Raw genomic sequence first — 71,712 nt, 5'->3', positions numbered from 1 at the left:
TAAGCACGTCAAGTATATTAAGTAGGTACTATAACAGCTCTGCGCTTAGGGCCTATACGCCAAACTATTAAAATATATTTTTTATACTAAGAACGTTAAGTTCCTAGGCTTTATTATTACCCCTAGGGGTATTATAATAGACCCTAACCGCGTAAAAGCTATTAAAAAATGGCCTAAGCCTAAGTTCTATAGAGATATTTAGGTCTTTCTTAGCTTTGCTAACTTCTATAGGCGATTTATTTAGAACTACTTAGATACTATATACTCCCTATATACACATCTTATATAGGTATATTGCAACCTAATATTAGATAGGGAGAAGAAGAAGAAACATAAGTTAAAAGGGCCTACTAAATAGTATTAACCCTAGTCCTAGCCCAACGACGCGTAATAGGCGTTTTATAAGCTACGCGCTGCATTTATATAGGCTCCTTTGCTTCGCCACTTTAACCCTAATCTACCCCTAATAGTAATTACTAACGCTTCTAACTATACCTATAGCGGTATACTTCTATAGCCTTTAGGGTAAAGAGATTAACTCTACTAGTACCTAATCGCCTATTATAGTTAGAAGCTTACTAGCCTAAAAGTACGGTATAATACGCACAATAAAGAACTACTCGCTATAGTGTAATACTTTAAGACGTGGCGCTATTACCTTAAACACGCCGCGTATATAACGTGCGTACTCTACAATTACAATAATCTTAGGTACTTTATAACCACTAAGAGCTTATCTACTTACTAGGCCTAGTACGTTAAGGAACTAGCTAAGTTTAATTTTAAGATTAAATATAAGCTAGGTAAAGCAAATCCCGCTAATATACTATCCTAGCGCCTAGATTATACTAAAGGCTTTAAAGATAGTAGTAAAAAACAATTCTTAATGCTATACTACCTATATTATAGCAAAAGTTGCAGGTTATAGGCCTTATAGGCAGCCCTAGTGCTATTATACTAAACCAGTAAGTAGTATACGTGTAGTATATAAGCGACCTTTACGAACTTGGCGCCGGCGGACTAGAGCGTCCTACTATTTTCTTTAAGACTACTCTAACTAACCTAATAGCGCCTAACCCTAAGAAAAACCCCTTAGCCTAGGCTACGGTCCCCTATAATAACCTAGTGAGTTACCTACGTATTATACGTTACTTTACTAGCACTAACTTTACGCAGAGTCTTATGCTACGGCAAGAAGTAGTAATATCTACTTTAGCTAAAACGGCGTTTATAGAACAACCCCCTAAGTCACTAGTTAATTTTATTCGTAGAGTATAAAAAAGGGACGCCTTTATACGCTCTATATATAATTAGTTAACCTAAAAATAAGTTCCTACTAGTAATGTTAGCGACTTAGTCAATCGAGACATAAGTACGGCAAAAGGGTCGCGCAAGCCTGTACGATTGGATTGTCTATAAACGAGAATCTAAAGCTAGGGAAAGGAAAAGAGAAGAAGAGCAGCGCCGTTCAGTGTTTTATAAGATCTTCGCGTCACGTAATCGTAATATACGGCAATCTGTAGCAACTTGCCAGTGCGAAGTTCCGCCAAGTTCTGCCAAGTTCTGCCAGTTCTACCAGTTCTGCCAAGTTCTACCAGTTCTGCTAGTTCTGCTAAGTTCTACTAGTTCTACCAGTTCTGCTAGTTCTGCCGTAACAGGTAATAAGGACTACACCCTTAATAATTAAGGACTCCTAAGGCAAAATAATAAGGTCTAGGTGCTAAATTATACACTATTATAATAGGAGATCCTTAAGTAGAATTATAATAATCCTATAGGCGGCCACTATAGTTTTAACTATACTTTTAAGGTAATTATGTAAAAGTACGCTTAGAACGGCCTTACCTAGGACCTCTGTAAATACCTAGATAATTATAATACCTACTAATACTCTAAATCGCGCCGCTATAAACCCTATAGTAAGCTATAGCCTCTCTAAGCCCCCACCCAAGCCTAGCGGTATTATTTACTTAACTTTATTACGGATCTCCTAGAGTCTAAGACTCCTAATAGCGTAGAGTATAGCTCCGTCCTTGTCCTTATAGACTATTTTATAAAGCTAGTGCGTTACTATCTAGTATATAAGATAATTAATGCTATATAACTCGTAGAACTCTTATTTAGAGTTTTTATATAAATGGACCTCTAGATAATATTATCTCTAATAAAGGTAGTATATTTACAAGCGAGTACTAGAGCACTATATACTACTATCTCTACGTTTAACGTAAACTTAGTACCGCATTCTACCTATAGATAGATAATTAGACGGAGCGTTAGAACTAGGAGCTTAAGGTATACCTATATATATTTACAAACTAAGAATAGTCTAATTAGGCCTCCCTACTTAAAGAAGTAGCCTTCGCCTATAACTTTAAGGTCTATACTATAATAAAGCGTTCCCCTATTAAGCTTACCTATAGCTAGCTATTAAATGTTCTAGATAGAGTCCTAGATAGTATCTAAGACGCCTAGTAAGGTAGGGAGGGGTTTAAGTTAACAAATATCTAACTTATAGAGATATATCTATAACGCCTACGCCTTATATATAAGGCAGCGGCGGCGTCAATAATGTATACCTAAAAGCTTTAGGCAAAATACTACAATCGTCACCATTTAGCTAAGTATTTCGCTGTCGGTAAACAAGTCCTACTCTCCTCTAAGAATATCTATACAAAACGTCCTTATAAAAAGCTTAACTATAAGTTTATAGGACCGTTTTAGATTCTAGAGCGCGTAGGGTAGTAAGTATATAAGCTAGAGCTTCTACCTACTATAGTACGGCTCTACCTAGTTTTCTATATCTCCCTACTAGAGCCTTATAGGTCACGCCTTAGGTTTTAACCCCTGGTAATAAAAGAGCTTAAGGAAGGTAGCTAGGAAGTAGAAGTAATTATTACCTACTAGAATTATGCTAGATAACTATAACGGAACCTTATAGCAAGAACTACGGTAGGTCCTATTATTGGGCTAAGTATGTAGGAAATGCAAGTATAAAGTTAACAACGTAATAATAACTGGTGGAGTAGTTGCCTAATAGATTAACTCTAATTATATTCTGAAAATTACTATAAGGAAGGAACTATCTAGGTAGAAACTAAGGGTCCTTAAATACACAACCGTACTCCTATAAAATCCTTCTTATACGTAATATATATATACTTTATCTACTCTATTACAGATTATACAGATCCTATAGATTATATAGATTACGTTACATAACCTTAGTTACTATTCCTCATTACATAACTCTATTAGCTCTATCCTAAACCGTGCCTAAATTAACTAACTAGCTTCTTTTAACTCTTCTCTAAGTAGTTATAATATTATACTTAAAGNGTCNNTAACACNATNTCCCTCCTCTTTATNTTTATCCTTAAAGATTTAAAATATCTCTAAGTCGTTTACTAGAGGTGTAATATCCGTCTAATTAATTTAGTTAATATTATTACTTATTATACCTAAAGCAATTTCTTCTTCCTTAACTACTTATCGTGCTCGCACTATTACTGCAATATTGTCCCTTAGTGAGATTATACTATCTCTATGTTCTCGCTGTTTAAAAAAGGGGTTAGTTTATATTGCGTTAGCGAACCTATCTTTATAATAACCGTTCTCTTACTTAGAGTATACTAAAGCAAATATTCGTTCGTCCTATAACGTTCGCTCTATCTCTAATGCTAAATATACGTAACCTATTACTCTTAATAGTTGTCTAGTTCCCTAGTTAATTTATCTTAGGGTTTTATATTTAATCTACTACTACGTAGCTAGATAATAAACTGTTTATTACTCTTACGGAATTACGCCGTTCCTATAATGTAGAATAAGGGGCTGCCGATACTTAGTAACGGGCCCTTAAGTCTTATCTTATAGCGTCCACTTAGTTAATCCGTCTTAAGAAGGTGCGTAAAAAGGTCCGTTTTAAGGAGTAGAAACTTATAAAATAAGGTTTATAGGAACTTAGTAATAAAAAAACGGATTCTCTTTTAATAGAGAAGGAAATAGATCTAAGTAGTTTAGCAACTACTCTTCTTAGGTCCCCCTTAGGTGACTTATTCTTTAGTAATTCTTCTTTATTAATACTGCCTAACCTAATTTCTTCTAATACTCCTGTACCTTTCCTATAGCATTCTTTAAATTCTTTAATAGCTCCTAGGTAGTTTTATTATAGCCTATCTACTTAACCTTATACTATATTTTGTTATTAATATCCTTATAGCTAACGATCTTTAAAACTTGCTATTTATCTTCTTTTTATCCTCTATACGTGTCTACTTTATAAACTAGTAGCTTAATATTTCCGTATACTAGCTTTAGCATTGCGATATACTATATAGGGTAGATCTTTATTCTAGCTAGTAGGTTTAACTTAAATATAACTAGTAAAATCCTCTACGTAATTTTAAAAGGTCCTAGTCTAACGTAGTCCAATTTCTTACTTAGTTATTAACTCTTAAAATTTTTGTGTAGTAGCTATACTTTATCTCCCTCCTTAAGATCTGGTCCCTTAGATCTCTTAATATTATAGTACTTTTTTATTCTCTTTTATACCTTCTTTACTAACTCTATAAGGTCTATATAAAGATTTATTAACGTCTTTATTTTTTCTTTAGCTNTGCTANTTNTNTTCTTTACTTATTATANTAANAANAATATTCTTAGCTTATATCNNTAATTTGCCTTAAATAGTAATATACCTATTCCTTCTTAAGGTATTGCATTATATATAAACTATATAACTAGTAATAGCGATACCTAATTGTTTTATGCATAATTAATATAGTGCCTTAGATACTGCTCTAATGTCTAATTTAATCTTTCCGTTTAACTGTCTGTCTGCGGATAATATATAGTAGAAGTTACTGCTCTAACTCCTTATTCTGCTAAAAATACCTCCTAAAATACTGCTATAAATCTTAGATCTCTATCTGATATAATTTTACTTAGTGCTCTATATCTTACAAACACTTCTTTAATATAAATTCTAGTAATATCTTTCGCTAAGATTTCTTCTATGCATGCTATAAAGTATCCCTACTTTATAAGCTTGTCTACTATTACTAAAATCGCGTTGTGATCTTATCTAGTAATAGGGTCTCTTAACTTTAGTAACTTAATAATAAAGTCCCATAATATAACCTCCTATAGTTTCTTTAGTATTTTAATATGTTATAGCCCTCCATATAGCTTATGCCTTATTAGTTTATTTCTTTAATAATTTAGATATTCCCTTATTACTTTTCTTATAATATTCTAGATTTTATTAATAATATACTCTTCCTAGAGTCTTAATACTAAGCCTATAGCTCCGCTATATCCTTAAGTTAATCCCTTATAGAATTCTTCTATAAATTGCTCTGCTATGCTTCTTAGAATATACTTTACTTCTCGGTTTTTATATATATCCGTCTATAAATCTTTTAGTTATACTTTTAGAATTCTTTATGCCTAAAAGCTCTCCAATGACTTATAAACTCCCTTTAGTTCCTCCTAAGTTGCTGCGATCTTTAGATAATTATACCTAATTAATCCGTCTATGTCTTTTCGCAATAAAGCCCCTAATAGCTTTTTTTTATTTTATAGTTTAGCCTTCTAACTTAGAGCATCTACTTATATGTTATCTATACCCTTAGTATACTAAATCTTAAAATAGTATTTTATAAGTATCTCTGCCTATCTAACCTGTCTTTAGTTAAGTTCCTTTATTATTAGGAATCCTATTAGGTTCTTATAATCTATTTTAATTATAAATGGTTTCTCTATACCTTATAAAAATGCTCTCTATTTCTTTAATGCTATAACTATACCTAATAACTCCTTATTATAGATGTTATAGTTTAACTCTAGTGGTATTATCTTTTAACTATAGTATGCTACTAGGTGCTATCTATTTTGATATTTCTATATAAAGCACGCCCTTAGTATATAGTCTAATACATCTATTTCTATAACCGTCTCTAGTTTTAGTTAATAGATTTTAAGAACTAGCTCCTAGGTAAACAATTCCTTAATCCTCTTAAATAATTCTTGCTACTCCTTTTCCTATACCTATAGTTCTTCTTTTTTTATTAGTCGCGTAAGTGGCTTAATATCCTTTAACTACTGCGCTATAAACCTTTTGTAGTAATTGCAAAACCCTAAGAATAATCTTAACTGCGTAATGTTCTCTAGTTCTTACCAATTCACTATAGCCTTAATCTTCTTTAAATCTATACTAAGTTAGCCTAGTTTAATAATAAATTCTACGAAATTAGTCTTCCTAGTAAAGAACTCGCATTTCTTAATTACTACTAGCATTTGTTCTTCTTATAGTCTCTTTAAAACCCATTTAATATATTCTTTGTATTCTTCCTTAGTTATTAAGTAGATAATAATATCGTTAAGGTATACTATAATAAATTTATCCAAATATTCTCCTAATATATTATTAATACGCTTTTAGAATATTGCTAATACGTTTATAAGCCTAAATTGTATAACTAATAGTTTATATAGTCCTTTCTTTAACCTAAAGGCTGCCTTTTATTTATCGCCTTCCTTAATCCAGATCTAATGGTACGCCTATCTTAAATCTATCTTTATAAAGATTTACGCGTTGCTTATCCTATCTTAGATTTCGCTAATTAAGGGTAAAGAATACCTATCCTTTCTAGTAATACTGTTTAACTATTTGTAGTTAATATATAACCTTAGTTTGCTATTTTTCTTTAGTACAAATAATACTAAATAACCCGTTAATAACTGTAATAGTCTAATATATCCCTTTTATAAATTTTCTTAGATAAACTCTTTTAATACTCTACCTTTTTTTTTAGTAAGCTTGTAAATTAGAAAGAACTTTAGACTTATTTCTAGTTCTAACTCTATCTTATAGTCCTATACTNTATANTNTAANAGCTTTTTACTTTCNNGTNACTATANTTTNTTNCCGTACTTATAGTATCTNTTTAGTATATAACTTAGTCCTTTTTCTATTTCTTTATAGGTTACTCCTACTTAGTACTATACTAACTTAGCTTATTATTATATCTTGCGGCGTTAAGTATCTCTAATATTGACCTAACCTATAATCTAATTAATCCTTAGATTATATTCCTATAACTAAGGTATACCTAATACTACCTTATCCCTTCCTAATAGTAGGATATTAAAAGACATCTTAATTTATCTTTCTTTAATGGTTATTTAAATAGGTCCTATTTTAAAATTAATAATCCCTCCTTTATAGGCTATTAGATCTCCTAAAATTATATCTAATAGATAAGGTTACTCCTTCTATCTATAAGGTAAACCTATTCTCTTAACTACTACTAGTAAGATATAGTTTCTTATTACTCTACTATCTATTAGCGCCTTAAACTATTAATCTTGCCATTTTACTTATAAATTTAGGTATTATTCTTAAATTCCTTTAAGGGTCTAAGGCTTTACTACTAGCTCCCTCTAGTCCTGTAGGCCTCTACTTTTCCTAACTATTAGCTGCTTAATCCTTATATACTTAGCTTACTCTTTAGCTAATACCTAGTTTACTTTTTGTCTTTAATATACTATAGATATATATTCTCTGGGCATTCCTACTACTATTATCCGTCTAAGTATTCTTCTATAAGAAATCTTTCTAGTTAAAGTATTAAGTTACCTAACTCTTAAACTTCTATTAGATGCTAGCTGTGTATATACTTAGTATTCCTATATTATTACTTATTTATTATCTAATATATCCTTATAGGGTATTTCTAATTCTTTTCCTTTGGATTTTTGTATATTTTATATATATTATCTATATATGCAATCTATAATAACGTATAGTATACTAGGTGCTTTAGGTTAACTTTTAGCTTATCTTTATCCTTAAGTTTAAACCTTTATTATACTAATCTAAATATTATAACTTTATTTGCAGGTACTAAAATGCGTCTTTTACTTCTCTAGTCCTCTAATTATTCCTCTAGATCCTTTAATATTATAATTAAGGCTCCTTTAATGTAATTTATAGCCTTTTCTATAATTAGGTAGTTTTAGATAACTTTTTCGTCTAACTATATATAGAAATCTTCCTACTTATTATTGTGCCTCTGCCTATACCACCTTTAGTATAGCTACTAGAGTATATACGGCTTGTCCGTAAGGAAGTATCTTCTTATTACTATATTATAACAGCCTTTTATATATTATTCCTTAAATCTAGTTAAAATCCCTAAATCCTCTTCGTTTTCCAGTTTAGTAAGCCACTTAGCTCTTAGTATACCTACTCTAGGCCTATTAGTAATTCTTTATATTAGCGCTCTATCCTTTATACGTCCCANTATACTAAATCTCTTATTTAGTTTCTATTCTTACTATACAATAATTCTTTACCTAAACTCTTCTATAGTTTCTTTTAGTTTATGTCTTACGCTCTAATCCTTAAAGTTCTCTTACTTCTTAATCTTAGTATTAACTTTTCAATCTTTAGTCCGAATACTATATTCTACTAGTAAGTTCTCTAGGTCTATATTTCTATCTTTTAGTTTAGTTGCTATTTATATTATAAATTCTCTAATCTATAAAGAAGCTCCTTACTTCTTATCTATAGGTGTCCTAATTCGTTCTCTAAACTTTTAATCCCTTAGATTCTTTAATCCTAAGCTTGCTTCTAACTTAAGCCTAGCTCTAGCCTTAGTCTAACTAGGCTTACTTAGTATTCTTATCTCGTCTTAAAAGTCTTAAATCTTACTTATCTTGTCTTAAGAATCTTATATCTATAGGAAACTTCGTCCTAAGCTTATTCGTATATCTTTAAACTAAGCTATTACTCTACTCTATTAGTTTTCGTCTGTTGTGGGTCCTTAAGCTTACCTTATCTTATCTTAAGAATCTTAGTCATCTCTTATCTTATCTTAAGAATCTTAAGCCTTTAGCCTTTTACCTTTATTAAGTGCTGAAGTGGTTTACTATCCTACTTCTCTTACGTCTTATAAAGTAATAGATATTATATCTAGCGGGGTCTTAATCCCTACTAATATTCCCTATTCTATAGTAGAATTATCCTCTACCTTTAATATAATATCTCTAATAGCTATATATTCCTAGTAAACCGCTTTTATTACCTTATTATTATAAAATATTTTACCTTTATTAAATTTATTGTCCTTAATATCCGATCTGTAAACTAGTTCGTTAGTTCCTTTATACTTCGCTAAATATAGCTCCTATAGCCAATAGCTTACGCCATACTTAGCGTTCTTATAAATCCGGCATACGTTATTATAATAAAACGCGAAACTTTTAATTAAATATTTCTTTGTTCCTTGCAGTATATTATTATCCCTCTATATATATATATCGTCTACTATTAGTCTAGTTCCCTTTATTATATAGTACTTCTAACCATCTCTATAATCCCTTATAAAATGATCTTATTTTCCGCAATTTATATAAGCTCCCTTTTTAAACCATTTTTCTTATTATAGAGTCCGCCTAAACGTCTTCTACTGCTAAGATCCCTAGTTTAGTCTCTGCTCCTTAGACCTTTAATTACTTAATCCTTATTCTCTAGGTTTCTATAGTTTCTTACTCTATCTCTTATAGGCTTTTTTAATACCACTTAGATCTATTAGCTTTGCGCCATACTATAGTTTTTAACTTAGCTTTAGTCGCTACGTACTCTGCGCCTTATATAACTGTAGAACTTTATCCTAACTTTTCTTAGCCTATTCCCTTTAGTAGATCTAATTATTAATCTTAATCGCTTAATCTATTAGTTCCCTTAGGGTATCCATATCTTCTATTAGGATAATTACGTCCTAAACTTTAGCCTTAAGTCCCTATTTATACTATACTATAAGCGCCCTATTATTCCACTCTACTTATATTACTAATCTCTGGAACTGCGTTATATACTTAATTGCTAAGGTTTATTACGTAATATCTTAAAGTTTTCTTTCCGCCGTGGTTACTACCTCTAGGTCTCCAAATATTTATATAAGTTATTCCACAAATCCATTCTAGCTTAAGAATATAAACCGTACCTTTTGGTTTGTAGTCGTTATTCTATTTACTTAGATTTCTATAAGGTAAGGCTTAAACTATTTAAGTACCCTTCCTGTTAAGAATAATCCTGCGTACGCTATTTAATCTATAGGTATTACCAGCTTAGCTCCCTCTTGCGCTACCTTAAAGTACATCTATATAAGGAATCCTTTAAGCTTTAATCTCTCTCCTAAGTATCTTTTAATTGATAGTAACTTAACCTTTACTGCGCCTATCCCGTTAATCCTATTTTCTAACGTTGCATTATTTTCTGTTAGCTAGTTAACTATCTCTTATAGTTGTCTAACTGTTATAGGTTGCTATAAGTTAGTGTCTGCTATACTAGTGTCGTTACCTAACCCTAATATAGTTGCTGCCGTTAATGGCGTTGTGGTAGCTGCTTTTAGTGGTATGTTATTTAACTTCTATATTAATACCGTAACTAGGTAGTAATTGTGTAACGGAACCTTGTAGCAAGAACTACGGTGGGTCCTATTATTAGGCTAGGTGTATAGGAAATACAAGTATAAAGTTAATAACGTAATAATAACTAGTGGAGTAGTTACCTAATAAATTAACTTTAATTATATTCTAAGAATTACTATAAGAAAGGAACTATCTAGGTAGGGACTAAGGGTTCTTAAATACACAACTATACTCCTATGAAATCCTTCTTATACGTAATGTATGTGTGCTTTATCTGCTCTGTTACGGATTATATAGATCCTATAGATTACACAGATCACGTCACGTGACCTTAGTTACCATTCCTCGTTATATAGCTCTATTGGCTCCATTTTGGACTATGCCTAAATTAAATAACTAGCTTCTTCCGACTCTTCTCTAAGTAGTCGTAATATCGTACTTAAAGTGTCCGTAACAATAACTATAGTACCTTATTAAATAGCTAGGATAGCTAAATAAGTATAATAAATAGAAATACGAGATAGAACTTAAAAATTATTAATAACTGCTAGATAAGTACCGTAAGCAGAATACCTTAGCCTTATAGCTAAAGCGCAGGCAAAAAATAAGCGCCGCTATTAAAATATAACCTATATTAAAGCGAAGTAAAGGATATCCTAAGGGATTAAAGAATAAGCAATAATTACTATAAGAACTATAGCCTTAATTTAGAAAGCACCCTTCCTAAACCTAGTCCGTCACTCTATACTAGCTAAGTAGATTATTTATATATTAGAGAATAGGCCCGTTTATAACTAGGGTTTATTTAACCGGAGTTTACAACCTACTAGTAACCCGTTAGTAGTAACCTATACTAATAATTTATACTATTCTATGTATATGCTACGCAGATAACGCATAAGGCTAAAATAGAGGTTAGTGGTGGGTTTAATGGGTATATAGCCTTACCATCCTAATCTAGCTGCATGTAAATAACCTATAACCTACCTATAAAGTATATACGGCGCTACGCCGGTATAGCGTAAGGCCAAAGCAGGGTTAGTAGCGGATTTAATAGGTATATAGCCTTACTATTTACGAATCTGGCTATATGCAAATAACCTATAACTTACCTATAAGGTACTAGCGACCTGCCTATATAAGTAAGCTTTAGAATATTTCTAGTCTACTAAATTTAGGCGACGGTATTAAGCTCTACTAGCTCTACCTATTAAATAAACTAATTAGGATTTTCTATACTAGGTATATAAAATCGCTACTAGCTTAGTTAAATGCGGGGTGTTACGGACGCTTTAAGTACAATATTATAACTACTTAGAGAAGAGACGGAAGAAGCTAGTTGGTTGATTTAGGCACGGTCCAGGATGGAGCCGATAGAACTATATGACGAGGAATGGTAACCGAGGTTATATAATATGCTACGTATTAAATAAGAGGAACGAGGGGAACTTACGTACCTTACGTATAAGACGTATATTACGTATAAGAAGGATTTTATAGGAGTACGGTTGTGTATTTAAGGACCCTTAGTCCCTACCTAGATAGTTCCTTCCTTATAGTGATTCTTAGAATATAATTAGAGTTAATCTGTTGGGTAACCACTCTACTAGTTGTTATTACGTTATTGACTTTTATACTTATATTTCCTATATACCTAGCCCAATAACGAGCCTATTATAGTTCTTGCTATAAGGTTCTGTTACACAATCACTACCTAGTTATAGTATTAATATAAGAAGTCGAACAACATACTACTAAAAGCAGCTACTATGACGCTATTAACGGCAGCAACTACTTTAAGGATAGGAGGTGATACTAGTATGGCAGATACTGACTTACAGCAACCTGTAACGGTTGGATAGCTATAGGAAATAGTTAACTAGCTAATAGCTAATAATATAGTATTGGAAGAAAGACTTAATGGAATAGGAGCAGCAAAGATTAAGCTACTATTAATTAAGAGATTTATAGGAGAAAGGTTAAAGCTTAAAGGATTCCTTATATAGATGCACTTTAAGGTCTTATAAGAGGGAGTAAAGTTACTTATACCTGTGGATCGGATAGCCTACGCAGGACTATTCTTATTAGGAAAAGCACTTAAGTGGTTTAAACCTTACCTTATGGAGATATAGGTAAACGGAATGACGACTACTAACTAAGACGTGCGATTTATATTCTTAAGTTGGGAAGGATTTACAGAATAACTTACGCAGATATTTAGAGACCTGGAAGAAACAACTATAGTGAAAAGAAAACTCCAGAACCTTATGCAATAAACTTTAGTAATTAAGTATATAATATAGTTCCAGACACTAGTAATATAAGTAGAGTGGAATAATAGGGCGCTTATAGTACAGTATAAATAGGGACTTAAGGCTAAAGTCTAGGATGTAATTATTCTAATGGAAGATGCGGATACCCTAAGGGAACTAATAGATTAGGCGATTAAGATTAATAATTGGATCTACTAAAGGGAATAGGCTAAGAGAGGCTAGGATAGAGTTTTATAGTTATATAAGGCGCAAAGTACGCAACGATAAAAGCTAAGTTAGAAACTATGGTATGGCGTAGAGCTAATAGACCTAAGTAGTACTAAAGAAGCCTATAAGAGATGGAGTAAACTATGGAAACCTAGAGGATAAGGATTAAGTGATTAAAGGTTTAAGGAGCAAAGGCCGAATTAGGGATCTTAATAGTAGAAGATATTCAGGTGAACTCTATAGTAAGAGAAATAGTTTAAAAAAGGAGCTTACATAAATTGCGGAAAATAGGGTTATTATATTAGAGACTATAGAAGTGGGCAGAGTCACTATATAGTAAAAGGTACGAGACTAGCAGACGATATATATATATAAAGGGATGATAATATACTGCGAGGAACAAAAGAATGTTTAATTAGAAGTTTTGCGTTTTATTATAATAACGTATGCCAAATTTATAAGGACGCTAAGTATGGCGTAAGCTATTAGCTATAAGAGCTAGCACTTATAGGATATAGAGGAATTAATAAACTAGTTTGCAGATTGGATATTAAGGATAATAAATTTAACCTAGGCGAAATATTCCGTAATAATAAGGTAATAAGGGCCGCTTACTAGGAGCGAGTAGACCTTAGAGATGTTATACTAGAGGTAGAGGATAATTCCACTATAGAATAGGGAATATTAGTAGGGATCAAAACCCTATTAGATACGATGTCTATCGCTTTATAAGACGTAAGAGAAGTAGGATAGCGAACCACTTTAGTACTTAATAAAGGCAAAAGGCTAAAGGCTTAAGATTCTTAGGACGAGATAAGAGACGACTAAGATTTTTAAGACGAGATAAGGTATACCTAAGGACCTATAATGGACGAAAACCGATAAAGCAGGGTAGTAGCTTAGTTTAGAAATATATAAATGAGCTTGGGATAGAGTTTCCTACAGGCACAAGACTTTTAAGACGAGATAAGTGGGATTTAAGAATCTTAAGACGAGATAAGAATACTATAGATGCCTAGTTAGACTAAGGCGGGAGCCAAGCTTAAGTTAGAAGTAAGCTTAGGATTAAAGAATCTAAGGGACTAAGATTTTGGGATATAAATAAGGATACCTATAGATAAGAGGTAAGGAGCTTCTTTATAGATTAGAGAATCTGCAATATAAATAGCAGTTAGACTAGGAAACAGATATATAGACCTAGAAGACTTACTAGGGGAATATAGTGTTTAGCCTAAAGATTAAAAGTTCGATACTAAGATTAAGAAGTAAGATAACTTTAAGGATTAGAGCGTAAGGCGTAAACTAAAAGAAACTATAGAAGAGTTTAGGTAAAGAATTATTGTATAGCAAGAATAGAAACTAGATAAGAGATCTAGTATATTGGGACGTATAAAGGATAGAGTACTAGTATAAAGAATTACTAATAGGCCGAGAGTAGGTATATTAAGAGCTAAGTGGCTTACCGAACTGGAAAATGAAGAGAATTTAAGAATTCTAACTAGGTTCGAAGAACGATATATAAAAGGCTATTATAATGTAGTAATAAGAAGATATTTCCTTACGGACAGACCGTATATACTTTAGTAGCTGTACTAAAAGTAGTATAGGCAAAGGCACAATAATAAGTGGGAAGATTTCTATATATAGTTGGATGAAAAAGTTATCTAGGACTACCCGATTATAGAAAAGGCCATAACGCATATTAAAGGAGCCTTAATTATAACGTTAAAGGATCTAGAGGAACGTTTAGAGGACTAAAGAAGTGAGAGACGTATCTTAGTACCTATAAATAAAGTTATAACGTTTAGATTAGTATAATAAAGGTTTAAACTTAGGGATAAAGATAAGCTAAAAGTTGACCTAAAACACCTAGCATACTATATATTATTATGGATTATATATATGGACGATATATGCGAAATATATAAGAATCTAAAGGAAAAGAATTGGAAATACCTTATAAGGATATACTGGATAACGGATAAGTAATAGTATAGGAATGCTAAATATATATATAGATGGCATCTAGCAGAGGTCTAAGAGGAAGGAAGTTTAATACTTTAACTAGGAAGATTCTTTACGGAAGAATGCTTAGACGGATAATAGTGGTAGGAATGCCTAGAAAATATATGTCTATAGTATATTAAAGATAAAAAGCGAACTAGGTATTGGCTAAAGAGCGAGCTAAGTGCACTAGGATTAAGCAGCCAATAGTTAGGAAAAGTAGAGGCCTATAGGACTAGAGGGAGCTAGTGGTAGAGCCTTAGACCCTTAAAGGAATTTAAGGACAACACCTAAACTTATGAATTAATTGGTAAGATTAGTAGTTTAAAGCGCTAATAGATAATAAAGTAACGCGAAACTATATCTTATTAGTAGTAGTTAAAAGAATAGAACTACCTTATAGATAAAAGGAGTAACCTTACCTATTAGTTATGATTTTAGGGGATCTAATAACCTATAGAGGAGGGATTATTAATCTTAAAATAGGACCTATTTAGATAACTATTAAAGGAAGACTAATTGAGATGTCTTTTAATATCCTACCATTAGGACAGAATAAGGCAGTATTAGGTATACCTTAGTTATAGGAATATAATTTAAGGATTAATTAGATTATAGGTTAGGTTAATATTAGAGATACTTAATACTATAAGATGCGATAATAAGCTAAGTTAGTATGGTACTAAGTAGGAGCAACCTATAAAGAAATAGAAAAAGGACTAAGTTATATACTAAAGAGATACTATAAGTATGGCAAAAAACTATGGTTACTGAAAAGTGAAAAGCTGTTAGAATATACAGCATAGGACTATAAGATAGAGTTAGAACTAGGAATAAGTCTAAAGTTCTTTTTAATTTATAAGCTTACTAAAGAAGAAGGTAGAGCGTTAAAAGAGTTTATTTAGGAAAGTCTATAAAAAGGATATATTAGACTATTATAGTTATTAGCGGGTTATCTAGTACTATTTATACTAAAGAAAAATGGCAAACTAAGGCTGTGTATTAACTATAGATAGTTAAATAGTATTACTAGGAAGGATAGGTATCCTTTACCTTTAATTAGCGAAATCTAAGATAGGATAGGCAATGCGTAAATTTTTACGAAGATAGATCTAAGATAGGCGTACTATTAGATTAAAATTAAGGAAGGCAATAAATAGAAGGCAGCCTTTAGATTAAAGAAAGGACTATATAAGCTATTAGTTATATAATTTAGGCTTATAAACGCACTAGTAACGTTCTAGAAGCGTATTAATAATATATTAGGAGAACACTTAGATAAATTTGTTATAGTATATCTTAATAATATTATTATCTACTTAATAACTAAGGAAGAATATAGAGAATATGTTAAATAGGTTTTAAAGAGACTATAAGAAGAATAGATGCTAGTAGTAATTAAGAAATGCAAGTTCTTCACTAGGAAGACCGATTTTGTTAGATTTATTATTAAACTAGGCTAACTTAATATAGATCTAAAGAAGATTAAGGCTATAGTAAATTGGTAGGAACTAGAGAACGTTATATAGTTAAGATTGTTTCTAGGGTTTTATAATTACTATAGAAGGTTTATAGCGCAGTAGTTAAAGGATATTAAGCTATTTACGCGGTTAATAAAGAAAGAAGAACTATAGGCATAGGGAAAGGAGTAAAGAGAACTCTTTAAGAAAGTTAAAGAGTTATTTACCTAGGAGCTAGTTCTTAAGATCTATTAACTAGGACTAGAGACGGTTATAGAAATAGATGTATTAGACTATATATTAGGAGTATACTTTATATAAAGGCATTAAGATAGATGGTATCTAGTAGCATACTATAGTTAGAAGATAATACTACTAGAGTTAAACTATGACATCTATAATAAGGAGTTATTAGGTATAGTTGCAGTATTAAAGAAATAGAGAGCATTCTTGCAAGGCATAGAAAAACTATTTATAGTTAAGATGGATTATAAGAACCTAACAGAATTCCTAATAATAAAGGAACTTAACTAAAGATAGATTAGATAGGTAGAGATACTTATAGAATACTATTTTAAGATTTAGTATACTAAAGGTACAGATAATACGCGGGTAGATGCTCTAAGCTATAAAGCTAAACTATAAAATAAGGAAAAGCTATTAGGGGCTTTATTGCGAAAAGATATAGATAGATTAATTAGGTATAATTATCCGAAAATTATAGCAACTTAAGAAGATAATAAACTAGAGAAAGTCTATAAGATACTAGAAAGCTTTTAGGTATAAAGAATTCTAAAAGCATAGCTAGAAGATCCATAGACGGATATATACGAAAATTAAGAAGTAAAGTATATCCTAAAAAGCATAGCAGAGTAGTTTGTAGAGGACTTCTATAAGGGGCTAACTTAAGGACATAATAGAGCTATGGGCTTAGTGTTAAGACTCTAGAAGGAGTATATTATTAACGGAATCTAGAGGATAGCTANNANGGTNACTAANGAGTNTNTANATTNCTAAAGNAATAAACTAATAAGGTATAAGCTATATAGAGGGCTATAACCTATTAAAANACTAGAGAGACTATAGGAGGTTATATTATAGGACTTTATTATTAAGTTGCTAAAATTAAAAGATCCTATTACCGGATAAGATTATAACGCGATCTTAGTAATAGTAGATAAGCTTATAAAGTGGGGATACTTTATAGCATATACAGAAGAAATCTTAGCGGAGGATATTGCTAGAATTTACGTTAAAGAAGTATTTATAAGATATGGAGTACTAAGTAAGATTATATTAGATAGAGATTTAAGATTTATAACAGCATTCTAGGAAGTGTTCTTAGCGGAGTAAGGAGTTTAAGTAGCAACTTCTACTATATATTATCCACAGATAGACAGTTAAATAGAAAGATTAAATTAGACACTAGAATAGTATTTAAGGTATTATATTAATTATGTATAGAATAATTAGGTATCGCTATTACTAGTTATATAGTTTGCATATAATATAATACCCTAAAAAGGAATAGGTATATTACTATTTAAGGTAAATTATAGATATAAGCTAAGAACATCGTTGTTACTATAGCAAGTAAAGAAAATAAGTAGTATAGCTAAAGAAAGAATAAAGGATTTAATAAATCTTTATATAAACCTTATAGAGACAGCTAAGGTAGTATAGCAGAGAATAAAAAGGTACTATAATGCTAAGAGATCTGAGGGACTAGATCTTAAGGAGGGAGATAAAGTGTGGCTACTATATAAAAATTTCAAAAGTTAATAATTAAGTAAGAAATTGGACTATGTTAGACTAGGACCTTTTAAAATTATATAGAGGATTTCACCGGTTACGTTTAAGTTAAACCTACCAGCTAAAATAAAGATTTACCCTATATAGTATATTATAATACTAGAGCTAGTATATAGGAATATTAAGCCATTAGGCTATAAAGTAGATATATATAGAGGACAAGAAGAAGATAAATAGTAAGTTTTAAAGATCGTTAATTATAAGGACATTAACGACAAAATATAGTATAAGGTTAAGTAAATAGGCTATACTAAGACTACTTAGGAGCTATTAAAGAATTTAAAGAACGCTATAGGAAAGGTATAGGAGTATCGGAAGAGATTAGGTTAGGTAGTATTAATAAAGAAGAATTACCAAAGAATAAGTTACCTAAGGGGGACCTAAGAAGAGCAGTTGCTGAACTACTTGGATTTATTTCCTTCTTTATTAGAAGAGAATCCGTTTTTTTATTACCTAGTTTCTATAAACCTTATTCTATAAGTTTCTACTCCTTAGAACAAACCTTTTTACGAACCTTCTTAAGACGAAGTAGATAAGTAGACGCCGCAATTTAAGCATCTAGGGCCTTTTGTTCCGCGTTACGGGAATATTTTAACTTAGTAAGGGCTTGCGATAGTTTACTATCTAGCCGCGTAGCAGTAGATTAAACATAAGACCCTAAGACAAATTAATTAGGGAACTAGACGATTATTAAGAGTAATAGGTTGTGTATATTTAGCATTAGAAGTAGAGTAAACGTTATAGGATAAACAAATATTCGCTTTAGTATACTTTAAGTAAGAGGACGGTTATTGCAAAGATAGGTTCGCCAACGTAATATAGACTAACCCCTCTTTTAAATAACGAGAATATGGAGATGGTATGATCTTACTAAGAGATAATATTGCAGCAATAGTGCGAGCACAACGTTGGGCGTATAAAGAAGAAATTGCTTTAGGTATAATAAGTAATAATATTAACTAAATTAATTAGACGGACATTATACCTTTAGTAAATAACTTAAAGATGTTTTAAATCTTTAAGGATAAAGATAAAGAGGAGGGAGATAGTGTTACGGACGCTTTAAGTATAATGTTATAACTACTTAGAGAAGAGATAAAAGAAGCTAGTTAGTTAATTTAGGTATAGTTTAGGATAGAGCTAATAGAACCATGTGACGAGGAATAGTAACTAAGGTTATATAATATGCTATATATTAAACGAGAGGAATGAGGGGAACTTACGTACCTTATGTATAAGACGTATATTACGTATAAGAAGGATTTTATAGGAGTACGGTTGTGTATTTAAGGACCCTTAATCCCTACCTAGATAGTTTCTTCCTTGTAGTGATTCTTAGAATATAATTAGAGTTAATTTGTTGGGCAACCACTCCACCAGTTGTTATTACGTTGTTGACTTTTGTACTTGTATTTCCTACACACCTAGCCCAATAACGAGCCTATCGTAGTTCTTGCTATAAGGTTCCGTTATATAGGGGAGTCTTAATAAGGCAAATCTAACTAATTAGATAACTTTAACCGCTAGTTAAAGTTTCTTAATATCTTCGCGCCGCGTATATATACTACCCGTCTCTTTATATATAAAATTAAAACACTCTTTCCCCTTTAAATTTTTTCCTTACTAAGGTTTTTTATAGGGTTTTATTAAGGCTTAAGTATATAAAGAATTAGGGATAACCCTTTTTAAAGGGGGGGGCATTATTAGGTAAAACCTAAGTAAATAATTATATAGCTATAAGGTATAGGCGACCCTAGGGCAACCTAGGGGTGACTTGCCTATAAGGTACGTGCTCTATATATACCTAAGGAAAACCCTTCCTACCTCGCATATAGACTCCTCCTTTTCCCTTAAGGATTTGTCTCTGTCTATATAATATACCTATTATTCTATTATTAAACTCCCTATCTATATCCTCACCTTATATATCCCTTTATTAATTTTAAGCAATTAATTAAATAATAAGCTATTAAAATAATTTATTTACTAATATAAATAGCAATTAAATTCTATATAAGGGCTTTACTTATTAATTAGGTACTTAAATAGAAATTATAAAAAGTTATTCTCTTACCCTTATATTATAATTTAAAACTTTAACTACTAATTTAAATATTTTACGCCCTATTTATATTATAAATATTACTATATAACTTTATAAATAAACCTCTTTATATACTATATATCTACTTTATAGCCCTCTATATATTATTATATAGGCCCTAATATAGTTATAAGCTCTACGTTTATATAGAGATAAAGAGCTTTATAAGGACCTTCGTAAGAACCTTTATAGATGAGCTTAGGGGTAAGTATAAGGCAGTATTGCCAGGGTATATAGTAGGGAGTAGGTAAGCCGAGTATAAGTTACATAGGGAGTCGATAGAAGAGGACGATATGGTAATAAGGGTAGGCAATAGCCTTATATAAAGACGAACCGATAGGGAGGAAGGAGGCTGTAAGCCCGAGGAGCTTATAAGGGGTGGCTAAGGCCTAGCCGAAGGCTAGCCTTGGCAGCCCCTAAGAGCTCCCGGGATGTAGCCGAGTAAGGGACCAAAAGTACCCTTACAGTAAGCTATATATAGAGCTCTACTAAAGCTCTATAAAAGCTCTATAAAAGCTCTACTTAAAGCTCTACTTAAAGCTCTACACGAGGCTCTACTTAAAGCCCTATTATAGCTCCACTTAAAGCTCTGCTCGAAGCTCTACTTAAAGCTCTATTAAGGCTCTATATGGAGCTCTACTAACACGCAATACTAATATACTAGGAAGACTCTATAATCGTCTATACAAACGGCTCTACAATTAATCGATTTATTAATTAATTGCCTAGATGAACGCCTATATGAACGTCTATATAAACGCCCGTACGATGTTTAAGTTAATTTTTTGAAGTGGCGCCAAGAGGATCTGCAAATATTAAAAAAATATCGCCAATACTCGCCAATACTCGCCAATATTGATTAGTGCCAATATTGATCAATCTGATTGGCCAATATTGAAAATAAAAACCACGCTGCTTGACCTAGGTTGTCAGCGTCGCCTTCGTGGAGTGCTGAGAAGTCGTCTGCTGAGACAATGACCGATTTTGCGGTGCCAGTCAGCTGCCGCAGGCGAGTAGCACACAGTTTCTTCTTCTCTTCTGTCTCAGGATTCCGGAGGTAGGACGTTGTGCAGGAAGCCAACTTGCTCTCCTTGTTCTACTCGTCCAGCCCAACTTTGTCTAGTCCAACTTCGACATTAAATCGAAAGTACGCTGCGTCCTGCTCGCGATTAAACCTCTTGAACAGCTTGTTGTGCACCCGGTTCGCGGACGTTGTTAGTTGGATGAGAGCTTTGACCTCCGCTGCTTGCTCTCCAAGTCCGAACCAACCACCGTTGTCTGGTAATGAAGCTTCTGTCTCTGCACCAGTGCCCATTGATAGGAACACTCCGATTAGACAGCCCAGCCAGCGTTTCTTTGCTTCCTCATAGGCCTCTTCGCTAGGGTTATTGTACCCAAGTCCTGCATCCACGTAACGAACTGGGGGCAGTGTTTTTATCCATATTCAATATCAATATGAGAGCGTATTGATATTGATATTGAACCGCCAACTCATATTGACATTTTATTGAATATTGAATATTGAGCCAGGCCTCCATACAAAGTCAAAGCACGTGATAAAGTAGGATCCGTGCACAAGTGTGGACGCTACACCCNCCCCCCTCCCCCCCTCCCTCCACCTCTCTCCCATCCTCTACCCGTCCTCTATGTAGTTATACAGATAAAGTAGGGGTATAGTATAGGTAGAGATATAGGAAAGAGGTAGGAAATAGGTAAAATAGAACAATACTGCTATATTTATTATAAAATATTCAATATTCAATAATTGCTAATCAATATTGAATATGGATAAAAACACTGGCCGTCAAAGCCGTAGCATATATTCAAATCTCCTGGTTTGTCGCACAGGTCATTGGCCGATTTTCTCAAAATCTTTTCATCAGTCCCTTGGAGCTGTTTACATTGGCCATTGTCTTTTGTACTCTGGTTTCGTACATTTTGTGGTGGAAGAAACCACTCGACGTCGATAAGCCGATAAACATGCGGAACGTTAATCCCCCAACGTAAATTTTAACCCGAGTTTATAAGTAATAAGCCAATCAATTTTAGAGCTTTATTATATAGACTTTAATTAATATATATAGAGATAAGGTTTTCCAGAGGGAGACTCCCTGGGACCCCCTATATAGAGCTTTTGCTTAATTTAGAAGTAGTAATAAGATTAAGGCGCCTTAGTTACTACTAGATAAGGATCTACTATAGTGACCAAGGCGCCCTACTTAAGCTGGGCTTAAGGATTATATTGGTTACAAATCTAGTATATATTTAGACTACAGAGCTTTAATATAGAGCCCTCTATATAGGATCTAATATAGTAGATTATAATTCTAATTTAAAGCTTTATATACTAAATATTTTTAATATCTAATAACTAAATCGCTATATAGCTGGAATTAAAGTAAGTCTATTACCCTAACTTAATTAAATACGCATGTAGGAAGATATATAACTATATATAGAGACGTCTAATATAATTAAGTAACCACATTATTGCCTACCCAGTTTGGACGTATAATGACGCAATAGCTTAGCGATAACGTAATAGCTTAGCGCCGAGTAATAGGAGGGGGGAGAAGGGGGAGGAGATTGGGGATGGCTTGGCCACTATAAGAAGGTTATAATATTAGTGTGGTATTAAACTTTAAAAATTATATCCCGGGAGCTTAATTAATAACCCCTATATAAAATATTAATAACGTTTAATTATAGAGCTTTAAACTAGCAGATCTTTTAGGAATTCCTATTATAAGTAGCTCTAAGTGTAAAATCTAGAATATTTAGTAGTAATATAAGTATAGGATAGGGGTATATATTTACGTTCCCAAATGTTATTATATAACGCAATTTTTAGGTAATAAAAACCGCTGTTAACGTTGCTCAACTAATACCTACTAGAGGTTCCTCCGTCCTTTCTATCTCCTCTCTTACCCATTTCCTTATTAGATGCTATCTATATCGCTATATTAACTAATAGATCCCTTAATAGGGACTAAGAAGGGGTATTAGAGCACCTCTAGCTCTTATAAGGAAGAAGAAAAGAAGAGAGGAAGGTGTAGAGAAGGGAGTATTTATAAATAGGAGGAGGCCTACGAATAGGAGATTAGGCAGCTATAATATAGACATTAATATTGCTCGACTAATACCTACCGGACACCCCTCTATCCTTCCTATCTCCTCTCTTACCTATCTCCTTATTAGATGCTGTTTATATCGCCACGTTAACTAATAAATCCCTTAGTAGGGATTAGGGAGGGGTATTAGAGCACCTCTAGCTCTTATAAGGAAGAAGAAAAGAAGAAAGGAAGGTATAGAGGAGGGAGTATTTATAGATGGGAGGAGGCCTATAAATAGGAGATTAGGCAGCTATAATATAGACATTAATATTACTTAACTAATACCTACTAGACGCCCCTCTGTCCTTCCTATCTCCTCTCTTACCTATTTCCTTATTAGATACTATTTATATCGCCACGTTAACTAATAAATCCCTTAGTAGGGACTAGGGAGGGGTATTAGAGCACCTCTAGCTCTTATAAAGAAGAAGAAAAAAGAAGAGAGGAAGGTATAGAGGAGGGAGTATTTATAGATGGGAGGAGGCCCTATAAGTATGTGATTTAGTAAGTACTAATAGTATAAGATTCTTGTATAAGATGGGCTTAATTACTTACCAAAATATAGGGTGTCTTTGTTACTGTAGTAGCTACTATAGTAGTAAAGACGCCTTAAATATTTAATATAACTAACTATTAAGGCTATTAATAAGTAAAAGGTAGGCTACCGATGTGGTGTAAACGATATAGTTATTAATATTATTTATAGCCTATTTTTGCTTCTAGTATACGCGTAAATTATCCTTATATTTGGCGTAGAGCTAGTTATAGGCAGTAAGCTAGTTTAGGTCTAGCTTTGCTATTAATATAGCTGTAGGTAGTATATCCCTTAGTATAGGCCAACTTAGTAGTTCTAGCTTTAGAAGATTGTCTTTCTTCTTAAATAGGTTAATATACTGCTATACCTTATTAGTTTTAGCTATATCTTAGATAATAAAGAACTATTAAATCCAATTAGATAGCTTGTTAAGGATAAGGTTAATTTTTAATTTAGTAAAGGTTATATAGGTATCACCTGGGGGGTACTGCAATTGCAATATAAGGTAACAGGTTCTTTAATTTATTTGTGTTCTTTCGTAGAGGATTATAAGGATTATAGTGCCTAAATAGGGGGCTAATAAGTTACCGTAAAGATGACTAATCAGAGACATGACCACGTAACCTCTACTTATATAGACACTGGCGACATTTATAAAAAGGAAAGAAGGTAAGAAAGTATAAAGGAGAAGTATATAGCAGTACGGTGCCAGCTTAGACGGACTATAGGCGTAACGGTATAATTGTTTAGTTGGTAGACTCTATCTATATATTCCAATACTAGCAGTTCTTTCTTTATGCGTAAAACCACTAATATATAGACTTTATTAATGTAGTATTTATAGCTTACAAAGGCTATAGGGGGGGGAGGAGTACGCTGGTATTTGGGGCGCGCTATTAACGTAATTTTCAACGTAGCAGATCTGTAGGGGAGGCAGCAGATAGTGACGTTCGTAGGTAAGGGGAGCTCGGCCGTAGAAAGGTCATTTAAGATAGCTGGAGCTGAGTTGCGCTGTTGCCAGGCAGGTTGCGGAGGTTCGTACGAGCTTAGCTACCATAGGTCCTTAGCTTTAGTTAAGGGGGAGAGTAAAGCTAGCGGAGCTTGCGTGGGCGGAGCTTATGCGGACGGAGCTTGCGCAGGCGGAGCTTCTGTAGACGGAGCTTGCGTAGGCGGAGCTTGCGTAGGCGGAGCTTGCGCGGACGGAGCTTGTGTGGATGAGGCTTGTGTAGGCGGAGCTTGCGCGGACGGAGCTTGTGTAGGCGGAGCTTGTGTAGACGGAGCTTGCGTGGACGGGGCTTGTGTAGATGGGGCTTGCGTGGGCGGAGCTTGCGTAGACGGAGATTGCGCGGACGAAGCTTATGTGGATGGAGCTTGCTAGGGTATAGACGCAGCAGGTAGTTAAGGTGTCCTAGGGGTGGTGGTAAGTGGGCGTAATTTGAGACGATAGTTGATAGTATACGAATTAAAGGGTCCTTCGCTGTTAATATATAGCTGAATTTCTGCATCTGACTATTCTATACGGTCGTCCTCGTAAGCGACGTTGTATAGTGCTTGTAGTACTAACTTACTCTTTTTATTAAAGACCTATACTCTATTACGTTGGAGCAGTTATTTATGTCTTTTAATTATAGACCTATTAGCGTCCTTAAATATTTATACCTTAAAATTATTAAAGTCCTCTTAGTATAAATCCTATAGGGTTTTATCCTTAAAGTTGTAGCTAGTATACTTATTAATTTTAAAGTAAATATAATTAGTGATATCCTCTATAGTAGTTTCGTTGGTTAGGGTGATTCTATTAGCCTAGTTTAGACGTTAGGTTTGTGTATCAGATATAATTAACTAGCGTAAATTGTGGTATAGGTTATAGTATAGGTCGTAGTGTAGGTAGGGGTGTAGGTAGGGGTGCTGCTAACGCTGCTGGGTGTACTAGCGCTTAGTAAAGAGGTTGTACTAGGTGTTAATTTTATATAATAGACGCGAACCGAATAAAGCCTTAGAGGAGTCGGTTCTTTAAGTTCCCAGGGCCTATATAGGAAGGGTTTTCCTTAATAAACACGATATGATTAACGGGCCTTAGTAGGAGCGATCGCGTGGTGTCTCTCTTAGGTATTAGGGGTACTGGCACTTAGTAAAGAGATTATATGGGGTTAATTTGTGTAATAGACGCGAACTAAACGAAGCCTTGGAGGAGTTGGTTTTTTAAGTTCCCAGGGCCTATATAGGAAGGGTTCTCCTTAGTAAACGCGATGAGATTAATAGGCCTTTTACAGGAGCAATCGCGTGTTATCTCTCTTCGTAATAACACCTAGCTAATCTGTAATATTAACTGATTAGTATGGGTATTACCTAGGGGGTACTGTAATTGCAATATAAGGTAACAGGTTCTTTAATTTATTTATATTCTTTCGCAGAGGATCGTAAGGATCGCGGTGCCTAAATAGGGGGCTGATAAGTCACTGTAAGGATAACTAATCAGAGATATAATTACGTAACCTCTACTTGTATAGACAGGTTGTTATTTTTAGAATTTAATAGGTTAGGAAGGGTCTAGGTTAGGGTTTAGCTAGCGTTTTAGTAGAACCTTATTTAGATATTCCGAACTTTTAATTTAATTTATTAGTTTAGATTACTAAAATCTAAAATTTTGTCACAGGGAGCGCGATTAATAGCCCCTATTAACAGCTCTAACTATATCTAATTTTTAATTTATAAATTGGCAGATTTATAAGTAATAGTTATTATAAGTAGCTCTAGGTGTAGTATATATAAAATTTTAGCTATAGTATAGAGAAGTCGTGGCTGCTAATATGCGGTCTTAAGTATTTTTAGAGGTTACGTAACTTCTTATATAAGCGATATTTCCGCCCTTTAAAAAAATTAAAAAATTCTAAAAATTGATTAACGCTATAGATAGTAGTAATATTAATCCGGCAGTACTGCTAATTCTCTTTATATATTATTATATATATATCTAACGGCTCTAAAAGCGGTAAGAAGGTAGGATGGATAGGGGGGTTAAAATTTAGAAAATTGGATTTCGCGGTTAAGCTATTTAAAAGTTAGGAAACTAAGATAAATGCTATATTCTCCGCTTACCTTTAAGCTAGTATATAACTTCCTAATTAGGAAAAGTCGTTTATAAGTAGTTACTACTATAGTGGTGTAGATTAGACATCGCCTACTATCTTGGCATTTTCCTATATTTATAGAGCCTTCGGCTTCCTTCCTTCTTCCCTCTAATATACATATCACGACCTTACCAGTTACTAGAAATACACTCTTTTCTTTCTTTCTTTTTGACTAATTATAACTAACTAACTGACTGACTAACTGACTAACCGACTGACCAACTAACTGACCGACAGACTGATAGACTGACGGCACTGTGACTTTCCTATCTTAGAGAGGTTGTACCCTCCTATATATTTTATGGCATTCCACGTGGGGACGACGGCAAGCTCTTTGGATTAGAAGTCTAGTGCTATATATACAGAAGACACATAGGAGACATATAGGAGACATATAGGAACATCCTACGACTATAAAAAAACCGCTAGCTGTAGAAGAACGACTAGTTGTAGAAGAACCGCTAGCCAGATAGACGAGACAGTAGAAAAAAACTAGGTAATATTAAACAGTAAGGGGAACTAGGCAGTACCGGAAAAAGATAGGACAGCTAGACTTAACGCATAGGCTAAAGAGTGGCAATAAGAAGCAAAAGACTGCAAGTCTGTCGACCTAAATCGGATGTTTTTGCTACCTTAACTTGGTTACAGGAAGAGAAGGGTCTTGGAAAGTTATATATAAAGACGTCGGGCGAACCAGCGAGCTAATTAGATAACTTTAACCGGCGGTTGGAGTTACCAAGATCTACTACTAAGCATAGCCAGACCTTTATTGAAGATATAAAGACGACAAGCTAAGGGCTAATTAATTAGATGGAAACGAGATCTAAGACATTTAGCGGCGAAGGAAGTTAGTACTGCTATTTATAAATAAAGGAGATAATACCAAGCAAGGTCGTAAGTATATAAGATTGGATCTGTCCTTAAAAGCTTCTTATTCTAGCTTAGCTTTATCCTCTTTTGAGTTATCCGGATTATATTAGTAGCAGCTTTAGAGGCATTTTGTGAAGAAGTAGATATAAGTAAAAGTAAGAGGCTTAGTAGCACCCTACTGCATAGAACGACGACAGGCTAAAATAGATAGATGTACTAAGACCCGGTAGTAGTAGGTAATGAAGATTCCGTGCTCTCCTAGGAAGACCCCCCCTTAGGCATTAAGAAGTAGGTGCCTTCCGTTAGGGATATGGCTGTATAAGTAGACTAGCCGCAGTATATACCTATTAAGGTCCCACCAGGATAGCCATCTAGGACACCCTCTGTTAAGACTACGGCCATGCAAGTAGACCTACCATAGTATTTACCCGTGACACCTAGGACCAATGACCCTTAGTAGACGAAGGATATAACATGCAAGTAGACCTACCATAGTATTTACCCGTGACACCTAGGACCAATGACCCTTAGTAGACGAAGGATATAACATGCAAGTAGACCTACCATAGTATTTACCCGTGACACCTAGGACCAATGACCCTTAGTAGACGAAGGATATAAGCTATAAGGACCACCTATAAGCTCCCAAGGAAGCTTTAGATGCACCACCCTATAACTAACAGTTAACGGCTTAGGATAGGATCTACGTTGTGACCTAGCCTATGCTAGCCCTAGGGACTATTAGAACTCCGTACTTTATAGGATAAAACGTGTTATAGTTTATTGAGCAGTACGAACGACTATGCGCCCGATATCACGTTATAAGTAAGGAGAAGCACCAGGGCCTTCCGGAGTACTGTAATTATTGGATAGGGATGTAGATCCAAAGCCTACCTAAGTTTATAATTGGTAACTAGACGGAGCTTATAAGAAGGCTTAGGACTAAATATTAAGCTAAGGACTACTACCGACGTATGGAGATAAGAGACTTTATAGAAGCTTATGTTCAAATATCTGCAGAACAACTGGGCGACTTGCGTCACTATATGCAAAATTTTACTAGTATCTTAGCTAAAGCAGTAGCCGTAGGAAACCTTACTGAGCGAGAGAAGGGGTGGTGGTTTATGCGAGGACTCCCTATTAAATACCGTAGGCATATAATGGAGAAGATAGGGGCCGTAGCAGACGAGCCTAGTACCCTTGTATTTAAAAGACTAAAGGAGGCTGTAGAGTTAAAGTTAATGGCTATAGAGGGCGCCAAGTGAATAGAAGTCTTTTTAGAAAAAGAGCTCCTAAATGTCTAACTGATATAAGAGCTACGGCAGTAAAGAAATAAGCTCGACCGCTAAAGGGAAGGAAGACTTCTTAACCTAGCTAGACTAGGCGTATACGGAGGAGCTCTAATATAGTAGTAGTCACCTACCGCAGATTAGGCTATAGCTTAAAGCCTAGTATAAGGATATAAGGACTGGCAGAACAGCACCTAAGCTCCCTTTGTCCTGTAAGATACCCGACCTCCGTAAGACCCTTAACCCCTATAAGGCTCTTAATATCCGTAAGGTTTTTAATATCTATAAGGTTCTTAATATCCGCAGGACTGTCAATATCCGTAAGATTCTACTGCCTTTAGACGGCCGTAGTGGGACGTATAGGGTCAGCAAGGTACACGAAGACAAGACTAGTAGACCTGTTTTGGATGCAGAGGTCACCATTTTACTAAATTTGAATGCTAAGGCCTAAAGGATCTCGTTTAGTAAGGATTTATACATTTGTCCAATTAAGGAAGACTAGTAGCTAGGACACGCGATTAACCTGGACTAGAACTCCCGCGGCTTGGCAATAAAGAACAGCTAAAGGGTATTAAGAACTGGCTACGTATATATTAAGGAACTAACCTAGATAGGCTAAGGAAAGAACAGACGCAGTAACCGGCTTTCCATGACGGAGTAGTACTAAAGAATAGTGATAAAATGCGTACGAACTGGGAGGACTGCTATTAAGTACGGCCCACAGACTCAGTAGTAACGCCCAGCCAGTAACGTCCGCAGACTCGCCCGACCCTTAGAGACAGCCGTACGGCCAGGACAATTGTTAAGCCGCAGGCTCCGCAGCAGGCTCTGCAGCAGGCTCCGCAATAGGTACTACAGGCTCCGCCGCAGAAGAATGTATGATCAGGAGATTCCATCCAGATTAGGTTATGGCCTGCGGATAAGACGGCTAAAGCTTAGAAGAAGAATAAATCGTTTAACCCTTAGAGACGGTCTTAGAGACGGACGCTTAACTAGGTCAGCCATTAACCTATAGGCTCCGCAGTAGGTGTAGGATATTTAACTAAGGGACAGTCAAGTTCTAAGGTGGGGGAGAGGGTGCAGGTAATAGCCGTATAAAAAGATTTCTATTTATCTACTTAATTACTATATTTCCTAAAGCTCCTTTTCTTATTTATTTTCTTAATTATAACGCATTAAGACGCGTTAATCGCGACGACCTGCTATAGAGATATTAGTTTAGCTCACCGCCTATTACCAAGCCAATAGCGATTTTCTATCCTGGGGATGGAAAATCCTAATTGGTCTAATCAGTAATAGAGCCGGCAGAACTCTATACTGCCCCTAGAACTCAATAATACAGCTGCACGATAAGAACGGATACTAAAAGCCTTAATTAATTGCACAAATATAGAGCCGATTATACGACGTAGAGCTATATATAGGGCCTTAATTAAATAACTACACGGAAGCCTTGGTTAAATGATTGACTATATAGGGGCCATGACTAGTTAAGGAATTGAATTAAGCAGAGCCTTGATATTAGCACGTCGCCGTTACTAAATTAAATCAGTTAAATGTTGTTAAATTAGAGCCTTTGACCGGGCCGACCTTATTCCTTAATCAAACGACGACTAATCGCAGCACGACTGTCACTACTATCTGAATTCAGTATTGCGCTAGCTGCACGACGAGAACAGATACTATAGTAAGGAGGGGACCTATATAAGGGCAGTAGCATAATATTAGAAAATAAGCACCGCGGAAACGGTAAAGTAGTATATAAAGAGGCACTATAAGATAAAAGAAGACAAGGATGCTCTATAAGAGATTATATATAGGGCACAGCTAACTACCTTAGGCCTAAGCTATCCTTATACAACTAAAGACAGGACCAAGCTGTGTCTGGCTAAGCTAGTAAAGGACTTTATTAAGGATTACAAGGGGAGCAGGCATTAGATATACAGAAGCTAGCACTTCTTAGGGATCGTCTTAATAAAAGGACTATATTATAGATATAAGGGCAAGGGATATGCGACGGAGGTAGTTATAATAACTAAAAAGCTATTACTAGATAGCTTTGAAGATACTAAGGACGACTTAAATAAAGCGTAGAGCCAGTAGAACAATAATAAAGAGACTAAAAGCAGAAGATAACCCTAAGAAGGTTCTTAAGCTAGAAGAAGATTAAGGATATATAAGCGTATAGCTAGTAGTAAGGGCAAAGAAGCAGCTATAAAGGACATTCTAGAAAAGCACCAGGCCTACGAAAATGGTCTACTAGAAGCTGCCGCTTATGCTTATAAGGAAGTCTTAAAATAGGTCTCTAAATTAGACGTCTAGTAGACACTAAGAGCTTTAACTAACTACGGATGCAGAGCTCTAATTGATTAACTATATAGATGCAAAGCTTTGATAGAACGACTATACAGCTAAAGTCTTAATTAATTGTCCGCAGATATAGAGCCTACGGATGTAGAACCTAGGTCATATATGTAGTAGAAGATACCTTAAGTTAAGCCAGAGCCTTAGTTAAATCCTAATTAGTTAAACGCTGCCTATATAAGCTAAGTTATTAAATTAAAGCCTTTAGTCGGGCCGACCTAATACCCTATTTAAACGTTAGGCAATTATACGGTTATAGTTAAATTGAATTAGTTACCCATTGCCGTTAGACGTCTTCAATTAGCAGTTAAAGATCCTATAATGGCAGACACGCAGGTATATAGGCACTAGGCCTAATTAGGAGATTAGTATATAGCCAGAAGAACGTTTTGGAGCCTCTGTAAGAGTCTCTTCCCTTAATTGCCTACCCTTTTATTAATTAATCGCCCGTCCTAACGCCTATAGATTGGTTAACTAGAACGATCTTTTTTATAGATATAGATATAGAGCCTTATACGGAGTCTTATACGGAGTCGTATATAGAGTCTATGGATATAGAGTATATAGGTATAGAGCCCTGATTAGACAATAATATAGCAGCTTAACTAGACGCCTATATAGGAGAAGCCTTAATTAAACGGTAGATGCGGAGCCTTAACCGACCGTATATCTATACGGAAGTTTTAATTAATTATCTATAGGTGTAAAGCCTTAGCCGTATATATAGTAGAAGACACCTTAAGTTAAGCCAGGGCCTTACTAAATCTTAATTAGCTAAACGCCGTCTCCGTATTTAAATTAGGATAGTTAGAGCCTTTAACCGGGCCGACTTTCTACCTTAATTAAATAACTGAACGATTAGTTACAGCACGTCGTCGCCGACCGATTAGATAGTCTTTGGCTAGCAGTTAAAGCAGGCACATAGACCTATATATAGACACGGACGCAGAATATGTAATGTAGAGTTACTAATGCATAGCTAGATGTGTAGCTAGACGTATAGCTAGATATATAGCTAGATGTAGGGCCTGATATAAAGCCACGGGCGGAGCCTTAACTAAGAAGCTACGTACAATGCAGACCGATGCAGTGCTAGATACAGAGTCTTAATATTAAATAGCCAACTAAACAATTAGATTAAGCCAGAATCTCTACTATCTTAATTAACTACCCTACCGCCACCGCTGCTGCTGTCACTATTCCGTTCAGCTATTTCGTCCTTACTGTCTTAACCAACTGCTCTGTCTCTACTGTTCTAGATCTATGTCGTTACTAGATCTATTTTACTGCTAGGTCTGCTAAATCTTTTATGCCGTCTAACTGTTCCGACCGACCTGCTCTAGGCCTAATGCTATTTTAACTATTCTACTGCTGCTCTCCCGACCGCTATACCCTACCGTTTTGATCGCCCCGCCGCCGCCCGACTAGCTGCCTCTGACCGACTGCTACCAACCGTTCTGTTATTGACTGTTCTGTTACTGCTGCTACTGCTACTACTGTATTAACCGACTGCTGCTGACTGACTGCCATCGACCGTCTGCCGCTACTGAGATTTCTGCTACCAAAAGTTCTGCTGCCGGATGTCCTACTACTTACTAACTGTTAGCGAGTTCTACCACCAACTGTTCTATCTTATTTTGCCGCGCTAACTGTCTGCTTTTATTACTGTTTATGCCACTATTACTATTACTGCCGCTACTGCTGTTACTACTGCCGTTATTATTTTTAGTTTACTGCTGTTCTAGTTGCTATTAATAGGAAGATTGGATTTTAGCTATAGGTAACGGAAGGACACCGTAGAGCAGTTCTATAAAAGGGCTAAGGATATAGTTACCTGCGTTCGTTTAGGGATATGCTTTCCTTTGTCTATTCTGCTTTTACTATACTCTCGTTTTGCTATTCTTCTATATTATAGAACGTTAGGGGACAACGTTCTTAATAGGGGAGGTATGTGGTGGTATAGATTGGACGTCGCCTACTGTTTTGGCATTTTCCTATATTTATAGAGCCTTCGGCTTCCTTTCTTCTTCCCTTTAATATATATATTACGACCTTACCAGTTACCAGAAATACACTCTTTTCTTTCTTTCTTTCTGACTGATTATGACTGACTAACTGACTAACTGACTGACTGACCAACCGACCGACCGACCGACCGACAGACTGACAGACTGACGGCACTGTGACTTTCCTATCTTAGAGAGGTCGTACCCTCCCACACTACTACCTCTATGTAAAATCTTCTTATTATACCTCTTTAGTCTTACTTATAGATGACTAAAATTATTTTATATTAAACCTATATTTAAATATAAGCCCTAAAAGCTTCTTAACTCGTAAGATTGCTATATAGGTTAGCCTAGCTGTTTTATTCTTTTTCTTAACATCTAAAACTACCCGGTTAAGTATTAGGCCCTAGCTTTTATATACGGTAAGAGTAAAAGCTAGAGTAATTAGAAATTAACGCCGTAAGTAAAAGCCTCTTATACCCTCCTATTTATAAAGTATAGAAAATATAAGAACAACTTTCTTACTATCTTGCTAAGTAAATAGGGTAAGTCCGTTATACCTATTTACCGTAATTAATAGTAACTAAGGCTAATTCTTTTTAATATCCGCGTGTCCCTTCTATACAATATCTTTAATTATACTAGTAGTACCGTTTACTAAGCCTAGTTCAATCCAGATATTCTATATTAGTATTACTTTCGCGCCAATATATAGGACTAGATTCTTTATAGTATCGCACTAATTAGGAGTGACTTTCTGTATACCTATACCAGTGTTAACTAACTTAATAGCTACTACTAGCTATAAAAGGTTGCGAAGTTAAGTAGTGTTATACTTACCTATAGTAGCGCGTGTGCTATATAGCCGAATTATATTATTAAAGCCCGCAACTTTATTAGTGGATAGGCCCTGCTTATACCTAGTTAAAAGAAGCTTCTAGGTTAATTTACTTATAGAATTACTATATAGCTTTATAAGGGTAGTCCTAAATATAGAGCTCCTAGCGTTATTACCGCCCTATTATATAATTTAATCCAAAATAGTAGTTTGGCTAATTACCTTATAGGCTTCTTTTTTGTAGCTAGCAAGCTCTAACGGCCTAGCGGGTAGATTGCTATATAAGGCCGCCTAATTTATAGGGGGAAGCTAATGGAAATTGCCTACTAGTAAAATATTTAAGCCTTTAAAGTAGTTATTATTACGCATAAGGTAGATCTAATAGAGGCAGTAATTAATTTAGGCCAGATATACTTACCTAATTATAGATTTCTCGTTAAGAATAAGATAGTAAATATTCTTAAAAGCCTATTATAGAGGCGTAAGACTAGTAGTAGGTAAGTTCTTAAATAGGCGATTTACTGGCAACCTTAATAGATTGTATATAGTTCTGCCGTTAATATTAAAGGCAGCTACCCTAGTAGGGGCCGCTTAAGCTAATAGTATTAGCTTACTATTAGCCCTTACTATATTATAGAGCGTAGTAAAGAGGATAGTAATAAGATATAATTTACTAGTTCCTGCCTCTCCATTAACGTTAATCCGCAGTAGGAAGGGGCCAACGCCCACTTAGATCTGCCTATAGTAATTAACTATAACGTTATAGATATAACGCTAACCTAGTTATAAGGAGGACGGAGTTGCTATTTAGAATAGGCGGCTCTACGGTAAAGGCTATAGCTATACTTCCTGCTAATAAGTCCTCTTATTAAGCTGCGGGTACGTACCCTAATACGTACTCTAGTCGTAGTTATAATTAAGCTCCCTATTACCAAGCCTATTAGGATCCTTAATTTTAACTCTATTAGTATTTTAAACGTAGGCATATAGGGCCTTAAAGGACTAGTATAGCTCTAAGTCGTCTGCGAAATCGCCCTTAAACTTATTAATATTATTAGTAGTTTCGCGACCTTCCTCTAGTTTCTAATTATAAAAGTAGTTAAGTGGGTGCTAATAAGAGTTAACGCAAGCCTAATAGGAAGCTATATAATTAGGGGCCCTAAATCCATTAGTATAAGTAGCCATATCCTTATACTCCCTCTATAAATAATAAAGAATGAGCTTTATATAGTAGAACTTAGGATATTATAGATAAGAAGGATCGCCTTTATATTATGGAAAGTACGATATAACTTAAGGCCTTACTCTTAGTTAACGCTTATAAGTAGAGTAATTAAAATAGAGTAGAAAATTAAGGAAAGTAACGTCCTTTACCCCATCTAGGCGGCGCTTATATTTCTTATAGTTAGATAGTTTATACCCTCTTAGTTGCCTATTCTTAAGCTTATATATAGCGCTTTAATTATCCTCCTAGTAGTAGTCTAAAGTTACTATATTCCTTAAGCCTTTAGAAAGGGGAATATTAAGAAGTAGATAGTATATCTCCTACGCCAACTAATCGCGTTTAGTAATAAGCTTATTTATAAACTTAGCTATTACTAAACTAAAGGCATAAAGACTGTTGGCGTGCGGCTATACTAATTAAAGTAACTCCTAATAGGAAGTTAACTTCTTCTCTTCCTTGCTGCAATATTTGCCTATATAGTTAACTATTACTAATATGCTTATAGCGGACGATGTATTAATATTTGCCATCCACGCTAGTATTATAGCTGCATTATAGCCATTAAGAAGCTTATTATTACGCTGTAGATAAAATGTCTAGTAATATAGATTTTAATCCTTTAATATAGCGGCCTTATTGCGGAGAGAGTATAGAAAGTAGAAGTGGCACTTCTTTACCCTAGCGGAGCCTTTCTTTAATCTTAAGCAGTAAGATTTAGTATAATTACAGTGCCGTTAAAATCGATTAAGGTAGGTAGTAAGAAGCTTACTAGTATTAAGGTGTTCTTTATAGCTAAAAGTAGAAGGATATTAAAGATCGGAAGGCCTAAATTGATTAGGATTTATTACGGATATAAAAGCAGCCTAGTGCTTAGCAAAAGCTGCCCTTAATTTACTAGTTAACGGATCTAGCTTTGGGGCTATTAAACTCTATAAGAAGCTATATATATAGCCGCTACTTTATATCTACTACTTATATTAGGACTAAAAGTTAGTGCTATTAAATAGACCTATAAGCATGTGCTTTCTAAATAGATTAAAGCGGTAATATAGCTAGTAAGCAGCAATATATGGATTATTATTAAGATTCTAAGAAGCAATCTAGTAGCGTTAAGCCTTATTAGTAGCCTTATATTCGTTAAATAGAGGTATATAAGAGTATAGATTATGCTAATATAGATTAATAGCGCTAAGTGTAAAGAATAGAGACCCGCTCTTAATATTTTTAGTATAAGCCGTAAGCTTATTCCTCTTTTGCTTCTAGTAGGGCCTAATACCCTTAAGCTTCCGTATATACTATACAATCTTATTTAAAACCTGGTTGCCCCCACTACTATTTATAAGATTATTAAGCTCATCTAAAGATAGACTATTCTTATTTAATTGGCCGTAAAGGAAGTAGGTAGCGTTAAGGGCTTGCTCTCTTATAATCTAATTAAATACATAGTAGTGAAATAAGGGGTAGCGGCTAAACCGACTGTCCTAATACTTTAGCATATGCTTAGTGTACGTAGCTAGGGTAACTGTACGGCTTTATAGCATATTAAAGTCGGCTTTACTATAAGGAAACAGAGTAGGAAAGGTGCCGCATATAATAAAACTAGCTAATTACTTAGAAAGAGGTGTTTACCGCATAGTAGGAACCTCTAGGCCCGCTTATAGGCCTTATTATTATTAAACCTCGCGACTTAAAAGCTCCAATTTATTAAGGTTAGGCACTAGATTAGGAACCAAAGTATTTAATATATTGTTATTAAATTCGCCATCTAGTATATTACTACTAGGCTTAATAGGTAGAGGATTAATAATAGGAGGACGTTGCATAGGAGTAGAATTGCCCGTAAAAGCTAACGCAGCCTATAATCTAGGAGTAAGCTAAGCTATTAGGCCACTAGAATCTAATTCCGGCTTATTAATATAAGGTAGCCAATCTAATATAGAGCTATTTTTAGGTAAGCTGGCAAGCCGGGTGCTATATATTTTAATATCGCAATAATTAGGATAATTAACCTTTAGAAAGTAAAGCCATAGTAATATAGTAGAGCACCTTATAGTATACCGTTTAGTAAACCGCCGGCTTAGGTATTTGCCACTATCTACTGCCGTAGGCCTCATAACCAGTATATCGAGTTTAGTAGGTAGCCGTAGTAGCTGCCTTTAAGTCTTTAGTATATTTTGGCCAAAGTAGCAGACGTAGCTAGTATAGCGATGTTGCTGGCCGCGTATACGCATGACTTGCAGATAAACGTATACGCGCGCAATTAGAAGCTCCTCTACTATGGTAAGTATAGGTAGGAAGCTAGGAATAGGCCCTGGATTAAGCCCGTTACTTTTACCAAATAGGGGGGAAAGGGTTAGATTCTTAAGACTATTGGCGTCCTTAATGCAGGCTTTATATACACCTATATTATTACCCTCTATAGCTAGGCCTATTTAGAACTACTACTCCTTATAATAACTGCACGTCTCTACACATTTAGCCTGTAGTATACTCCTAAATTTCTTAATTCGCTCCCAATTAACAGCCGAAACGGGTAGTAGTGTAGCCGTAGTTGGAGCTTATTAAGAGGGAGCTTGCCGCGAGGGAGCTTGCTAAGAGGGAGCTTACTACTAAGAGGGAGCTTACCGCGAGGGAGCTTGCCGCAAGGAAGGTGGTATTGGCGGTAGAGTAGGTATTAGCGGTAAAGTAGGCATAGGAGCTAGTTGCGGCAAGAACGCATTTAGGTTATTTAGAGTGCCTCTCCTACTATATAGAGCTTTATCTATGGTATATAGTGGAGGAGTAAGCGAGTGAGCTTTACCCCGCCGATTAAGAATACGGTGCTCTTATTATATTGCCCTAATTCTCTTCCGCTGTTAAGCTATTTTAGGGGTATCTTAACTATTCTAGCCGCGAGGTAAGAAGACGTCCTTAGTATCGGTTTTAGGTAAAGTATTTTGCTAGCGCTTTATAGGACGAGTCTTAGTAGAACCAAGCTCTGCTTTCCGCCTATTTAAACTATATTTAGAGCCCTAGAAAAGTAAGTAAAAGTAGAAGTAATATATAGGAAAAACGCGCCTTTAACCGACACAATTAATATTACTTTAAAAGCTTAGTAAATAGGCCGTTTTTAATAAAATTAATATAGGGTTGTATTAAACAGTACTTGCTGCACTTAATTAAAGCAGGTTCTACTATAGGTAAGATATATATAGTAGTATTGATAGAGATATTAACAAAGAGGTTGATTTTTTGATAGTAAGATCTTAAATATTTTAATATTTGTCACGTGTATTCTGTAGGTAGATACCGCCCGCGACTTTTTCTCTAACCAACTAGAAGCTAGCTTGGCAGGTTTTTCTAACCAATCAAAAGCTGGCTTGGCGGGAGTTTGAAAATTCGAATACCTACACCTAAAAGCACAGACCACTCGTACCTCGGGTCAATAATAGTGTTTAACAAGGACGTCCATGGTATAATGAGACCGTATGATCTTAGCAACGACCAGGATATCGACGAGTTGGCATCATTACGCCAACGCAACTTTCATTGCTATTCCATGTTCCACCCGGACCGCGTATGCTTCATGATAGCCATCGCATTTGCATTCGGAGCTTGCCATCTTATCCCGTTAGAGTACTACGTTATCGATAAAGATGTGGACCGTGCATATAACACCAAAGGGTGGCCGGGTTCTAGGGGTCCGAGCTTATCGATATTTGCTAAATTTCTACTCCTTGTGGCCCTTGTCTTCAGAACGCTAGCAACAAAATGATTCCCCTAATTTTATTTTAATGACGGGTACGTGTTCAATTTGCATTCTGGCGTTTGATTTTGAAGCATCTCAGTTCATGAGGGGAAGCGGCGGAGTTTCGACGATAAATCCAGTAATGATTCTTCCTTGCATCATGCAGCAGTCTGATTTTAACCTTTTCTCACTTCTTCTCTATCCGAGCTGTATTTTCATGACCCTGGATGAGTCAACTGAATCCTTGTATGCCAGATGTACGAAACATCTATTATACACTACTATATAGTTCAACATATGACCAACTTATCCTTAAGCATTATGCTACTGTGACGGGGCCTCATACCGTGGCGCCCACTGCTGGCCCTGCAACTCCTGCCTCTGAAAATCCTGCCCAGCCTGCAACTCCGTCGGCGACACCATTGGGAACGGTCGTCCCTGCAATTCCACCTGCGAAGGATACGGCCCCGGAATTGGCGGTGACGGAAACCTTGGCTCCAAACCCGCCTGCTGCTGCAGCAGCTGCTGCTGCTGCACGAAGTCATTCCTCCCTCCCAGCGGCGGCGGGGACCCCGACCCAGGCGACGGCGTCCAGTCCACCGGATACTGTCGTACCGGCTGCGGAGCGACTTCCGGAAGCACATCCTGCCGCCACTCCGCGACCTCCTTGGACGGGATCGAGTAGCGCGAGCGCGCCGTAGCGGCAGCAGTCACCGTGCTATGGCGCGCGGAGCTGAGCCCGGGTCCGGACCCGCTGAGCGACTCCAACGCCTCGCGGTCGCGCTTGTGCACGCGGTGTCTCCAGATGAGTAGGGAGATGAGGAGGCCGAAGAGGAGGGCGGCTCCGCCGGCGCCGGCGCCGATACCGATTTTGGCGGAGGTGGCAAGGCCGGCTTTGGGGGGAGGTTTGACGGGGTATTTTATTGCGTAGACGACGTTGACAATGGCGGAAATGGGTTTTTGGGAGGTTGCGGAGGAAGCGATGGCGCTTATGATGCTATCGGGGATTGGAGGAGGTGTGAGAGGATTTAGGAGTGTGCTATAGCAGGGGGTTTGACCGCCGAATGCTGTGTTCCAGAGAAGATAGTTTCTGCGAATCGTCAGTTACAGTTTATGGAATCCGATTTACATTCTGAAAGATGTGGATTGGTCTTACGATGGACAGCAGCCGTCGCCAACTGATTGATAGTCATCTGGACATCTGTCCAAGGTAGCTTGAGCGGGGTCCACGGCAATTGGAAACCCACCAGAGGCACCCACAGCTTGCTGAGATGCTTCAGCACTGGCTAGTATAGTGATTGTTATAGTGGCTGGCACTGTCCCAGCTGCTGTCGGGGCTACCGTACTAGCAGGGACACTGAACGGACAACAATCCGATTTGCCACCTACACAACCAACAACAGGGGCCCAATATACTGTTGGGCCATCTAAGATAGTATATTCAGGAGTTGCGCAGTAGCCTTGCATAAGGTTTCCAGAGCTAGACCATTTTGAAACCGGAGAGTGGGTTGATGAGGATGTGGTGGATGCAGGTATAGTGGCGATGATAACTGGGACGAAACTAGGTTTAGGAACTGGTGTAGCTGTAGTAGGCGTTCCTTGGGATGAGGGACTTGGCTTGACTGCTGCCGTTAGGGTAGATTTAGAAGACTCCGGTATAACTTTAGAAGTTGCCACTATTGTAGGTGGAGGGGTTGAGCTTGAGTCTGGAGGGGTAGGTGGGTTTGGATATGACGTACTAACTGAGCCAGAGGTTGCCGCACTGGAGGCTTCTTCGCTAGGGCCTACGAAGAAGGCTGCTGTGCTAGAAGCTGCTGTGCCAGAGGCTGCTGAACCAGAGATTGATGGGGGTTTAGAGCCGGAAATCGAAACCAAGGTCGAGGACATCACGGGTGATGGTGATTTAGTAGTGGTCATTGGAGTTGGAGTCGGGGTTGGAGTCGTGGTTGAGACCGTCATATTCTGGCGAGCAAAGAGATGAAAACCAGAAAACCGTTCCGCAGACATGATGCCTCCTGGTATTCTCTGCGCAATTCAAAGTTGTTAATATCATGAAGGATTCCGAGCTGGGCGATTTAGCAGCTTAATATTTGGCGGCGGGGGCAGTTTACGCGCGTACAATATAGTGGAACTGTAAATAGGAATGAATGATGGACGAAAGTGAAAAATGAGGGGTGCACAAGGCTCTGTATTTAATAACTGCATCTTACTAGCTCATGCATCCTAAGGTTAAGCCTCTTTCCCTACTAGTACGATAAGCTAAGACTACACCCTCTGGTCAATTCCGGTGGTTAGCGTGTTTTATTAACTTTCCATTAAACAGCAAAAATACCAAAACTTCCCCTCCAAAAAGGCCGTGCAGACGTGGCTGCGCTAACCAGCGGAATTGTAACTCAGCTACAGCTGTAGAGTTGTATGTTCTGCACATGAAACAATGGGAAGGCATTTGGGCCGAGGGCATTTAGCTAAGAATGGTAAAAGCACCGTAATCCCAGCGTGTATGTTTGTAAGAATCATAATACAATCTTCTGGTGAGAATATCTGAAGAAATAAATCATAAAGTGATACATCGTCAACTAAGCTGAGTTGTAGCGCTGTCGAGTAGGAAGGCAAGAACGCCCGGGAAGATCGAAAGATGCCCAAGACTGCCAAGGCCCTATATTGTTTAGGTGTGGAATTGGATTGGATGCCTGGGAAGCTCCGGCTGCCAAGTGCACCTACTACTTGGCACCCTTAGGTATTAAGCAGGGTCTACACCCTCTCGTCAATTCCTTTTTGTAGGGGAAGTTTTGGTATTTTTGCAGTTTAAGGGAAAGTTAATAAAACACGCTGACCACTAGAATTGACGAGAGGGTGTAGGACTCTGAGGTACGAAATGACTATGGAGGGCATTGGTTGGTAGAAATAACCAAAGAAATTTCTTTTTCGTGACGGAGAAGTACTAAAGAGAGTGGCAGCATAGGGGGTTATGTGCTGTGCTGTGCACATATACAGCCCAAATTTCCCATTACGTGCGGTTAAACGACTGTAGCGAGACCAGAATAATGGCTAGCAAAAGTTGGCAGCCAAATTAAAAGAACTAGTTGCTGATACTGAATTTCCTGATCAGTCTTTTAGCCAAGAATATCAGGTAGTTCACCACAGACCGACCCACTCTTCCCTTCCATGTAAGACTCTTTGCTTCTGAACGTTCTAAATCACTCACCTCCATCAATTATATTTTCCGCTTTTGCAAGCATGGCAGCCCAAACCATCTTCGCTAATTCTGGACACTGGCATAACTTATCCTTGAAGTTTGTGAACTCCTTCTGCGCAAACGACCAAAAGTTCTCTGCAAAGTAACCGGAAATAATTTTCCGCATCTCGTTATCAGCTTCGCAGTCTGTGGATGCCTCCGCAAAGACGATCTTCGCAACAAGCAGAATTTCCAGAAGTGGCCATGGTTTTAGAATCTTCAGCTTCTCCACTACAAGCTCCATAAGATCATCAATGAGTATCTCGCGAGCAACTTCCCATGCCTCTGCACATTTTAGTATTGCGATTTGTTTTCCTGATGGTGTTGTGGCGTCCTCAACGTGAGCCTCTTTAGTTCCTCTCTTCATCAATAGAGGCTTGAAATCGCCTCTAGTTAGAAATTCAACCACGCTGGAGAAGTAAGTGGAGTTCAACTTGTTGTATGCAGGGCGGCGCATGCAATAGCCATTCTTTTCTTCCCAAGCCATGACGTCTCTGAAACATCCCCGGTTTTCGACTTGGATTCGCGGGATCTTGAAAGGTTGTTGAGATTTGCCAATGAAGAAGGTGACGATATCTTTCGGAAGACTAAATAAAAGTGTCAGCCATGACAAGTTGCCAAGTATTTGATTCCAAAAATATACTCAGAATTTGGTGTCTCGTCATCTTGGGTCGGTTCAGTTATTGGCGATCCTGATGGGGCAGGGTCATCAGATTCATCATCAGAAGTATCTTCGAAGAGGCCCAAATCTTTGAGGTCGCCTTCCTGAGATTTGGGGGATAGGGGAGCCAAAGTATCTTCGTTAGTTACACTCTTTTTGTCGCTGAGCGGAAATGGAGTGCCAAGTCTCCTTCTTTTTACGGGAGTCGGGCTTTCCGTAGAACCCAGTGTTAATAGCTTTCTCTTTCTCGATACGTTGGCGGCAGACTGCTTTGATGAATCTGACTTTTCTGGACTAGATGCGTCATTTGTGTTATCACCTTCCTGGTCGACAAGTCTAGCAAAGAGGGAGTCGCGCCAATAATCTAAGGAAGGAAATGGATTCTCAGGGTCTTGAACGGCCATATAGGCAGAGAGAAGATTGCTNTTCATGCCTGCTCTAGCATCTTCGCAAAGTGGTTCGAATCCCTCGACATCGCCACGAGCGACCCAAAGACTGAGAAAGACGTGGCATTAGTAGGGACTCAAATAATAAGAGAGGAGATGGATATATGGAGCTAGGTCGCCTACAATTCGAATTTGTGCATTACCAAAACCGGGAACATATATCCATAGGGACGAATCTTTAGGATCTTCTCTGGTACCATGTCATCAGTGCAGACAACAGCAGGCCAGAGGGGCTCAGAAGACGATAATGCAACCAAGCAGTAACTACCTGGAGTAAAGGTAGAGCTGGGAGACATGGCCATAGCGATTATATTGGAGACTAGGCGAGCCAGGAGAACGATACTTGGAAGGAGCTGGGAGCTGCAAACGGGATAGAAAGAAAGCCGGGCCTGCTTCTGTAGTAAGAACGAATTGTATTGGTACGATAAGAATGCGCCGCTGGTGGGAGGTGAAGCCTGAACGAGCAGAATTTGATAAGAATTCAATGTGCGGGTGGTAAATGGTTGAATTGGAATGAGTAACAGCTCGAAATAAGTCAGCTGGATTGTTCGCTGCGATGTGCTTATTATTCCATCTGAGTGACGCGTAAGTTAGGGTAGCGCCGGATATTCAGGCGCATTGGGAAGGCAAACGATACTTGAGACGATGAGCAGGGTGAAAGGTAAAGAACGGCGGTTGAGAAGAAGTGGTTGGCCGAAGAATATGAATTGTGTGGGGCGCCGCGAAGCGTTGGAGTTGGACGTGAGGAGAAAGGACGAAGCGAAACCGAGTATTGGAAGTGAGCCGTCAGATCAGCGACGAAGAAGGCTGCTAGGTTCCCAAGTCAGTGGTCGAATTTCGAGGAAGAAGCTGCAATGGAGGTGCGGAGATTGCGACACTAGAGGTAGGAATAGCAAGAGAGGTTAGGCAGTGCTAAACGTCAGCATGGCACGGTGAGCTACCAGCGTAGGGAGCGATACATGAGCTTGGTGGGAGGCCAACGTGAAGTGAGATAGCACTGCTTTACCTCTCTATGGCTGAGGATAGACCATAGTTTTGAGGCAGATCAATGGGCTAGGAAGGGAGATAATGGGACACCAAGTTCTTAACCAGATGAGCATTGAACTAGATTGAAGAGAGTCGTATATTTGAATGAATAATAATGAGTTGAATAGTAATGGGTTGGACAGTAATGAGTTAAGTCGATTGGGGCTTCCCTTAAGATATGCTCAAAGCAGCAGTCAGAGCAATCTCGGAGTGAACGTGTAAACTGAGAGTGGTCTTTAGGGATGGAGGCATTTGAGAAATGCTCCGGGGCTATCTGCACGCTATCGCTACATTTTGGATTTTAGGAATTAACATTTTTACTTAGTAGCAAGAATTTGTAAGTTATCTGCAATAATGGCATAAAAATAATTTGGAGAAGAAAGATGGAGACAGCGGAGGTCGTCGACGAAATCTCCGCGTCACATGACCGTGATTTTGTCGATAGCAACATCTGGCTTCATTTGAGCTTCCCACGGCTCTCAACTCCGTGACAAATCCCTGGTGCTTCCGCCACGCCACCCCGCCTTCTCTTCTCTTCCTCTCTTCCTCTCTCTCGACCATCCCGGTCAGAAAGCTCTCCACGCACCCGTTCTCTCTAACCGTTCCATCTAACGGTTCTCGAAATCTACGAAAATGCTCGGCCTCTCCAATATGCAACCGCGGCAGCTCGCCGCCCAAGTCCTCAACTTCGCGCTCGTCCTCAGCACAGCCTTCATGCTCTGGAAAGGACTCTCCGTGGCTACCGACTCGCCGTCCCCAATTGTCGTTGTGCTGTCCGGCAGCATGGAGCCTGCGTTCCAGCGCGGCGACCTCCTGTTCTTGTGGAACCGCGGGCAGGATATCCAGATCGGCGAAGTTGTGGTGTATAATGTCAAGGGGAAGGATATCCCGATTGTGCATCGGGTTGTGAGGAGGTTTGGGGGAGGGTGAGTGCCATCATTCGTTATCCATTATGGTAATGGGGTGGATGTCGGCGCACAATTGATGGCGTTGTGTTTAGTTTTGGGAGGACAGGTTCTGATTTATTATATGACAGAGATTCGCCGCTCCAGCTCCTCACTAAGGGCGACAACAACGCGGCGGACGATACGGAGCTTTATGCACGCGGCCAGAATTTCCTCAACCGTAAGGAGGATGTCATCGGCAGTGTTGTTGGGTACATCCCATTCGTGGGTTACGTGACAATACTGCTGAGTGAGTATCCTTGGCTGAAGCAGATCATGCTCGGGTTGATGGGACTAATGGTCGTGCTGCAGCGGGAATGAGCGACGAGAACGACGCAGTATTTAGAGTAGTATACCTGGTAGCATACCCGGCAGTATCGAGAGTATTGCGCCTGTTTAGTTAGAGCGGTGTAAATGGCATTCAATGGGGCGTTCCAGGATGCTTTGAGACTTACTAGCGTTCGCATAGGTGCTAGTTTTCAGTGGGTTGAACCCGGGGGCGGAGAATGATATCCAAAAGATCTCTCTACGGAGATGGAGAGGACATAGGGGTATTGTTGATAGTCCCCGTGAAACTGAGTATCGTGCCACACATTAAGTCAAGACGATATCTAGCCTGCATTTCTTTGGCCACTAGTGGGATATCCTCTGCATCTCGAGGATAGAGACAAACAATGAACTCGTTGAGGAAGGAAAAGTTCGAACTCCCGGCCACTGCCTTAATACTTTGGAAACGTGAACGGATATCACGTGGGAAGACATCACCCTAACCACCGGGCCACTTCCGCATTCTGACTAGAAGGATATATAGGGGATATTGATAATCAAGAGCAAGTCACTCGCAGACAAGAAGGCATGTGATGTATGAACCCATATCGATGGACACGTAGCGGTGAAGCCTCGAAAGGATGAATGTCCTGGACAGTGGCGTGATTGACGAAGCGATTCTAACGAAGGAAAGATCCTTGGGAATATTGGGTGGTAATCGTTGATAAGATTAAAGAACGGTACGTGCGAAGTGTCAATCTCATGACGAAGGGGAATTAGAGAAGCAAGCATATCAGTATCACACGAAACTAGCATTGAGAACATTTCATCGCAAAGACATTTTCATACCCCAGATAGCTAGTATACAGAGAGGAATCATGATGCCAGGAGAAGCATTACTGAGTGAGCTCATTAGCTCGTGATATAGCGTCTGGAGAAGTTAAAAGACGCGACACGGTCGACAGCGACACCCATGTGCTGCTGTGGACATGGAGACCACATGTTGTCAAGCTTGTGAAACCTCCCGCAAAAGAAAGCAAAGAAACCGATTCCCAATATCCTGAGCCCATGGCACCACACCGTTGGACCCGGGATACGAAGCAAATCCACCGAACAAAAGAAAAGTGGGAGTAATCGCAGAGCACAAGAGAGGAGGCTTGACCAAAACGAAGCGAGAGCAAAGGTGTGAATGACCTCTACTCAGAAGCTTCCTCCTCGTCATCACCACCCTATAAAGGATAAGTTAGTTTATGTCAATGATGATTCGGGGTAGTGGTCAAAAACATACAGCAGCATATGCGGCCTTCTCCTCCTCGTAACGCTTCTTGTCCGCAGCAGCCTTTGACTCGTACGGAGCCCGCTGCTTGTCGGACAATGCCTTCCATCGCTCGCCAAGCATCTTGCCAACTTCGCCTAAATTGGAGTTAGCTGTGGATCTTTTAAGCTGATTGACGTCGATGACGTACCGAACTTGATGCCGGGGTTTTCCTCGCGGACTTTTTCACGCTGTTCATTCGCAAAGAACATGTACGCGGAGAGACCACGCTTGGGTGCATTGGGATCTGCGAAGTTGCGTGAGTTCCGCTGGAATTAGAGAAAATAAAAAGCAGGAGTGAGAATCACCCTTCTTCTTCTTGCCGGTGTCGGCTTTGGCGGCCTTAGCCTTGCGGGTAGTGGTCTTCTCCTTAGGCATGTTGAGCTCGTGTGGAGTTTGGCTAAAGCGAAGCGAATATTAGTATGAGCTGGATTGCTGATACGAGAGCGAACGAGTGGTTGCTTGCTTAGACGGTGAAGATTTTAATAAAAGAACAGGAAGGAAGCAGGCGGCGATCAGTGCAAATAAAATGCTCTCAAACAAAAACATATTGTGATGTTGACTAGAGTGAGGTCGGTGCAGTGAATCGTTGCTGTTGGTGAGCGAGATCGCGATTTGCCAAATTGGGCTGTCACGGTCGCAAAACAACAACAATGCCCAATGGACGGGAAGTTGACTGGTTCGAAGAGAGAAAGTTAGTACTGACCTGAAAAAGTTGTGCGATTAAGAAAATGTAGTAGGTTTTGTATGCAACTGTTGTGGTGGTCAGCGCAAGTGGTTATTAAAGCGCATCGACGACGATGTCAAGGCGAAAGAGAGGATAAGTCAAGAAACATGACGATAATAATAGAGTTTGAGGCACATGTCGCGCGGAATGAGGGGAAAAACGCGTGATTAAATGCGTGGAGTGGAGGGTTGAGTGCAGTGATGTTGACCGGATGGTATCAAAACAGTCAAGCGAAGCTCACCAGTTTGTTTTGCCTTGGGCGCAGAGAGAGGATTTGTATGAGAGAAGTGTGAGGAGAGCGGTTGTATGAGGGCGCGGGCAGACTGCTGGTTATGCTGTGCGGGTCTCCCAGCCAGGCCACCGCTGACATAACCCACACTAACAAAGAATGGGCCAAGACACTCGCACGCTCGGTTCAAGCAGGTGCTGCCACAAACGGACGGACATGAAGGAGGGCTGCCTCGTCGCCTTTGACAGGGCAGACCTGTTGCATTTCGCATCCAGTCGCTGCACCCATTTTGCTGCTGACCTCCTTAGGTTCCTGAGAATGATGGCAATACTGTGCATATTCTGCACTGCTCCAGCTTGCACATCATCACGAGCATGCCTATGGCGTCTGCTCATTATTTTGATCGGGAGGATGCCCTGGGCTGCGCAACTTTTAGGGAAAGCTCCATGCCTGGCAGCGCTACTTGATACAGCGACCCGACACACATTCCTGGTTTCATGCGACCCGTTTATTACACGCCGTTCATAGTTGGCTACCATTCGCCCACCGATGAAATTGACTTGGAACGCGTTATCTGCTCACCAGGCTGGCTGAACGGCCACCCGCAACCAGCGAACCCTTCTCTATCCAAACGCCCAGTTTGCATGTAACAAAATAACGGCTAATAACTATCTAATACCATTTCGTTCTAACGACTTCGAAAAAAATTACGGGCTCTCGAGAGGGTGTGTTTGAAAGGAATTATGGGAGGGCTATTGAGGGGTGCACGGAGGCACCGTAGGGACACTCTAATGCCAAGCAAACGATACATGGAATCTCATGAGTATATTGCAACTAAGCTTTTAATAAGTTATGATTTGATGGAACGCAGGCTTTTAAATGCGAGGAATTCTTGCCTTGATGCAAATTTCTATAATAGTTGTTTAGGGTGCATACATTCAGTGGTCACGTGATACGCCATGTTCAGGTTTGGGATGGGTGCAGGGACTTGCATATAAGTTGGGGGCGGGCTTGGGAGCGACCTTGGGGGCGAACTTGCGGGCTTGCGGTATCTATCACTTATCTCAGGTAACATTCACGCATGCTGAACGCATGCTGAAGGCAAGCTTGAAAGCTTCACTAGAAGACCTTCTAGGCAAGGTGTCTGGTCGGAAATGGACCAGGTTATTTTTAATACTATGGGAGGGTTCTATGGTGTTGAGTATATGATGAATTCCTTTTGCATGGGTCCTTAGGTTATCGATAAGATCTAGCCAATCAGATTAGATAAATTTGATAACCGCACTTTGGAATATAAAGCTTTTGATTTCATAGCAAATTAGTATATAAGCTTAATATTTGGAATTAAGCTGCTCTATATAAGGTCTCCAGCAGTCGTTCTTCCTGCAGAACGGTATGATTGAATTCTATATAAATATACGCGTTGTTTTGATTCTGATGTTCGTGCACGAACCACTTCCTCTGAGGACCCCATCGTGCTAAGGGATATACGATACAATCTTTTGCGTTGACCCTCCTTTCTCTCACCTCCCACTTTGCATTCCCGAGGTTGCGCGTGCGACCCCTCTAGACGGCGTTGTTTCAAGTATGAACTAGGATGATATAAACACTACCAAGCAAAACAGATTCCAGACCCTCCGGCAAATGTAAGTTTTAGGTATTTGACACGTACGGATACCCCTAGAGGTCGGCAACAGCACCGCCAAATTAACCCCGTACGCCTCGGGCCAGCCGTCCCGCCCGCTCCTAAGGGGCGCAAACCTTTAGCTCGCGAGTATCCCAGCCAGGCGACACGTAGAAGCACCCTTTGACAGCCCCTACTGGGCAGCGTTGAAGGCGTCAGTCTGGCATGAGATCGATGCCAATAACATAATGTGAAAAGACCTGAGAGCAAGTTCCACCATGATGGTTAGGCGTGTTCAAATCATCGGGTTTTCCACAGCTCGCAGATTTTAGACGCTCCTTGTCCAGCAGTGAGGGAATGCTCAGCCGATGGCGCATTTAAAAAGAGAACATCATGGATATCATTGAAGTTCATCTTCATCGTCCATCACAAGCTCTCGTAACATTGCGTCATTCGCCCAGTTGATGCCACTTCCAACAACCATGCCGGCCACAACGCTCTTCATGATTCGCCATCGTCTTCTTACCATTTGTACGCGGCTATCCAGCTCTTGAAGTTGAGCACGGAGTTTTGGATCCTCAATCTCCTCGGTAGATTGAGACTTCATCTCTTCAGCAAGGGCAAGGAGGGTCTGCGCGAGCTCCTTATTCTTTTCATTCGCAGAGAGGTTGCTTTTTTCAGCCGCAGCCAAGGCGCTTAATGTCGAGGACAGCTTTGCAGCAAGGGAACTATGAACCATGGAGATTACATCTCGTTCATTAATCAGTGGAAGAAGTCTCCTACGCTCGATCAGTAATTGTCCTGTAATAATGCCTCTTTTTACATAACCTTACCTCTCAGCAATGGCAGCATTAGCACCTCCGTGAACAGCTTTGAGAACTGGGTCGGTCACCAAGACGTTATGAGCAATCCTGTTTCGCAACAGGTATTTTGTTCTTTCTTCAAGAGCTTCACGCTCTGCTTTAATCAGCTGTGCTTGTAAAACATCATCTGATATGCCAGAAAGATCTTGCAGCTGCTCTACAAATGGTCAGGCGAGATTAGAATGCCATCTGATCTTGAGACATACCTTGTGCCTGAGCCTCAAATAAACTACCCTCAAGTCGCAGTTCTTGTTCCTGATCATACAGCTCAAGTATCAACCTTTCTTGCTCGGTAAACGTGAACGTGTCGTTCTTGTTTGCTTGTATCAAATCCGTAAACTCTGACCGCTGCGTTGGCACATCCGCTGCAACATTTTCCGTCGAGTGATCCGTCATAAGGTTCCGTTCCGCACCCTATCTCGAATGGTCACAAGATTTGACGTTTGTTGGTTAATAAGACCGACTTAGTCGTGACCATAGGGCATCATTACATAAGCGAGCCCCCAGATCCGGGGCCTGAAGCTCACCCTAATTTCCACATCCGCCATCAATTCTCCACGGATGCGTGGAAGCTCTCTACTTTCTATATAGAAGGGAGTCGCGGATGTCATTACAAGTCGCTGTAGCCCATACGGGTGAGCGGCTTGATGCCGACCCCGTAACCTTCAGCTCCGTGGATGCGCTGCGGACCTGGATATCTAAAGCCACCCAAATACCACCTCAGGATCAGATTCTCTTGACGACTCGGAGCAAGCATGTCAAGCTGCAGGCACTCTTGACAGAGGTAACCCATTTTCACGTAAATTCGTGTGGACCTACTGACAAACACTGCAGAAAGAGATATTCGTCTACGACCGAGACCTATTCACTCTTTCGACCTCGCAATCCCCTGGATCCGTTATACCTCCCACCCCGATACCTGAGCCATTTACTCCCCAAAAACCCCCAGACACACTATCAAATCATACCGATCTAAAAGCATGGCAGATACTCTTCAAAGCCCGCCGAGACTGGGCTTTCGGTATCCTACAACAGGCTCAGTCGGTGTCAGGGATGGCTCAAAAATGCTTTGACGACCAAGCGACCATCGACAAAGGCTCTCGAATCGCAGTGGGCAACCATGACATGCACATTCGAAACCTCGAACAGAAGCACGCGGAGGCACAGAGTTGGTTTGAAGAAGTTTCGAAGGAGCAGGAGAGTAGCCTTCGGACATGGGAGCGGGACTTTTCCCAGCTAGGCTCCATACCGGCGAAAGAAGAGTTCTTACAATTCATGGCAAGAAGTGCGAAGCCGCCACAAAAAGCATATAAGAATTCACTAAACAGGGGGTTAACGCTCAAAGAATACTTGGATATGGAGGAGGTCAGGAGATCGGGTGCCGTAAGCCAAAGGGTAACAGAATCATTTAGCAATCGCATGGCAACCATGAAGTCTCAGATTGAAAGAATAGCGTCCGAATACAACGAGCTTCTGGGCGCTGTGGACCAAAGCCAGAGCCGATCAACCATAGAAGACAGCCAAGAGCCTATACGACTTCTCAACGAGATCGAGGCTGTCATCAAGAAAGTTGCCTCCGATTACGACCATGTCCTTAGCCTCCCCGCCAGTTCCAAGTCGGTTGCTCAGGTTTCGAAGATGGCTCTGCTACATACGCGTAATTACCTGCCGGCCATTTCAGAATACAACAGCGAGATGAACGACCTCCTGCGGCGATCCATAGAGCAGAAGAACTCGTCAGTGAAGAATGCCGTCGAAAGCATGCGAACTATCGCCACTATCGAGTCTATAATATCTAACCTTAACTCAGAGCTCCAATCGCTTGATATTCCACCGGAGGGACTTGAAGCATTCGAATTGCTTAGCCTGGTATCAAGGTTACCCTTCGTATATGGATCACTGCTAGTCGAAGCTGTACGCAGACGTGAATGGCTGGAAAAGATGAAAAAGGATTCTTCCGCTTTGGCAGAAGAGATGGCAGGTTTTCAGGAAGAGGAGGAACGACGAAGAAAGAGGTGGATAAAACCAATTGGTGACCTCGTTAACGTGGAGGCGGTCCAGGGAAATATGCTTGGCTTCGAGATGAACGTTCAGGGAGAAAAGCAGAACTGGCCGACCGTAACCCGCGAGGATCTCCAGGCATATCTCAGGGTCTTGCAAGGGTTGGAAGGATTTGAGTCTTCCGTCGAACCTTTAAGTCAGGCAATTAAGGACCTCGACAAACCTACCAGACAGCAAGTTAAAAGGGCAAAGAATTTTAAGATGGGCAGTGTCCACGAAGCCGCTTTTGGGAAAGCTACTTTGCTGCTCCGTGGTGATGATGAAACACGAGTCCTGAAGGAGGCTAACTCCAAGCTTGAGGAAGAGCTGAAGGGTTCTAGAAGTCGAGTTCGAAAACTCGAAGACCTGCTACACCGACAGAGTCATATCAGCCGACTGTCAATTGGCAGTGGCTTCCAACCACAAGGCCTGCAGAGTCCTGCTGAACCATCTACGCCGGACCCTAGCATCAATGTGCCATCGCCACGACCCCATGATGATCTTTCTCGCCGGTCGTCAGTATCTTCTCGACGCTTTTCCGCAAACCAAGGCCCAGAGGAAAAAGCGCTTGCTCGTAGAATCCTAAAATTAGAGAACGAACTTACAGCTGAGAAGGAAGCCCGTGCGGCATTAGAGAAAGACACGCAGTCGAGAAATGAAACAGACAACGACCTCAAACGTCAGATCGAAGAAGCGAATTCTACAAAGAAGGACCTCATGGAAAATATGGAAGCTCAACAGAAAGAATTCCTTGGCGAACGGAGATCTCTTGAAGAGAAAATTACTGAATATAAAATTAAGATTGAGGAAGCCGAAGATGAGCTGGATCGTATTCTAGGCAGTCGGGACAATGAGCGAACCGGCACAGATACAAAGATGCAAGACCTCCTTACAGAGCTGGAACATGTGCGTAAGGAAAATGCCGAGGAAATTGAGCGGGCTCAAAACCGAGTCAAAGAGCTAGAGAAAACCCTCCGGCAACGTGTGGAAGTTGATGCTCAGCAGCGAACATCTCTCGTTGCTGCCTATAGCCGTTTGGCACCCGAAGATACAGTTCCTGATGATCATTTCCAACTTTATACCAAGTTGGAGGACCTGGCTATGCGGTCAATGACCCATCTCAGAGAGCTGACACAAGCTGTAGCGGCGGCACAGTCCGAAAACAGTTCAATCCGGTCGCAAGTCGAGAAGAGAGAAAGCGACCTTGTCACCAAATTGGAGTCTCAAGAAGCAGAGACCTTCAGCTTGCGAGAGCAGCTAGATGCCGAAAAGGCTAAAGGAAGCTCTATCGCAGCAGAACTTAACGAAGAACGCGAACACCTCCGGGTTCTCCGAACCAAGTTTGCTGAAGGCGAAACAGGCTCCGAAGCTTTGCGGCAGCGAGTCGCCGAAGAAGAAGCTAAAGTAGGCTTTCTGTCAGCCGAGCTTGCTCAATCTAAGTCCCATGCAAATAGCCTAGATGTCGAGCTCACCGCATTGCAGAAGAAATTCTCAAAGCATTCAGAGACAGACGCATCAAAGCTTCAACAGAGGTCTCTACGGGCTAAGGAATTGAGTCAACGACTCTACGCACAGCAAGATCGATTATTGCGGCTATTGGAGACCATGGGATTCTTGGTAGCCTACGAGGATGACACAATGATAGTTCAGCGAGCTTCGAAAGCTAGCGCTAGCACAACTCTACATGACCCATCTAACTCAATGAATCGCAGTACCACTACTCCTTCGCCTACGCCCTTGAAGAGACACCTGGAGGACTTTGCAGATATTAGCTTCCTCCAATGGTCGGAGACTGACAATCTTGACGAAGAAACTCAGAAATACGCAGACTTGCTCAGCATCCTCGATCGTTTCAACATCGAAATCTTCAGCGACTCAATCTCGAAGAGAATGCGTGACATGGAACACACTGCACGCAAATGGCAGAAGGAGGCTCGCGCATATCGTGATAAAGCACACCGTGCACAAGGCGAGGCTCATGAAAAGATTGCGTTCCGGTCGTTCAAAGACGGCGATTTAGCACTCTTCTTACCCACGAGAAACCAAGCAACTCGGCCGTGGGCAGCCTTTAACGTTGGAGCTCCTCATTACTTCCTTCGTGAACAAGACTCCCACAAACTACACAATAAAGAATGGCTTGTCGCACGCATCTCAAAGGTAGAAGAACGCGTTGTTGACTTGTCGAAGACAATGGCTGGCGCTCGAATAAGCAGTGATGGCCGTTCTATTACCAGCGAAGGCGGCATATCATATGAAGACGACAATCCCTTCGAACTCTCCGACGGCCTGCGCTGGTACCTTCTTGATGCCGCGGAGGAAAAAGCCGGAGCACCATCAACTCCCGGCCTAGGAAAAACAACTGTCGCGAGTGCCCACGTAGACGCCAGAGGCAGCATCAGAATGACAAAGAAATCAAGCGCCAACGATCCTACCAAAAGTCTTAACAAGAGCCTCGATAGCAGACGCAGCAGCGCCAACTCCAGGAAAGGCGTCCCCGTAGCCATCACGTCCAAAAATGGCTCTTCGGAAGCAGTAGCCACCGACACAGCGGAAGGCTCCAACACCGCCGGTAGAGGCACAAGCCCGAGCACAACAGGGCCAGGCCCATCCCACCTGCGCACAGAGAGTCAGGCGTCGGGCTCGCGCGCAGGCGGCATCGCCATCGACGGTGCAGACAAAGCAGACGAGGTGCGGAAAGACTTGCTCTGGGGACCGTGAGAGAGGTAACATCCGCCGGCTGACTTTTTGTGTTTTCCAGGGTTGGAAACGGAGCGCCTCGCCCGTTAAATCTACCGTTGCTTCTGCATCTACTTCTGCTGCACCCTCGCCGTCTAAGGCTGTTGTGGAGGTGCGCTCGACGTCCGCTTCGCCAAACCAAAAGCAGCCGAGGGTTAGGTCGGGGTTATGGGATTCGTTGTGGCAGCTTGATATTAGTTATGAGAGTGGGAGGGCGAGGAAGTAGGCTGGTGGGTTGGTTTAGTAACTAGGTTGGAGAGAGATTATTAGTCGGCGAGCTGATATTTAGGGTATCTAGTCCTTTAAGATATAATTTATTATAATCTATATCATGGACTCGAATTAATTAATCTACTGTGCCTTGGCTTTGGATTGAAATGCGTTTGACGCATACTAAAAAATAGGGCCTGCCGCCCTATACTCCAAGCAACGTTCACAACGAGACTATTATGTGCTAAACTCCGCTTGGTGGATTTATGGTCTAGATACTGAAATTATCAGGCTTAGCATAACGTTTTAGCCACCTGATCGATTAAAGCTGCAAGCTTCTGCATCTACGTAGAGGCGTAGAGCTTTGCGAGAGCTCTGCGGAACGAAACTTAACGGGGAGCCGTGCATCGGGCTCTGCACCCTTCATAGAGAATTCGTTGGTTGATAAGGAGCAGTATCCCCATCTATAAGTTGGTCCGTGCGCGAACAACAACGTATGATTCGGTTGACTTAATTAGCTAGTTCTTATCGATAACAGATGGACGCATATCACCGTACACCAAACAATCCACGAAAGGTCTGATTTATGAGATAAGACAATGGAGCTCGGTAAAACCCACAGCAGGCTCCGTGGCCACGTGCATTGCTGGAAGCCCTCCAAAGTCCTGCAGCCTTGCGCTCCCAAAAGCGAAGTTGACAGCTGCATGATGGACGCATGGTGATGTCCAATTAAAGTGAGCTTCTGGACTTAGGCCATGAAATGAGGCGCTTTTACATTCGTCGGGTTGGCGTGAACAAACCCAGCATACCCGCGTGGGGTAGTAATCCCCATAAATTGGAACAGGGCCATATACACACAGCCCGTCTGTTCGCAGGCGTCCATCAAGCACGCTGCACGCCTAGAGCACGACACTGACGAAAGATAATTCTCACCCTGTCCTTGGACCTCAACCCAGACATCTCCATAAGGGACCAATGGGCTCGTTAGCTTGTCATCCGAGGTGTCTAGGTTGAGTAGAACGAATTAGTTCGCCGCCATGTCCCTGCAGAAGACCATGCTCCGTTGATTCTTCACGGCGACACTCTCCCACCCGCACCATCTCCTCCCATTATGAGGGATCCACGTGATCGGCCCAAGATCGTCCACCTCGGCATCGTGGGCGCCGGTACTGCTGGACTTTTTGCGGCCATGGTGCTCGATTACCTCAACTCTGAGCTGTTCAAGAGAGCCGCGCTCCAACGGGCACGAAGGTTAAGCCGTCCACGGGAGATTATCCATCCAGCAGAGTGACCCGTTGAAGCAGCATGACCCGCTGAAGCAGCATAGCCCGTCCAAGAAACCGACAGAGTCGATCTTCAAATATGATATTCTCGAATCCACACCCCCAGAAAGACTTGGAAGACGTCTCTTCACCTACAATTTTGGGGGCGATCAGGATACCCACGACTACTACGATGTCGGAGCAGTGAGGTTTCCGGACAACCCAGTCATGACGCGGTAAAGCACTCGTCTTCTAACGATGGAGGGAAACTCACACAAACAGGACCTTCAATCTCTTCACCAGACTCGGCATGAAGAAAGACGACCTAAAAACCAACCCCGATGCTGAGGATGGGTCCATCATTCCCTACTACATGAAGAACGGCGACACCGAATCAGGTTCAAGCGAGCCATGGTGCTACAACGATATCACCTTATGGGGCACTTACGACAAGATTAGGTCCCAGTCGACGGACGGCGATCCTTTCCAAATGGCAACCGATGGAAGCATCCCTAAAACGTATGAGACCGAGTCTGCTGCAACTGAAAATATACGGACTCCATAGGTAGCTAACAGAAGATTTCCCTCTTAGAATCCTCCAATACTCCCTCGATGAAGTCATGAAAGCCGCCACCGAACATTTAGAGAGGCGCTGAAGAAAGATGCTCTGAAAGCCCCGCCAGGGAGAGCAGGCTGGGACCTTCTCATGAAATACGACACTTTTAGTACTCGCCAGTTTCTGGGCACGTAAGTACCACTCCATCTTGTGTCGACATCAACGGCTTACTCACCCGCCTTCTGCAAAAGGGATCCACCAGAACCGCTTCCCGAAGGACTCATTCCACCGCCGCCGTACAACTATGATACCATTGAGTGGATGGAGACATTCAACGGGTGAGATGCAGTCCTGTCTAAGCATGCCAATGCGGAAGCTGGCCTCCTTCAAGTGGAACCAACTGGTATGACCAAGCGCACAGCGAGACGGTTCTCGAATCATTGGACTTCGAGTTCAGTGATGACACGAAATAGTACTGCATCCTTGGAGGCACCCAGCAGCTCGCCAAGAAAATGGAGGCCAAGCTTTCTCACAAGCCTGCCTACAACTCCCTGGGACAGCAATTAGGGCCAGTGATGTCACTGGTTAGGTTACTTTATTGGATCGGTTCGGTTATACCAAAATTCAAAGCCTAACCGGTTAGACGATTTTATTGGCTTAATCTGGATCGGTTCTGAAGCTTTAGCGATAACCAGGTAACCAGGAACCAGTAAGGCCTTAGTGGTAAGGATTTAGGTAAGGGCGAACGTCACCTAAGGGAGCCAAGCCTCGTCTATTGGCTTAAAATTGCCGTGTAGCAACGCCCGAGTTAATCCGTTNGAGGCTTTNTAGATGATCAGATCGATTNGATGTAGTTAATTTNATNGAGTTGATNAAGTTAAGGTNGTTATTCCTAACCGCGTTATCCCCATCGCGTCGCCTATATCACGTCGCCNATAACGCGTCGCCTTTATTATTACTACCCTTACTACTGCCCTCATCGCGTTACCCTTATTACTGCCCATATACTGCCCTCATTGTTTTATAATTGACGACTAATCGTCGTTCAACACCGTGCCAAGACTCGCGATAGTAAGTACGACGTTCTAATTTGCTCATTGATCGCTAATATCACTGCTGACGTCCTGCAAGCTTTATAGGATCTCTATATACTATTTNATTACTTTATACAACTCCTCCGTACCTTCCTTAAGCACCTTTACCGCTTTATACACTATATTACTCCAAAATCTATATATTTTATCCGGTTGATCTGGTTTAACCGGTTACATAACCGGTTAGTAGCCTAAATCCGAATTTTGGATCGGTTTTGGCCTCATTTTTGTAACCTAACCTAACCGCTGACATCACTGATTAGGGCCACCGGCACGATGCAAGTGGATGTCGAAATGGAGACTTCGTCTGTAAAGAAGATAAAGAGATACAACGGCGTTTTTCAATACGACGACTCTCGGATGTCTAAGGCGAATGGACCTTAGCAACGCCGGACTCAACTACAGTACTAAGCAAGCCATTCGCTCCTTGGGATACGGCCCAGCGGCCAAGGTTGCCATCAAGTTCAAACGCGCATGGTGGATTCACGACCTCAAGGACTACAACGTCAAGATGGGCGGCCTCGGCCATTCCGACCTCACTGCACGGACGTGCATGTATGTACCCATCTTACAACATCTACGACGAGACGAAGACGGCCGTCCTGTTAAACTCCTACACCTGGCAGCAAGACTCGCAACGCCTTGCGTCGCTAATGTCCACCAACTCGGACCACGCCCAGAAGGTCAAAGACGAGGCCGTCCTGAAGGAGCTGCTCTTCCGCGGGCTCGTCCGTTTGCATAAGAACAAGGACATGACGGAGGAGGAGCTTTACAGCCTCACCAGCGACAACTAAATCGACCACCATGCGTTCGACTGGTACAAGGACCCAAACACGGCGGGGGCATTTGCCTTTTTCCGACCGCAGCAGTTCACATGCATGTGGAACAAGATAGTCCAGCCGTCTGGGGATGTTGTCATCGTCGGCGAGGCGTCGAGTCCCCATCACGCCTGGGTTGTTGGTGCGCTCGAGAGCGTTGTGCACGGCATCCATGCCTGGATGGGATTGAACGTGGGGCTCGTTCCCAAATTTGCAGTGGCAATGGAAATTCCGAGGATGGAAACCCGTTCGTGGGCCTGCCCCCTTACATGGATGCAAATATCTCGCGGTGGCACTCGCTTCTTGGAATGATCCATCGCTAGGAGCACCTGAGTGGCATGGGGGAAGAGTCCCCCGCCAGTCTTTTTGCTCAGCTCGACCTCAATGCGGATTCGAAAGCACGGGATTGTTAGGCAGTATCCATAGGCGATTTCCCTCCTTTTTATTTTATTTTAAGGTTGCGGCATGTAATGGGCTAGGCAGCAATAGCGCCGATCGGTCTGCGAACCCTAGTACTATTAATTTCCCCTCTGCAGATGTTGATAAACTGGAGTCCAGAAAATGTCCCTGCAGACTTGTTCCATGGATCTTGTTGTGCTCTTCCGCCTGACCTTCAGACGATCCAAGTTTCTATATAACCCACTCCCCTTGACCTCTCATTTCCCAGACATCGTGTTGTAGCGCTTCTTCCGCCTACCATTTCGTCGACTCGGGAACCAGGGTTACCATGTCTCCGTGCTTAACGAAGTAGAGAACAGACTCTCGTCTTCCGATCTAAAACGGCGCAATATCTCGACAGCCTCCTTAAGAGGACTTACCTGCAGCATAGTATATAGCTCTTGCATGTCAGCATAGTGCTGGTCGGCCTCAGCAAACTTCCGGTTCAATGCGCTTGTCGGCATGACGCCACAGGGGATTGGGATCTAGACTTTGGCTCTATGTCCCCGTTTTTGCAATGTGACATTCCTCGCTCGTCTTTGAACCACGTGCGATGGCGGTCCGGTGTTCTATTTATCATCGTCATGATTCACTTCGAAGTTTGAGTTACGCAATGAGAATAATGCCACCCCTCACCCTAAAGATCCGCTCTGACCTTATAATGCTCCTCCGCAACTCTAAGCATGTCGAGATCAACCTCGCTAGTGATCATATCGCCCTTCTCAACCCCGAGTTTCCCTAAGCACCCCATAATCGGCATCGCCACATGGCTCTCTCCCCAAGCGTTGCCAATATGCAACGGCGCACGTATTCTCATACGCCCTGGCCACCGTCACGCTATCCAGAAACGCCACCTCCGACTTCAGATTTAGAGCCAGGACCTTCGGGCTGATTTTGGTTATGCTAGTATAATCCGTAAAGGCATGACAATCACTTGCGCCCCGCCCGCCGCCGGCTCGCGGAAGGCCTCGGGGAATGCGAGGCCCTAGCAGATGAGCATTTCGACACGCATCGTGCCGTTTCTGGGCAGAGGAACGTCAAACGCTATGTGGGGGGTGTGACGTCCGGCCGTCAAGATGCCTCACCCGAGGTACCATAGATTTTTCTTCTGGCATGTGGAGAGAATGTCGCCGGCAGGGGCGGCGATGAAGTAGGCCACGTTGCGCAACTCCGTAACCAGTGGGTTGGAAGCCTCTGCCTCACCGTTAATTGACGTTCCCGGCGCGGCGGACGGTACCTGTTCGACAGCTCGACAATAGTGCCGGGCACGATGTGGATGTTGAGGTCCTGGGCGGGCTTGGTAACGGGTAGGCACGCCACAGACTCAGCATAGGATGCGATGAAGTCTGGGTGCTCTGGGACACATGATGTGAGGTGGTATTCCGGAAGCACCGCGAGTTGGCTTCCCTGCGAGGCGGCCGATCAGATATCGGCAGCTGCCTTGGCAAAATTCTCCTTTGGAAAAAGAGGCTTGTTGAGGGAATTATCAGCAGAAAGAATTATCGTACTCTGGTTTCTTCTCCTCCAGAGCCATGGCCCGTGCACGCGGTCGAGAACATCAACTTTCTCGTGTCAAGTAGAGAATAGATAAAGGCTCTGCCGAACACCACTCTGCAGGACGGGCCCTTGTTGGCAGGAGTACGTAGATCAACTCAAGTCCAAAGAATGAAGCTCTATATGTAATATATACCCTAAATCTGATGTATTTGTGGCCTTATCCACGAGGACCTCACTTCTAGCAGAACGATTGACCGCCTGCGTATGCAGCTTACTGATTGGTGTGCAAGGAGACAGTTCTATGCAAGGGATAAGCTATCAGCTTCATGCCGCGTCACTAAACGAGGCGTGAGGAGGTCTTCGAAGGCGTCTTTACCCCACCCATTATTTTTTCTTTATCTGCACCGCCGGCATTTCTACAAAGCCGGGAATGGAGCACGCCTACAATTTATCACTTCTAGACCAGCAAGCATACCGTGGGTATGTGAACTTACTTTTTTGCTTCGCAGAAACCTCATATGGCTCAAATATATCGGCGATTGAACATTTTCGCCATGGGAGTTCAAGATTCGCTTTGGCATTCCCAGTGGTGAGAGGCCGAGTACGGCTAAAACCGGAACGAGGTCACGTCGAAGTCACATACCAAGAAAATGATGTAGACCCGCCTTTCATGGTTCAAGATTATCATGATAACAGCCCCTCTTACGATGAGATACGGAAAAGCATTTTCTCAATCCAAGGACCCAAATTCAACGGCTTTTCACAAGGAGTAGAAAATTGTGACGATGCTGTTATAGCAATAAAAATCAGCTTGATCCATGGAGGCCTGATCCTATGTTTCTCTGCTCATCATTCCTTTGCTGATGCGGTGGGAATTGGTGTGCTCACCAGAATGTATGCCGCGCATTGTGCTAGGAGAGACATCCCGCAACCAGAGCTTCTAAGCGTGGATCGGCTTGCAGTGATCAAAGGATCGGAGATGGAGGATGCGTTGAAGTATCACGGAAGACTCTGGATACCTGCGCAGTCTGGCGCTTCAACCTCACCCGTCCCCGAACCAGCTCCGTCACACTTTCTCATGCTCTCTATGAATGTTGAGATCTCCGAGGATGCGATCAAACAACTCAAGTCTGAGTGCATCAAATTTGCAAAAAGCAAAGGTTCCGCCTCTTACATCTCAGCCCTTGATGCTGCAACCGCTCTTCTCTTCGCCTGTATCATGCGAGCTCGAGAAGCATATCTTTCCGCAGATAGTGTCTGTACTCTCAACGTAGCAGTGGATTGCCGCGAAAAACTACTTCCACGATTACCAAAAGAGTATTTGGGTAACTGCCATACGGGTGCGATGGTTTACATACCTCTCGCTGAGTTACTGGCCGGATTGAATCAAGATTCATCTACAACATTAGCAAACCTCGCTTTCCAAATCCGCACAGCCATACTAAAAATTGACAACAAGCTTATGCGTGGTTACATTACCATGATTAGCGCGGAGCCAGACATAAGATGCACCTGGTCAGACGCGCCATCACCACTGGGACCGTCGGCATCGATAATGGCTTCAAGTTGGGCGAAGGTACCAGTAAATGCAGCGGATTTCGGTGGCGATATTGGAAGGCCGGAAGCCGTAAGGGTACACCTGGGTCAGGCGAACCAACTTTGTGTCCAACCACAGCAAGTAAAGGTCAATGAAAATGAGTCTTTGGAATTCGTAGGACCTTTGGTGTTCAGTACCTTGATCGAGAGAGGGTGTCTTGAGACTTTGAAAGGAGATGCCATGTTCAGGAGATGGTTTAAGATTGTGAATGAATACTACGTCTAAGCGGCCCGAAGGGGTGAATCAGTGTGGTCAGTAATAATACAATAATTAATGATACAATTATCATTATTGATCATTATTAATCATTATTAATTAATTTAATTATAATAATATCTATATTTCTAATCTTATTGCGTTACTTAGGCCTCTATATAATAGTGCTAGGGTATATTACCTACTACATTGCCGCATTACCGCATTCTGCCATATTCTGCCAGTCCTATAGTTATTCCAAAAATATCAGTAAAAATCGCTAAGCTGTATAACGTATATTAATAGTATATTACTAAGTTCCACCATAACTTATCTACTAGGTTCCACTACAACTATCTACTAAGTTCTACCGTAACTGTCCACTAAGTTCCACCATAACTGTCTACTAAGTTCCACTACAACTATCCACCAAGTTCCACCGCAACTATCTACCTAGTTCTACCGCAACTATCCACCTAGTTCTACCGCAACTATCTACTAAGTTCTACCGCAACTGTCTACCAAGTTCTACCGTAACTGTCCACCAAATTCTACTGTAACTGTCCACTAAGTTCTACCGCAACTATCTACTAAGTTCTACCGCAACTGCCGTTTTCTGCCTATGCCGTAATAAGTGGTAAGTAAGCTAATAGTAGGGTGGCAGAATATGGCAGAATATGGCAGAATATAGCAGAATATGGTAGAATATAGCAGAAATATAGCAGAATATAGTATAATGCGGCATAATGCGGTAATATATAAGAGGTAACCTGCCCTAGTACTATTATAGGCAGAAAATAGCAGAATGTGGTTAATATAGCAGAATATAGCAGGAAATACGCCTAGATAGTATTCTATAAGCTTTACTTTAGATACCAGCTCTTTAAGCACTTAGTTTTTTTTAACTATCTCTACTCCAAGCTGCATTCTTTCCTATAATATTATACGACGCCCACTAGAAAAAACTCTCTTTAGCTTATTGCTTATTATAGAAATTAATAGAACTTTAAATGTGAGGTGAGGATATAGATAGGGAGTCCAATGATAGAACAATAGGGTATATTGTACAGTAGAGACGAATCCTCAAGGGAGAAGGAGGAGTCTGAGGTGCGAGGTAAGGAAGGGGTTTCCCTAGGCACGTGCAGAGCACGTGCCTCACAGGCGAGTCGCATGCGAGTCGCCTGTGCCTCGCAGCTATATAACTATATACTCAGGTTTCACCTGACAATGCCCCCCCCTTTAAAAAGGGTCGTCCCCGATCCTTTATATGCTCAGGCCTTAATAAAACCCTATAAAAACCTTAATAAGAAAAAAATTGAAAGGGAAAGAGCGTCCTAATTTTGCGTATAGAGAGATAGGTAGTACACTTGCGCAAAGATATTAAGGAACTTCGACCGCCGGTTAAAGTTATCTAATTGGTTAGATTTGGCTTGCTAAGACTTCCCTACATTTTACCGAGCCAATAGTAATTTTATATGCCCGGTATGGAAAATCCTAATTAGTCCATTTAATAGGTAGAGCTAGTAGCTTAATACCGTCGTCTAAATTTGGTAGATAAGAAATATTCTAAAAGCTCGCTTATATAGGTAGGTCGCTAGTACCTCGCGGGTAGGTTATAGGTTATTCGCATACAGCCAGATTTATAGACGGTAAGGCTATATACCAGTTAAACCCGCCGCTGACCCTTACTTTAGCCTTACGCTATACCGGCGTAGCGCCGTATATACTTCACGGGTAAGTTATAGGTTACTTATATACAGCCAGATTAGGACAGTAGGGCTATATACCCGTTAAACCCGCCGCTGACCCTTACTTTAGCCTTACGCGTTCTCTATATAGTATATGCGTAGAATAGTATATAAGTTGTGTCTTAGCAGTAGCGCTTGCTTTTCGCTTACGCTTTAGCTACGAGGCTAAGTAGTAGCACACTAGTTTCGTAAAACGGTCTATAAGGACAAGGAGGTGTCTTAGCCTTAAGGAAATCCGTAATAGTTAAGTAAGTAATACCGCTAGGCTCATATGGGGGCCTTAGGGGCTACAGCTCACCATAAGGTGTATAGCGGTGTAATTTAAGCGTTAGTAGGTATCGCAGTACCTAGGTATTTACGGAGGTCCTTAATAAGGCCAGACCTTATTATGCCTTAGGAGTCCTTAAGTGTTACCAGCAAGAGCTCACCCCTAGGTGGTCACGTGTAGAGTATATAAAGGCGTCCCTTATACTCCACAGATGGACTAGTAACTCGGGGGTGTTCCGTAAGCCGTTTCGGCTAAGGTAGCTACTACTACCACTTGCCGTGGCACAAGGCTCTGCGCAAAGCCAGTACCAGCAAGGTAACTCGCAGGGTCGTCGCGGGGGACCATCGCCTAGGCCAAGGGTCTAGCGCCACAGGTCGGTTAAAGTCTCAGTGAGAATGGCAAGACGCTCTAGTCCGCCGGCGCCAGGTTATTGGTATAGTAGCACTAGGACCGCCCACAAGGTCCATAACCCGCAACTTTTATATAGCATTAAGGGTTAATTTAGCACCCATTGTCATATTAAGCACGTAGGCGGACTTTACCCTAGGGCATATCCATCACGACATATACCACAATACGTTCCTTTTCTCCCCATCTAGCGTTAGGTCACGATGCGCCTGCGCAAGGTATGCATTTAGGGGTATACGGTATCCGAATCTAACGTCGGGTCGCAATGTCCTGCGCACAATATGCGTTCAGGGTATGCGGTGTCCTGGTCTTGGCATCTAACGTCGGGTCGCGATGTACCTGCGCACGATGTGCGTTCAGGGTATGCGTTATCCTAGTCCTGTTCTGACGTCGGGTCGCGATATCCTGCGCACAATATACGTTCGGGGTATGCGTTATCCTAGTCCTATTCTAACGTCGGGTCGCGATGTCCTGCGCACGATATGCGTTCAGGGTATGCGGTGTCCTCATCTCATTCCCTGACGTCAGGTCGCGATGCGCCTGCGCAAGGTATGCGTTCAGGGGTATGCGTTATCCTAGTCTTGGGTGGCTTACTGCCAGTGATCTTTACTACGGCTACTGTCTGCATTCCTCATATAAGTCGCATACGTAGCGCCGGCGTCTAGGGGGTCCTCTGAGCCATCTGGCTGTTAAGTAGTCTCCCCAAGAGTTTAGTTAGGAAAGCGTCGCCTTCTTAAGGTTCTATCCTCTAAACCTAATCCTGCGGAGCTTAAGGTATGACCACGCTTTAAACACGAGGATTTGCTACTGCCAACTACGCGATCTTCCGTAAGCTTTATAGTGTTAAGCAGTTGCTCTATACGGCGGATTTCTACAAAGAGGTCCTTAGCGGTTCTTACCCATGCAGCAAAGTTCTGGCGGAAGAGCTCTGCTTATAGGTAGGTTGGGAGGCGCAAGAACTAAAAGTCTACCTATTAATCAGGGTCGACAAAAGGGGTGTATAAGAAGAGGTCCTCCAAGCTACGTATACGGGCTAAGAAGGTGTTAAACTTCTGGTTTTCCTTTATTACAGTTATATAGTACGCAGTAGTATTTTTAAAGCGTCTTACTATAGGGTTCTTAATCTGGTCTTATACTATAGTCTTAAGTTCGTCCTATAGTAGAGGACCTTTATCTTTAGCGCCCAGGCGGCAATACACCAGTTAGGTGACTATCTTCTCTTTTATAAGACCTTCAATGGCCCAGCGCGTATATCGCTCGCAGTTATAGTTAGCGTCGTAGATCTTGAATTGATTCTTGATTGCGGCAATCCACCGGTTAAACTTCTGTTAAGTAGTGCCACTAATGTTAGGCGGTGACTTCTTAACCAGGGCGTCGAGATTCGTTTATCATATACGTTCGCTGCGCGACTCATACTCTTCGCTAGAGAGACAACGGGAGGGCTTCATTGAATCGATAATACTCCGTAAGTTGGCTATTTTATTAGCCAGCTCATCTAGCTTCTTTAGGTTAGCAGTATTCGGTAGGACGCTAGTAACCTTACTAAGCTCCTGTTGAGCCCAGGTATATAAGTTAAACTAGTCTCTAGCGTTTATAGATATCTAATCGTCTTAAGATTCGGAAGGTCGCGTAAATTCTGCTGATATGCTTCTAGCACTAGACCCTGAGGCGTTCTGCCGTCGTGTCACAGGCGTGTTGCCGTCAAGCGCAGGCGTCGATCTTGTCTTCGGAGGCATTGTGGATCGCGGAAAATTAAACCGGCTATCCTCCTAAGGGGATTGGTAAGGATTCAAATGTAAGGTAAAGATGTGGATAGGGAGTCCAATAATAGAACAATAGGGTATATTGTACAGTAGAGACAAATCCTTAAGGGAGAAGGAGGAGTCTGAGGTGCAAGGTAAGGAAGGGGTTTCCCTAGGCATGTGCAGAGCACGTGCCTCACAGGCGAGTCGCATGCAAGTCGCCTGTGCCTCGCAGCTATATAACTATATACTCAGGTTTCACCTAACATTAAATGCAAATGCTAAAAGCCGCGGCTAACGCTTTTATTGCTGCTCCTACGCCCACTACTAAATTGTAGAAACCTTAGGGTCGTATAGCTCTCTAGAACAGTAATCCTTGTACTTATCCTAACTTGCTAAACAAGTATACTTATTATTAATATCCCGCTTAATACAATTAAATAAGTTAAGCTATTCTTCCTATACCTTGGATTTAAGCTCCTTCTTATATAATATAGAAACTAGATACTTATCTCGGTACTTCTCCTAAAGCTTCTTAACCCTTAATAGGGTATTCTTCTACTACTTCTCTAGCTAATATCTCTTAATATAATTTATATAACGCTTTAGGTAAAGAATAAGAGCTATTACGGACGCTTTAAGTACAATATTACGACTACTTAGAGAGGAGTCGGAAGAAGCTAGTTAGTTAATTTAGGCACGGTCCAGGATAGAGCCAATAGAGCTATATGACGAGGAATGGTAACCGAGGTTATGTGGGGTAATCCGTATAATCTGTAGGATCTATATAATCCGTAATAGAGTATATAGAGTATATATATATTACGTACAAGAAGGATTTTATAGGAGTACGGTTATATATTTAAGGACCCTTAGTCCCTACCTAGATAGTTCCTTCCTTATAGTAATTCTCAGAATATAATTAGAGTTAATCTATTAGGCAACCACTCCACCAGTTGTTATTATTATATTGACGTTTATACTGCATTTCCTATACACCTAGCCTAATAACGAGCCCACCGTAGTTCTTGCTACAAGGTTCCGTTACACAATTACTACCTAGTTATAGTATTAGTATAAAGAGTTAAATAAAATGCCACTAAAAGCAGCCACTACGACGCCATCGACGGTAACAACTACTTTAAGATTAGGTAACGACACTAGTATAGCAAATACTAACTTACAGCAACCTATAACGGTCGGACAGTTATAAGAGATAGTTAACTAGTTAATAGAAAATAATACGACGCTGGAAAATAGGATTAATAGGATAGGCGCAGTAAAGGTTAAGTTACCATTAATTAAAAGATACTTAGGAGAGAAATTAAAGCTTAAAGAATTCCTTATATAAATGTACTTTAAGGTAGCACAGGAAGGAGCAAAGCTAGTAACACCTATAGATTAAATAGCATATGCAGGACTGTTCTTAATAGGAAGGGCACTTAAGTAGTTTAAGCCTTACCTTATAGAAATATAAGTAAATGGTATAACAACCACTAACTAAGAAGTACGGTTTATATTCTTAAGCTAGAACGGATTTATAGAGTGACTTATATAGATGTTTAGAGACCCGGAGGTAATAACTATAGTAAAGAGGAAGCTCTAAAACCTAACGCAACGGACCTTAGCAATTAAGTATATAATATAATTCTAGACGTTAGTAACGTAAGTAGAGTAGAATAATAGGGCGCTTATAGCACAGTATAAATAGGGACTTAAGGCTAAAGTCTAGGACGTGATTATCCTAATAGAAGATGTGGATACCCTAAGAGATCTAATAGATTACGTAATTAAGATTAATAATTGGATCTACTAAAGGGAACAGGCTAAGAAAGGTTAGGACAGAGTTCTATAGTTATATAAGGCGTAAAGCACGCAACGATAGAAGCTAAGTTAGAAACTATAGTATAGCGTAGAGCTAATGGACCTAAGTGGTACTAAAGAAGCCTATAAGAGAAGGAGCAAAAAACTATGGAAACCTAAAGAATAAAAATTAAGTAATTAAGAGCTTAAGGAGCAGAGGCCGAATCAGGGATCTTAGCAGTAGAAGACATTTAGGCGGACTCTATAGTAAGAAAAATAGTTTAAAGAAGGAGCTTATATAAATTGCGGAAAATAGGGTTACTATATTAGAGACTATAGAAGTGGGCAGAGTTACTATATAGTAAAAGGTATAAGACTAGTAGGCAATATATATGTATAGAGGGATAACAATATACTATAAGGAACAAAGGAATGTTTAATTAGAAGTTTTGCGTTCTGTTATAATAACGCATGCTAAATTTATAAGGACGCTAAGTATGGCGTAAGCTATTAGCCATAAGAGCTATAACCTATAGGATATAGAGGAACTAATAAACTAGTTCATAGATCGGATATTAAGGACAATAAATTTAATATAGGCGAAACATTTTATAACAATAAGGTAATAAAGGCGGCTTACTAAGAGCACGTAAACCTTAAAGATATTATACCAGAGGTAGAGGATGATTCCACTATAGAATAGGGAACATTAGTAGGGATTAAGACCCCACTAGACACAATATCTATTACTTCGCGAGATGTAAGAGAAGTAGGATAGTAAACCACTTTAGCACTTAATAAAGGTAAAAGGCTAAAGGCTTAAGACTCTTATAACAAGATATAAGACGACTAAGATTCTTAAGATAAAATAAGGCAAGCTTAAGGACCTATAATAGACGATAACCAATAAAGCAGAGCAATGGCTTAGTTTAGTAATATACAAATAAGCTTGGGACGGAAGTTCCCACAGGCATAAGATTCTCAAGACGAGATAAGTAAGATTTAAGATTCTTAAGACAAGATAAGAACACTAAGTAAGCCTAGTTAGACTAAGGCTGAAGCTAAGCTTAAGTTAGAAGTAAGCTTAGGATTAAGGATCTAAAGGGACTAAGAATTTGGAATATAAATTAGGGCACCCACAGATAAGAGGTAAGGAGCTTCTTTATAGATTAGAGAATCTACGGCATAAATAATAATTAGACTAGGAGACAGATATATAGACCTAGAAGACTTACTAGTAGAATACGTTATTTGGACTAAAGATCGAAAAGTTAATATAAAGATTAAGAAGTAAGAGAACTTTAAGGATTAAAGCGCGAGACGTAAACCAAAAGAAACTATAGAAGAATTTAGGTAAAGAATTATTGCATAGTAAGAACAGAAACTGGATAAGAGATCTAGTATATTAGGACGTATAAAGGATAAAGCGCTAATATAAAGAATTACTAATAGGCCTAGGGCAGGCATACTAAGAGCTAAGTGGCTTACTAAACTAGAAGGTAAAGAGGATCTAGGAATCCTAACTAGGTTTAAAGAATAACATATAAAGGGCTGTTATAATATAGTAATAAGAAGATACTTCCTTACGGACAAGCTATACACACTCTAGTAGCTGTACTAAAAGTGGTATAGGTAGAGGCATAATAATAAGTGGGAAGATTTTTATATATAGTTAGATAAAAGAGTTATCCAAGACCACCTAATTATAAAAAAGGCTATAACATATATCAAAGGAGCCTTAATTATAATATTAAAGGATCTAGAGGAATAATTAGAGGATTAGAGAAGTAAGAGATATATCTTAGTACCTGCGAATAAAGTTGTAACGTTTAGATTAGCGCGATAAAGGTTTAAACTTAAGGATAAGGATAAGCTAAGAGTTAACCTAAAGCACCTAGCATACTATACGTTATTATAGATTACATGCGTGGATAATATATATAAGATATATAAGAATCCGAAAGAAAAGAATTAGAAATACCCTATAAGGATATACTAAATAATAGATAAGCGATAGTATAGGAATGCCAAATATATATATAAATGGCATCCAGCAGAGGTTTAGGAGAAAGGAAGCTTAGTACTTTAACTAGGAAGATTCCTTACAGAAGAATACTTAGACGGACAATAGTAGTGGGAATGCCCAGAAAATACGTGTCTATAGTATATTAAAGATAAAAAGCGAACTAGGCATTGGCTAAAGAGCGAGCCAAGTATATAAGGATTAAGTAGCCAACAGTTAGAAAAAGTAGAGGCCTATAGAACTAGAGGGAGCCAGTAGTAGAGCCTTAGACCCTTAAAGGAATTTAAGGATAACACCTAAATTTATAAGTTAAATAGTAAGATTAGTAGTTTGAAGCGCTAATAGATAGTAGAGCAACGCGGAACTATATCTTATTAGTAGCAGTTAAGAGAATAGGGCTACCTTATAGATAGAAGGAGTAACTTTACCTATTAGTTACAATTTTAGGAGATCTAATAGCCTATAGAGGAGGGATTATTAATCTTAAAATAGGACCTATTTAAATAACTATTAAAGGAAGATAAATCGAGATGTCTTTT

At 40.1% G+C, this 71,712-nt stretch overlaps 9 protein-coding genes and 1 non-coding gene across 10 annotated transcripts; 4 read left to right on the top strand and 6 right to left on the bottom strand.

Moving 5' to 3' along the window:
- Positions 1–40,559: 40,559 nt before the first annotated feature.
- Positions 40,560–40,925, bottom strand: K441DRAFT_476469 (uncharacterized protein; the record flags this gene model as incomplete). Its single annotated transcript, XM_067641882.1, has 2 exons — positions 40,560–40,667; positions 40,743–40,925. Coding segments are annotated over 2 exons (291 nt in total), but the record flags the coding sequence as incomplete, so codon positions are not given.
- A 1,294-nt stretch (positions 40,926–42,219) lies between these two features.
- K441DRAFT_315264 (uncharacterized protein) lies at positions 42,220–44,216 on the bottom strand. The gene is made up of 3 exons (XM_067641131.1): positions 43,867–44,216; positions 43,280–43,792; positions 42,220–43,223 (listed from the first exon to the last, which is right to left on the bottom strand). The coding sequence occupies exons 1-3, from the start codon at positions 44,043–44,045 to the stop codon at positions 42,599–42,601; spliced, it is 1,317 nt and encodes a 438-aa protein (XP_067497841.1). The 5' UTR covers positions 44,046–44,216; the 3' UTR covers positions 42,220–42,598.
- A 1,186-nt stretch (positions 44,217–45,402) lies between these two features.
- K441DRAFT_589155 (signal peptidase complex catalytic subunit sec11) lies at positions 45,403–46,034 on the top strand (the record flags this gene model as incomplete). The annotated part of the gene is made up of 2 exons (XM_067644752.1): positions 45,403–45,695; positions 45,806–46,034. The coding sequence occupies 2 exons, from the start codon at positions 45,403–45,405 to the stop codon at positions 46,032–46,034; spliced, it is 522 nt and encodes a 173-aa protein (XP_067497840.1).
- Positions 46,035–46,397: 363 nt separating this feature from the next.
- K441DRAFT_t33 lies at positions 46,398–46,501 on the bottom strand. The gene has a single exon. It is a non-coding gene; the product is annotated as a tRNA-Gly (tRNA).
- Positions 46,502–47,274: 773 nt separating this feature from the next.
- K441DRAFT_480121 (uncharacterized protein) lies at positions 47,275–47,673 on the bottom strand (the record flags this gene model as incomplete). The annotated part of the gene is made up of 3 exons (XM_067641893.1): positions 47,275–47,393; positions 47,447–47,542; positions 47,604–47,673. Coding segments are annotated over 3 exons (285 nt in total), but the record flags the coding sequence as incomplete, so codon positions are not given.
- A 2,602-nt stretch (positions 47,674–50,275) lies between these two features.
- On the bottom strand, positions 50,276–51,134 carry K441DRAFT_589272 (uncharacterized protein; the record flags this gene model as incomplete). Its single annotated transcript, XM_067644759.1, has 3 exons — positions 50,276–50,654; positions 50,709–50,895; positions 50,945–51,134. The coding sequence occupies 3 exons, from the start codon at positions 51,132–51,134 to the stop codon at positions 50,276–50,278; spliced, it is 756 nt and encodes a 251-aa protein (XP_067497838.1).
- A 208-nt stretch (positions 51,135–51,342) lies between these two features.
- Positions 51,343–55,496, top strand: K441DRAFT_589271 (uncharacterized protein; the record flags this gene model as incomplete). Its single annotated transcript, XM_067644758.1, has 2 exons — positions 51,343–51,522; positions 51,573–55,496. The coding sequence occupies 2 exons, from the start codon at positions 51,343–51,345 to the stop codon at positions 55,494–55,496; spliced, it is 4,104 nt and encodes a 1,367-aa protein (XP_067497837.1).
- A 766-nt stretch (positions 55,497–56,262) lies between these two features.
- K441DRAFT_708906 (uncharacterized protein) lies at positions 56,263–59,777 on the top strand (the record flags this gene model as incomplete). Its single annotated transcript, XM_067653815.1, has 11 exons — positions 56,263–56,301; positions 56,743–56,942; positions 57,052–57,222; positions 57,269–57,505; positions 57,632–57,733; positions 57,794–57,880; positions 57,934–57,998; positions 58,963–59,195; positions 59,230–59,364; positions 59,461–59,646; positions 59,691–59,777. 11 exons carry the CDS (start codon positions 56,263–56,265, stop codon positions 59,775–59,777), a joined length of 1,542 nt encoding a protein of 513 aa, XP_067497836.1.
- A 752-nt stretch (positions 59,778–60,529) lies between these two features.
- Positions 60,530–61,970, bottom strand: K441DRAFT_690675 (uncharacterized protein; the record flags this gene model as incomplete). Its single annotated transcript, XM_067652403.1, has 5 exons — positions 60,530–60,662; positions 60,700–60,795; positions 60,978–61,086; positions 61,125–61,299; positions 61,884–61,970. 5 exons carry the CDS (start codon positions 61,968–61,970, stop codon positions 60,530–60,532), a joined length of 600 nt encoding a protein of 199 aa, XP_067497835.1.
- A 311-nt stretch (positions 61,971–62,281) lies between these two features.
- On the top strand, positions 62,282–63,243 carry K441DRAFT_700649 (uncharacterized protein; the record flags this gene model as incomplete). Its single annotated transcript, XM_067653267.1, has 2 exons — positions 62,282–63,067; positions 63,121–63,243. 2 exons carry the CDS (start codon positions 62,282–62,284, stop codon positions 63,145–63,147), a joined length of 813 nt encoding a protein of 270 aa, XP_067497834.1. The 3' UTR covers positions 63,148–63,243.
- Positions 63,244–71,712: the final 8,469 nt, after the last annotated feature.

This window comes from Cenococcum geophilum (genome assembly GCF_001692895.1).
Source record: "Cenococcum geophilum 1.58 unplaced genomic scaffold K441scaffold_69, whole genome shotgun sequence".
In the NCBI taxonomy this organism is placed as follows: Eukaryota; Fungi; Ascomycota; class Dothideomycetes; order Gloniales; family Gloniaceae; genus Cenococcum; species Cenococcum geophilum.
The sequence above is the reverse complement of the archived record's forward strand: the minus strand, read 5'-3'. Positions and strand labels throughout refer to the sequence as shown.